This window comes from Sciurus vulgaris (genome assembly GCF_902686455.1).
Source record: "Sciurus vulgaris genome assembly, chromosome: 1".
Taxonomy (NCBI): Eukaryota; Metazoa; Chordata; class Mammalia; order Rodentia; family Sciuridae; genus Sciurus; species Sciurus vulgaris.
In genome coordinates this window covers 114134409-114205781 of record NC_136461.1, presented here as the reverse complement: position 1 = coordinate 114205781, position 71373 = coordinate 114134409, and the positions used below count along the sequence as shown (strand labels likewise).

Below are 71373 nucleotides of genomic sequence, written 5' to 3'. Positions count from 1 at the left end.
TTGCACCAAAAAGAGATTAGTAATAGATGATTTAAAAGTAATACAGACACAATAAAAAAAGTTCACATAATGGTCACATCCTACTTTTTTGAAAAAATTTTAAAAACCCCCAAACAAAAAAGGCATAAAATCTGCAACAATTATGCTGTGAAATACAGGAAATCAAGAACCTACCATGACTGAGTTGAGGTCTTCTTTTCCATTCTGGGGACCTCATCAGACCTCAACTAATCTAGTGATACAACTACTATGGAAAACAGTACACAGGTTTCTGCAAAGATGAGGAATGGAACTACCATGAGACTCAGGTATACCACTCTTTGGTATATACTCCAAAGAGTTAAAGCCATTATTCCATGATAGGCGATATATGCATGCCCATGTTTATAGCAGCACAATTCACAATAACCAAATTATGAAGCTGCCCTAGATGTCTGTCAATGCATGAATGGATAAAGAAAATGTGGTACACATATATATGATTAAATTTTATTTGCCCAAAAAGAAAAATAGAATTATGTCATTTGTAGGAAAAGGGATGGAATTTGAAAACTTTATATTAAGCAAAAGAAGCCAAATTCAAGTCAAGGATCAGATGTTTTCTCTCATATGTGGAAGCTGGAGAGGAAAAAGGAATAAAAGGGGGGTCAGGGAGAAGCTCTTGGAAATAGAAGGGAGATCAGTAGAGAAGAGGAGGAGATGGGGAGGAGGGAGGGAGTGAAAAGGAAAGTACTGGGGAATAAAATTGATCGAATTCTGTTGTGTGCATGCATGAGTATGTAACAAAAATCCCACCAATATGTATAGTTATAGATGCACTAATAAAGAACTAAAAGAAATGAATAAAAGGTTTTGATTATCCACTTCATGGTAAGATTGCTTACAAATAATAAATACAAAGTAAAATTAACAATGATAAATCTCGTTTGGAATATGTAAATGAAAAACATTTTGATGAAAAATCATCACATCTTTACAAAAATATAAAGATGAAATATTTAACCTGAATATTGTTCTTGGAACTTGGGAGAGAAAAGAAAGAAGTGTCTTATTTTTAAGTTCTTGATTTCTTTTTTAATGAATTTTTATTTTTATCATGTTTATCATGTGTTATGTTCACATTTCTAGTTAAAATTAGCTAAGATTCATGGTTTATTTGCAGAAAGTTCATGACTAATTTTCCAAAAAGTTTTTTTTTTTTTTAATTAACAGGGCATTTGGGATGGAGTACCATAAATGGGAGGAGGAACAGACCAATAAGTGAAGGAATACAAGCCTGTCTTCCTGCTGTGTCCCAGGATTTGAGTTGGACTCTGAAGAGAGATCATAGTTTGAGGTACTGGGTTCATGAGAGACACCAGGAGTCTGAGCAAGCAAAGCTATTAGAAATTCGTCTGACAGATGGTGGCAGATGAGGCAGAGATCCATTTTCCTCTCTTTTCTCACCCTTAACCATGTGACTGATATAACTTTGATTACCATGGCCTCCAGGTAGCAGGACAATTAATAGCAGTGAAAGGAATACTGGAGACACAAACAGGCAGGGGACAGTCTAGCACAAAATGGTGAGTAGACGTCTTGCTTTATTGTTTCACTCGAGGGTGTACATTGCTAGGAATGAGAGGGGAAGTGGAGCCTCATAGATTTGGGGATCCCAGAAGACAGAACACAGTTGGTGTCAGAGATCATCAAGTAAATTTCTGGGGGAAGACTCAGACTTCTGAATCCAGGACAGAAGCATCCACTAAGCCAGAGCTCAGAGCCATCACCTGGACATGTCAGAATCTAATGCAGGCCCAGGAAAAGGAAGATGAGGAGTCAACATTTGGCCTCTTGCTTGACCTAAATCTTCTCTGCTAGATTCAGGGTCCACTTCAGCAGCAGCCTCCAGATTGCTGGCTGCTGCCCCCTCCACAGCAGCTGGAGCCCCCCGAGGGCTGGCTGCAGCAGCCAGAGCTCTGTCTGTGGCGGTGGGACCTGCGGGGCCTGTGGTGGCTCAGGCAGCAGCCACCACCCCCAGAGCTACAGCAGCCCCCAGAGCTGGAGCCACAGCCACCTCCAGAGCTGGAGCCACAGCAGCCCCCAGAGCTGGAGCCACAGCAGCCCCCAGAGCTAGAGCCACAGCAGCCCCCAGAGCTGGAGCCACAGCAACCCCCAGAGCTGACACTGCAGCAGGAAGGGGCTGGAGGACATTTAGGGGGACACTTTGGGGGGCACTTTGGGGCAGGGCACTTTTGAGGGCACTTAGGGGTGCACTTGGGAGGGGGCTGGCACTGCTGCTGGCTCTGCTGGCAGGACATCTTGGCAGATGTGTGTTCAGGAGCTGAAGGAGAGACAAACACAAGTCAGACCCAGGACACAGAGTTCTCCTTTGTTGTCTTTTTACCGTCATTTATCGCCTTACATTTTTCCAACTTGTTCACAGAGAAATGAGCTCTAGTGTAGTTTGTCAAATGTTTCTGTGCTCTCTCAATGGAACCTTAGGATGTTTTCACAAAATACAACTGGATTATCTTCTTTTAACAAAGCAAGAAAACAAGAACAATTGTATTAATACACTTGCCTAGAGTGGAGAAGGCAAACTGACATTCACAAAACCTGGGTCAAGCCTGCTTTTCTACACCACTCAGAAATCTGAAGATATCCAATCTAGCATCCAGTTTAGAGATGCAGTTCTCTCTATTAAGGAAGAAGGAAGGAGTCCCTTTGGGAAGAACTTCCCAGATAGCACAGTGTCAACAGACACATGTTCTTTTGCTGTCATATGTCATATACATAAATATGAATGACAGTCATGATATCAATGATTATCATACATATGACAATATATACACTGTATTGTAGTCAGAATTGCAAAAAACCATCCATGTAAAGTATTGTCTCAAATCATTTTACAAATGGAGGAAGTGAGACTCTAAGCTAATTGTGGCAACAGATATGTGACCTTTGTTTTTGAGGTCTTGGGAACCCAGGCCTGGTGATGGAAGATATGCCTCCTCCATCGATCTCCTTGGTGTCATGAAATTCAACCCATTACTCAATGTTGGAGCATCTGATATAAATCCCAGGTCAATCCCTACCCAAGTAAATGATGCCTGGTGACGGTGAGGGCCACAGGATCTGAGCCAATCAAGTCCCAATTTTGCTTCCCCTGTGATCTCAGTACAGGCTTGGGGAAGGAATTTAGCTGATATCCTAAAAGCAACTCTTCTGAATGGAAGAGGTGATATGACCTATCTGTGATATGAGAGGTTCAAAAGGATACAGCACTAATTTAGAATATCGAGCACAGACACACAAATCATCAGAAAGTTTCCAGTCTCCCCTGCCCCCACACAGCTCATCATCATTCATCAGGAGTTCTAGACATTCTCTCCCTCTGCCCTTCTAGCTACTCCCTCTCCTGGAGGAGTTCCCAGCTGCCCCTCCTCTCTGGTCTGAGCATCCATCTGGGAAAGTCCCTGTTCTTGTTCCCAGTGGACACTTACCTGGTCACAGGCAATACAGGGTCTGTGGGTACCTCAGATGAGTGGATGGAGATGCTTCAGCCTGAAGCTCTTTTATCTTGGCTTTGGGCTCTTCCCTCAGCATGTGAGACAGAGCCTGGGCATGGGAGAGCCCGCCTCCTAATGCTCACATGGTCCTGTGACAGGTGATGACTGGATGTTCCTCACCTGCTTCTGTCCATGGGGTTGAGGGCAGCTGCTTCAGCTTGGAATCTGACTTAGAAAAGGGGATGTGGGTGAATTTCTATACCATCTGCCATTTTGTTCTCCCTAGGGAACCTGCTTCTCAGTCTCTTTCTTGGAGTGCGGCCCAGAAACTTCCCCATCTTCCTCCTGCAATGCTAATTCTTTAGTTCCAGGTCTTCAGGCTTGAAGAAAGAAACACAGATTCCTTCAAACTTTCTCACATGTGTCTCCCCACTCTGCCATTGAGAGTTAGTTTTACTGCACATTGTGTGTGTCTATTTGTAAGTCTGGTTTATGGATTAGGTGTATATGGTGTGGAACAACTTTCCAAAGTAGATCTTTTCTGAAGATCAACTTGAGCTTGGAAAAATTGCTTAGAAGTAGGTCTTGGGGATAGACATCCTTAGGAAAATTATTTAACCTCTCTTCCTCAGTTTCCTCATTTGAAAAAGGGGGATTTTGATAGCTTCCACCTCACTGGTTTTTTAAGGAGTATTAAAAGAGATAACTTACTTAAATCTCATCTAATTTTTAATTTGTAAAAAATTTAGTGCATTATGGACATACATAATAGTGGGGTTCCATCTGACATATTTCTAAGTGCATATAATGTGATTTTCTCCATCTTAGCATCATCCCCTTCTCTCACTCCTCCCTTCCACTGCTCCCTTCCTCTACGCTACTGGTTTTTCTTATAGCTATTTGTTTAGTTTTAATTGCTACATTAAAGTTTATATAAAGTTAGAATGCATTGTGATATATGCACAAAGCATAATTTGGTCAACTTTATTCCCACTTCTTCTCTTCTCCCTCTGCTGTTCCTCCTTTTCTCTTGGGCCCCTGCTTCTACTTTACTGATCTTCAGTTTTATGAAACTTGCTGTCATTTTTCTTCTCCTTCTCTGCCCCCTTCGTTTTTTTTTTTTTTTTTTATCATAATCTAGTAGTATGCTGTCACGCAGCCAATAGATTGTTTTTTGGTCAGCTGTGAAGCATGCATTTACATACTACTTGAGAGCTTACAAATAGTTTTCTAACCTATCAGCCCGAGACTGGAGCACACCAACATACGTGGTGAGGACACATCATCCTGCAGATATCTAGCCTTATGTTGCCAATGACTCTTCTTTTCCTCTTCAGGTTGTTACAAAAGTCTTTCTAAGAAGGGAGTGGTCAGAATACCAAATCCTTGGTCCACGCAAGTCAATCTTAGGAGTGGGGCTCACTGATTCTTTAGACAATTGGTCTGAGAGTTCAATGGCCCATGCCTCTAGAGGATGTGGGGCTCAGTACAGGCACAATTAGTTAGATTTAGGTTTGGAAACTCATGAAGATTGGTTTGCCTGCCTGATGTCAATAACTTAAATTCCATTCAGTAAGAAAATTTTTATTAAGCAAATGATTAGCTTTCTTGGTCTTCTGTTATCAAAAATTGAGTGAACGTACCTGAGATCTAGAATGGAAGGAAATATGAGGCAAATCAAAAGTAATGCATAAGTCCCACATTGTAATGTTGTAGAGATAAGTGTGATCATTTCCAGTTGACTTTGAATATGTACACCTAAAAACTTGTTACTGAATAACAAATTTTTGAAAATATTTAACTTCTTTAGAACCATACTGAATTGTATACTTGGTAATATTTTATTTTATTCTCTATAACCAGTGCCAAGGACATTAATGGATTGTTTGTTTTTATCTATCAAATCCATTTTTGGTAACATATTACTAAATAATAATCTCAAAGTGATAAATAAAACAGTTGACTGTTTCTTATGCCTGGGAGCTTCTAAAATCATAATAGAAAAGGAAAATGTGATTAAGTTTATCCACTTCCAAATAAAACTATTCATGTATAGTTTCACATATTCACATATATAGTATATAAATAAAATTGAAAGAGAAATGACTGATTAAAATTATATTACATATCTAGGAAGAAGATTTTAAAAGTTCATATACAAATATTTTCTACAAATTAATGAGAAGGAAATATGAAAATAATGGATAAAAGTGAGAAATACAATACAAATGTTAGATTTATATATGTCCAAAAGCTATGTGAAAAGTTGGAAAACTAAGGACTTATTTTTATTCAAATACATAAATTCATATTAAAACAGAAAAGATTTAAAACTTCTATAAACTAAGAATGAACATGGGAGAAAATATCACTGTGGTTAATATGCTTTTCTGAAAGGCAAAAGTCTATACATTCATGTAATTTTTATTGGTAAAATCATTAAAATGTGGAATATAGATGCATCTGTACCAAACAAGTCCAAAAATGTGACAATCTGAATATCAAGTTTGTTAATCATGATATTTATGAGAAGTTGGATGCACCTTAATGCTTATAATAAATTGTGACACATACATACAAAAAAATGTGTGGTGGTGATAATTAAAATTTTTTTTTTTTTTTTTTGGTTCCATACATATTTATTTATTTTTCTTTTCCTTGTCTCTTTTTTGGTAACAGGGATTGAACCCAGGGGCACTTAACCACTGAATTACATCCTTAGCCCCTTTTAAAATGTTTATTATTATTTTTTTGTGACAGGGTCTTGCTAAGTTGCTGAGGCTGGCTTGAAACTTGCAATCCTCCTGCTTCAGCCTCACAAGCTACTGGGATTAGAGGTGTGTACCACTGCCCCCAGTTCTGAAAATATGTTTCTTGACTGAAGCTGTTATGCTATAGAACACATATTATGCAAAACAATCAGAAAATGTTATTTAAACATAAAACCATATATAGTCCATGGCAATGAGAATATAAGGATCTTTAGGTCCTCTGGTGACCTTCTCATTGTGCCAACATCACAGAGTATACTTAAACAAATCTAGATGATATAGCTTACCACACATCTAGGCTATATGGTGTAGCCTGTTGTTCCGTGGCCACAAACCTATTGCTGTACTGTTGCGCTGGTCATGACAGGTTAACCTCATGGCTACCAAATTTTATATGGATCAAACAACTTTTCATTGGAGGATGTTTATTGATACTTGCCTTATTGTGTTGTGCTTATTTTTGCCAGTGTTTGCCTTGCTTTCTCCCTCCACTTTCCTTAAACAGAATATAAGTCATGTCTATTCAAAAGGCCATACAAAACAAAAAAGGGGAGTTGTAGGGATTTCAAGTCAAGTTAACATACAGAGGAGCAAAAAGTCCTTTGAGTGGAGCAAACTCCTCAAAACAAAAGACACTCTGTTTGAATGGTTTAGAGACGTCTGCACCTCCCCTGTCCTTGAGGCCTGGAGACATTACCTTATTATAATAACCCTTGGTAGTAGTGGACTCTACGAAGCAAGCAAGTTATGTGATCTGCACATGTGCAAAGTTAACTGTACTATGTAACCTAGGTAACATATGATATGACCCTGGAATAGATAATAAACTGGACTGGCTTTCCCATGGGAGCCACTTCTTGCTCTTTGTCATCCTGTGTGTTTGTCTCTTGATTGTTCTCCCCATACTGTATAAAAATTAACCTTTACACTGTACTGAATACTGTAATTAATTATAATCAAGGGTAAGTACAAAGATACACAAAAATATTGTATAAAAGATAAAAAATGGTGTACCTGTACAGGACATTTCCATGAGTGGTGCTTGCAGGACTGGAAGTCGCTCTGGGTGAGTGTGAGGATGAAGTAGAGGACATTACTATACACTACTGCAGACATTATAAATGCTGTACACTTGGGCTACAATAATTTTTTTAAAGTCTATTTCTTTCTTCGATGAGAAGTTAATTTGAGCTAACTGTGATCTTTTTGTTTTAAAACTCTTTTTTAAAAGCTTTGATTCTTTTTTAATTCTTGGCTTTAAACACAATGTTCTATATCTCTACAAAAGTATTTTCTTTCTTTATATTCTTATTCTTAAAAGTTTTTCTTTATTCAATTCTTTATTAATATTTAAAACTTTTTAAAAAATTTTTTGCAGAATTGGAGATTGAACCCAGGGACACTCTACCACTGAGCTACATTCATGCTCTTGTAAAATGGGGGTCTTGAAGCAGGGTCTTGTTAAACTGCTTAGGGCCTCACTAAATTGCTGAGGCATCTCAAATTTGTCATCTTCCTGCCTCAGTTTCCTGGGTGGCTGGGATTATAGGTATGTGGCACCAAGCCTGGCTAAAACTACTTCATTAAAAACTAAGATACACACAGTTTAGTCTAGGCCTACACAGGTCAGACTCACCAGCATCACTGTCTGCCACCTCCACATCTTCTTGTTCCACTGGAAGGTCTTCAGGAGCAGCAATACACATGCAGCTGTCATCTCTAGTAGTGATGCCTTCCTCTGGATCCCCTCCTGAAGGACCTCTCTGAAGCTCTTCTTGAGGAGGTATCATTCTTCAGATTTGCTTGCTTTGCTTAATATTTTAAATCATAGATTTGTTTGTAAGCAGATAATGCACCATGAACATTCATTCCTCTCTATCAATGAAAACTTTGGTACTGGGGTCCATGATTTCAACTGTTTTAAAGAGTTTGTTTAGGTCTATAAGAGCTTCTGCTAAGAACTTCACTGCGAATATATCTTTGGGGTCCCTCTTTTTCTTCTCCTGAGGTTGCTTTTTCTCTTTCTCTTCCTCAGCTGTTTTCCTATTTCATTTCCAACAATTCCTCATTACTCAATCCTAAGGAAATACCTCTGGGAGTTCCTCAATGTCATCCTCATTCACACACAGGCTAAAGTTATTTGCCATCACAACCACAACCTCGTTGATTTTTGTGACCTCCTCATTCTTGTCAAATCCTTTGCAGTCATGGACCAACTTCTTGAGTGTCTTCTTCTAGATGCCACTTGCACACTCCTTGATGGCATCACCTGTAGCCCAAGCAAGGTTTCGATGCAGTCCTGGATGTTGTAATCCTTCCAGAATTGCATCAGTGTCTTCCTCAGATGTAGCAAGAGCCTCCTCAGGGAGCAGGCCTTGAAATCTGCTATAACTCCTTGATCCATTGGTTGGATCAAAGATGTAGTGTTTAAAACTATTTTATATTGGAATGAAAATCACCAATAGAAGGAAATAAGAAACAAGAAAAATGGATTACCAACAACAAGAAAAATTCTTAAAGGTACTATTTCCTAAACAGTACTTTGTTGGCATAGCAATTCTGGAGGCATTGTGGAAGAGGAGCTGAGACATCCATGACTTCTGAGGGACGCTGGCAGTGTGTGCTTATTGACATGCCTGGAGTCCCTGGGATTCTCACTGTGCCACATCACAGGGGGTTTCTATTTGTATACTTCAATATTTCCCCCAATCAAGTCTTAAAACCTGGCACTCAATTGGTCTCCTTAAGGACAAAATTCCTTCCAGGCATCCATTTCAGAATACAGAGTTTTCATTCATAATGAAGATTTGCTTGGGCAAGCAATTCTCTGGCACAACAGTTTACCTTGAGTTTCCAAAATTCCTTCAGCTTCCTTCACATCAGTCATTGCAGACTGTCTTCTCCCTTTCACATTACATCACGAATAGCATTTCCAGAATCATTTAAACCATCCAGAGCTAGCAGTAACTTCAACATCATAGTCAAGTTCAGGTGTTTCTTTCAAAATCACAAACCTTTTGCTTTTGCTGTGAGCATGGTGCTGAGAGGGATATGCTCTTGTGTGAGGTCTTCTACTGAAGTCATTAGAAGTACCTCCATATCTGATATAGAACCTTCTCAAAATTTTGTCCATCTCATTCAATAAAACATGTTTTTAACAGTTTCTGTCCCTTTGTTTTTCTGAAATCAGCCCTGCCTGACCAGTGAGTGGAGATATCGCTGATATTCCACCTTTATAGGACTTAATCACTTTTAATTTTGTTTCCAACTCAATCAGTCACTCAGTGTGCTTCTTACTGGCTAAACCAGCAGTGGTGGTGGTATGCTTAGGAGCCATTCTGAGTAAAACAACTGAAGATTAATTTAAGCATATTATTTGATTCAATCAGGAGATATATTAAACATTTAAGAACAGCATATCATTGTACAATAGATTATTTAAAAAAGTAAGTACAAGGAATATGAAGTAGAATACTGATTACCAGAAGCTGGGGACAGGGGAGGAAGTGACAGGGAAAGGCTGATTAATGGGTAGTAAATTAGAGTTAGATAGGAAAAAAAAGTTCTGGTGTGCTATTGCACAGTAGGCTGACAACTGATAAGGTACTGTATATTTTTTTTAAAGGTAGGAGAAAGGACAGATTTTTTATCATGAAGAAATGATAAATATTTGAAGACATACCTATTTTTAATTTAATTTGAACATTACACAATGTATTCATTTATTGAAACATCACATTGGTATACCATAAATGTACATTTTTATATATCAGTTTTAAGTAACAATATTTAAAAATAAAACAAAATGATAATAAAAAGCATTGTACAGTAAATGTATAAACCTGTAGTAGAGTTATTTGTCATCATTATTATGTACTGAATATGATAGTATATACGATACATTTTTATTAAAAGAATACTTTTTTGTACTACTGGTCATTGAACTTAAGGGTGATCTCCCACTGAGCTACATCCTCAACCCACCCCTGACCTGTTTTCAATACAGGACATTGCTACATTGGTAAGACTGGCCTCAAACTTGCAATCCTTCTGTCACAGCCTCCTGAGTAGCTGGAATTATAGGCATGTTCCTCAACACCTGACTTATATTAGATTTTGTATCACCTGCACATTTGCTTGCATCAGCAGCACCAAAAGTGTATGAGTAATGCAAAGTACTATGAAGTTATCTATGACATCACTAGACCATAGTCAATTTTCAGTTCTATTATATTATGGGACCTCTGTCACATATTTGGTTCATCACTAACTGAAATGTTATTTGTTACGCAGCACATGATTGTACATTAACAACAAGAATACGAGGGATCCAAGAATAAACATCTCAAAAGATATTTATTTGTGCAAATGGAGAAAATTAGAACTCTTCACTGAAAGGTGTTAAAGTATATTGTAATAAATGGAAAACTATATTATATGCATGGATTGAAAGGACATTGTCTTAAAGATATCCATTATCTTTAAGTCATCCTATGGATCCCACTCAATTCTAATAAAACTGCAAGAGGAATTTTACAGGAACTTCACAAACTTACTCCATGACTTTTGTGAAATAGCAAAAGGCTAAAAGTAGACTCATGAAGAGGAAAAACAAAGCATGTAAACTTGCCTCACAAACCACCAAGCAAAATTATAGAGAACTTACCCTTAAGACCATGGTGAAGAAAAAAATGTAAAAGGTGCAATATGTAAAAATAAACTCACATACATATATGTGAACACTTGAAATGTGTTCAGAAGACGGTTACACAAAAGTGGTGTAAGAGCAAACACATTAAAAGGTGCTATGCCAACTGTTTATTACACCACATGATGAAAATAAATTCCATAATGTGGAAAACAAAACCTTAAACATGGGTTCACAATAGGGTGGATTAACAGTGACATTTCTTTTTTCTTTTCTTTTTGTTTGTTTGCAATGGTCCATATTCTTTATGAAATTTCACCTTTTAAAAATTTTTTATTCCATTTGTTCTAATTAGTTGTATATGACAGCAGAATGCAATTGTACATTTTGATAGGTTATAGGTAAATAGAGTATAATCTCATTTTTCTGATTATACATATTGCAGGATCACATCAGTCATGCAGTCATACATGTACATGAGATAATAATGTCTGTTTCACTTTACTAACATTCCTTCTCCCATACCCCTTCCCCTCCCTTCACTCCCCTCTACCTAATATAAAGTGACTCTATTCCTCGCTATCTGCCCACCCCCACCCCCCTTATTGTAAATTAGCATCTGCATATCAGAGAAAACATTCAGCCTTTAGTTTTGGGTTTGGCTTATTTCACTTAGCATGATATTCTCTAACTCCATCCATTTACCAGCAAATGCCAGAATTTCATTCTTCTTTAAAGCTTAATATTCCAACATATATATCACATTTTCTTTATCCATTCATCTGTTGAAGGGCATCTAGGTTTGTTCCCTAGTTTAGCTATTGTGAATTGAGCTGCTATAAACATTGATGTAGCTGTGACACTGTAGCATGCTGATTATAAGTCCTTTGGGTAACTGAGGAGCAGCCTCAGAAAACTTGAAATGGAAAGTGGCATTTCTTACAGCTCTGTGACACGGGACACAAGTGGCAGGAATATGGCTTCTCTGTGAGGTGGGTGAAAAGGAACTTCACTGATACTCAATATCGAACTGGGAACCTTGGAGCCTAGGAAATTCGGGCTGCATCAAATAAGCATAAAAGGAACAAAACTGGAGCAGGGATCCTGGTGGGAGTCTGGGATATTAGCACACAAGGTTGGAAAAGGCTGAAAAGTGCTTCAGACAGTCTTGGATGGAGAATCCTGAGATTGGAGGGGCATCCTGTCCTGTGCTGACCCAGAAGTTATTTGGCTCATTAAACTGGTGCAGGAAAGACATCCTGGTCTGCCACGTGTGCCCAGGGAGCCCAGGTGGGGGCTATTTGGGGATGTCTACACTGCAGTGCTCCAACCTAGACCAGGAATTTAGAGCCAGAAGTATGGGGCTGAGTCTAATAGATGAATCCAACAGATGCAGCCACAGTATCTACACTGAGCCCAACAAATCAGGAAAATTTCTGACACAGAGAGCATTTTGACCGGGCATCATATAGGTTGGAGAACTGGAAAGACCCCGCCTCCCTTTCCTCCCTTGAGTCAGGCGGCTCATAGGACCAGTGGCAGTGGCTCAAGAATTTGAATGGGCCAGAGTGACAGCATTCAGGGTCAAACCTTGGGAGTCCAGAAAGGGCAGCACTGCAAACAAGAGAAGCAGTGAAGAATTGGTTCCCTGGTCCCAAGAGCAAAGCCCTGGGGAGACTCCCAGGGTACAGTCCTAGAGGTGTGTTGATTTAATAATGCTAACAACACCCCACACAATAAAATGCCTGGGGCAATACTAGACCTAATTCCTGCCCCTGAGAACTTCACTTCTAGACACTCATCTCTTAGAACCCAGTGGTACCCATATCCTGGGAGTGGAGCTGACCCCGTTTCCCATGGCTCCCCATACCATCCTGCTGAGAAGGGAAGGTGAGAAGCAGAGGACACTGGCACAGAGAGCCATACTTGCATTGACTATTCTTTTTTTCTTTTTCTTTTGAATGTGTACTGACTGATAGGTGGACATTTATACATACATATATATATATATATACACATATATATGTTTATTTCTGCTTTCTCATTTCTAGCATTTCTTGAAGGTATTTTCCCTTACTCTGTTTTTTTCGGGGTTAGGTTTTCTTCATTAGTATTTTTGAATTGATTTTGTATTGTTTGTTTTACACCTCTGTCTCTCCTGGTTTCTCCTTATCTCTTTTCTCCTGCTAACAGTCAACTTCTATTGTTCTCTTCACTCTCCCTTTAATTCTTTTACTTCTATTTTTTATCCTTTCCCCTCATAAACACTTCCCCTGTCACCTCGGAATCTACCCTATTCACCTCTTGAAACTACAAACTGTTTTACCCTTTGATTTCTTCTTTCCTCTTAATTAACTTTAACCTTAACTTCTCTTAACACTATTTGGTTTATAAAAGTCAGACCCCACCACTACATACTAATTATGCAGCCATAATTAATACAATGGAAGTCATAGACAACACCCATTGATTGATTTTGTGCCATAATTCATGATTACTTATTGTCTTTACTGAAATAAATGGTTGATCCTGTCATTCTTGTTTATTGTGTCAATTAACATTTTAAATTTCACGATAGGAATTAAGTACATAATTTAGTTTTACATATTGTATGCATAGTTGGTTCCAATTATTTGGCTCCCCTAATCTGTGAGGCACTAAAAACCTACAGAATCACTAAACATTAGAATAGAAGCTCTCCTGCTTCAGATCCATTCAGATAAGTGGATAAACACACACAAAAAAACATGAAATAGCAAAGGAATAAACAATTCCAAACAAGTCACAATGGCCCAACAACAGACTTCACCAAAACGACAGTGGAGAAGATGTCAGAGAAGGAATTTAGAGAGTTTAAAGTTAAACTGATCTATGAGATAAAATGTGATGTCAGTAGCTAAACTATGGAACCAATCTAGGTGCCCTTCAAAAGATGAATGAATAAAGAAACTGTGGTATATATACATAATAGAATATTACTCAGCCTTAAAGAGAATGAAATTATGGAATTTGCCATTAAATGGATGGGGCTGGAGAATATGTTAAGTGAAATAAGTCAATCCCAAACAACCAAAGGCTGAATGTTTTCTCTGATATGTGGATGCTAATTCACAATAAGTGGGGACTAGGGAAGAATAGAGGTACTTTAGATCAGACAGAGGGGAGTGAAGAGAGGGGAGGGGATCTGAGGGTAGTAAGGATAGTAGAATAAATTGGACATTATCACCCTAAGTAAATATATGATTACACAACCATTGTCATTCTACATCATGTAGAACCAGAAGAATGTTATATTGCATTTATGCATGATGTGTCAAAATACATTCTAATGTCATGTATAACTAATTAGAACAAATAAAAATTAGTTTAAAAAGACTTAAAAAAGAGTATACAGATAAGAACAATATTTTAACTTACACATAGTTAAAACTCTGTAGCCTTAGTTTTTTATTTGATATGATTAGAATGCCCCCTTTTAAGTCACTTGAATAATTATAGCCTCTAAGTCTTCCAAGGATGATGCTAGAGTATGGGTCAGTTTCCCTCTACCTTTCGGAAACATGGTTCAGGTATACTCTGATTACTACATGTTGTATCAGTTGATAGAGATAATTAAAGGGACACCTCATTCTGAAAGAAAAGAGATAAAATGCGGTCTGTAAAAAATAAAAAATATTAAAAAATTAAAAAATAAATTCCATAGAACTTTCTACAAATATACATAATCATCTGTAAGCAATGAAAAATCTTTTTCATTGTTTTCATTGTTTTATCAGCTCTTTGTTTTCTTTTCTTGAATTTTTGAGTTGGCTAGGACTCCCAGTACAATGCTGAACAGACATAGTAAGTGTTCCTTGCATAATATCAGTATTGGGAAGAACAACTGAATGTTTCAACATTAAGCCTGATGTTATATGTTTTTACAAACACCCTTTTTCAAATAAAGGAAAATGCCTTCTATTACCATATACCAAGAGTTTTTATCTTGAAGATACTTGAGCCTTTTCAGATCTGTTGAGATGGCCATGTGGTTTGTCCCTTTTATTGTGTTACTGTGAATTTTTGAATGTTAAGTCAACTTTGCACTCCTGAATAATGAAATTTGTGTGGTTATAAAAAAAAAAGTGAAATCAGAGAAAAAATACAAGAAGTGAAAGATCACTTCAATAAGGAAATAGAAATACTGAAGAGGAATCAATCTGAAATTCTTGAAATGAAGGATTCAATAAACCAAATTTAAAAATCAATGGAAAGATCACCAATAGACTTGACCATTTGGAAGACAGATTTTTCAGGCAATGAAGACAAAGTACAAAATCTCCAAAATAAAGTTTATCATGGAGAAAAGATGTTAAGATACCATGAATAGAATTTTCAAGAAATATGGGATAACGCTAAAAGGTCAAATCTAAGATTCATAGGGGTGGATGACAGCTCTGAAGTATAAACCAAAGGAATACAAAATCTTTTCAATGAAATAATAACAGAACATACTAATAGCTGACCCCAGACCCTTCCATCTGGCCCAGCAAAGATAAAGTCCAGATACCAACCACTGACACCCCCATCTTGCCCAGTAAAACAGACCCCAAATTCCTGAGAGCCCAAACTGACATGCTCATTAATTAAGTCACCTTTTAGTGTTGCCTATATAAGCCCAGACTCCCCTTTTTGCCAATGCCTCATTTTCCACTAGGAAAGTGGGTTCATCAGAGGTGTGACTCCATTCCTGAATAAGGAATTTTCCTGATCTATGAAGTCTGCCTCCAGCCCTGTCCTTTTGTGCTAATATGACCTCAATACAATTCTCTGATGGAATCTTGGCCACCAGAGGGAAGCATAAATTTTAATACTATTTGACAGCTTAGTGTGTTGCTGACCCGTTAGGGTCGGGGGTCAGGTATGAGTTCCTTTTTTATTCCTTTCCTCTAGCTGAGGCCTTGGCTTTTAAATGAGAAAAGCTTCAATTTTACCCCAGACCAAGGTAGGTAAGGTAACAGCTTCAGATAGGGGAGATGTCCTTGGACTGATTCTCCATATTCTTTACCCAAGGCCTAAGGTGCTGTGCTTGGCTTTACTTGGAATCAGAAATACCCCCAAAGTGCTAGGTCTCAGCCCAGTTGAGCTCTCATATGGGAGGCCATTCCTAAGGAATGATAGTCTTAAAGATCAGGAAACTGCAGCTCTGGTGGCTCATAACATAGAGCTGGCTAAGTTCAAGCTGAAGTCTGTAGATATCCCACATCTGAGTCATTCACTTCTCCACCTCTGTATGAACCTGGGGATCTAATTATGGTCAAGACCATACCTTCAAATTCCCAAAATATAGACCCTATTTGGAAGGGAACTTTCCCTGTAATTTTATCTCCTCCCTCTGCAATGAAAGTGCTTGGACAGGAGAACCAGATCTACCAGTCAGTCTCAGGTAAAATCTTGCCATCCTGGATCGACTCTCAGAGAAGCTTCTCCTTCCCAAGAAACTGAGGAATGATATTCCTGCACTCGAAGGGAAGACCTAAAATATCTCTTTTGCAATGACAGTGATGATAAGTAAACTTTTAAAAATCTCTTTATTATTATGGACAGGTCCACTGAAATTAACTCTTTTCTAGATTGGGCTCAACAGTCTGCCACTAAGTTGCAGAAAGATAACTGGATATGTGGACTATTCCCCTTTCCAGCACTTCTGGGCTTCCTTGGTGGGAATCCTCCTTACAAGAGAGTGACTGGATAAAATTACAATCTTAAATGTTAGAACAAAGAGAGAGCCTCACCAGCCTTGTCATGGGAACAGCTCTTGGCTCTCTGGTACCTCCTGTCGGAAAACATTGTTAATCTCTGTTATCATCATCATACTCATTGGCATATTCACATGCTTCATCATTTACTGTTGCATTAATTTTATTCCAGTACTCATATCTTCTTGTTTCTCCTTCTCAAAGGACCTTATAACCTGTTGCTTCCAAACCAGGTTTTTACCATGGACCCCTCAAACTACCTGATTTCTAAAAGGGAAACTCAAACTGTCTGCCCCACATAGCCCCACTCAAAGCAGCCAGAACATCATCTCCATTTTCCCTTACAGCAGTAAGGGTTTCCTTAAATTAGCAGTGGGGATGAAGTAAGAAAAAAGGACAGGAAGCTAGTGTAGATGGATGATTCCGTGAGACTGGGAAGATGGAGTCTGGTTTGAAAGGAAAGGAAATAAAATGCTAATACCTTCAGGACACTTTCCCCTTCCCCTATACTTGTTGCCAAGGTTACCTGCCTACAAGGAGCTGTTCCTCCCAAGAAGTTGTTAATGGAGTACTTACTAGATGGTTCCTTTCCTACCCGTTTGAACAGACATGTGGAGGCATCCCTGGAAAGCTTCTTTCCCAACTTTTGGTCACATAAACAAGGTAAGGGAGGAGGGGGCATAAGAAGAAAAGGATAAAAGGGGCAGGGCACCCACCTCCCATGGAAACCAGCTCTGAATCCCCTTCCTCCTTCCAGGAGAAGTCTGTCCTATCCTTTAAATAAAACTTCTTTTCTGTGCTTGCCTCGCTGTGTTTCTCAGTTGTTCATTCTTCAGCACCGGGGAAAAGGGACCCGATAAGATTCCCAATACCGATAAAAGTAATAGTAGTAGTAGTGGCAGCACTTCCAAATTAACAACAAAAAAAAATCTTCCCTTTATTGAAGATTTACCATATTCTGGACTCTGAGTTAAGGGTAGTAATCCTACTAACTGTTTTCTAGGAGAAAAAGGATGTGAAGATATGCATGTTATATCTAGGCAATGGTGAGTTCTTCAGAAACATGGGAATTGATGGGAAAATGTGAATGACTAATCTTAGAAGTTGGAAACAATTTCTCTTGAATCTTAAATGTAGTTCTTGAGAAGCACAAGAATAATAACTTAATCTGTAAAGAGCCATTGTTATGCAGAAGTGAAGGAACAAGTCCAGAAATGTGATATAGAAAGTGTGTTCAGGAAATAAGTATAGAGGATATATTGGAACAGGAGGAGAAAGCCAGGATTTGCTGAAAGGTTCATAAAAGAGAAATGCTTATGTGTGAATGTGCCTGGAAATAAACTGATTGCAAAAATAGTGGGTGGGTAATATGTATTTTCAAAATATATTTAAGGGAAGGATGGGGTAACATGAGCTTACAGAGGGACAGGAACATGGAGACAGGTTAGAGCCCTAAAGGAGACCAGAGGCCAAGGTGCTTTGTTATTCAAAAGGCATTTTAAGCAAAACTGAAAGGAATCACAAGTAAAGCTATTTCGGGCTGATTGTCATAGGACAGACAGCATTGGGAGCATTTATCTTTCCCAACACTGTTTCCATTCACTTCAGCACTCATGTCCAGAAGGCTCCAAGGTCACCTCTAATAGAAGACAGAGGAGGAGAACAATGGTCACCCAGTAATAGAGTCTATCTAGAACAAGATGCTAAACAGACTCCTTATTTTATTGTTTTCATCAGTAGATACACACTGTTAAGAAGTAAGACATAAAGTACATTAGTATCTTCAGTATGGAAATGTGGGGGGTAGCCACACAGATGGAGTCTAAGACCAATGGATAGCATTCAGGAGAGTTTTGAGTTTCTGAATCCGAGGAAGGATGCACTCATCCTAAGTTCAGAGTCTTCTGGACCTCCCAGTCTCAGGCAGGCCTGAGAAGGAGGATGTCCTCTGTAGTTGGAAGTCCTCAATTCCGCTCATCTAGGACCAGGGTCCACTTCAGCAGCAGCCTCCAGATTGCTGACTGCTGCCCCCTCCACAGCAGCTGGAGCCCCCTGAGGGCTGGCTGCAGCAGCCAGAGCTCTGTCTGTGGTGGTGGGACCTGCGGGGCCTGTGGTGGCTCAGGCAGCAGCCACCACCCCCAGAGCTACAGCAGCCCCCAGAGCTGGAGCCACAGCCACCTCCAGAGCTGGAGCCACAGCAGCCCCCAGAGCTGGAACCACAGCAGCCCCCAGAGCTGACACTGCAGCAGGAAGGGGCTGGAGGGCACTTAGGGGGACACTTTGGGGGGCACTTTGGGGCAGGGCACTTCTGAGGGCACTTAGGGGTGCACTTGGGAGGGGGCTGGCACTGCTGCTGGCTCTGCTGGCAGGACATCTTGACAGGTGTGTGTTCAGGAGCTGAAGGACAGACAAACACAAGTCAGACCCAGGACACAGAGGCCACCTGCCCGCTTTTGTTCTTTCTGCTTCATTTCTAGTTTCTTCATTTTGATGAACTGTTGAAGTGTAGTTCTAGATAATTAATCATTTGGTATTGTATTATTTCTTCTAATTTGGCAAATGCTCTGGTGCTATATCTTTTGAGTATCACAATTTTGTTTTAAGATTGTCAAGGGTTCTTATAACATTTACAAAGCAACGTAGACGGTATACCTTATGAAATTGACCTTCTAGCACATGAAGACAGCACTTTTTCTCACCTTGTCAACCAGAACTTTGGGATTGTCTAGTCTAGGACTGGGATATAAAAATTTTCCTGAAAAAAGAAAATCAAGGATTCTATCTTGGAGTAATATCCTATGTGAATTCTGTTCTGTAAAACCTTGGGCATGCATAACCTCAAATGTTCTTGAAGATCAGCTGTGTCACTGACTCCTGTTGCTAGTGAAGAAGCTGAAGACCAGCATTTCCTGTGTAGATCAGGGATCTGAACCCAGGCACCCTGCTGTAGTCTGGTGCTCTGTTGTTTTCAGCGCACCAAGGCCTCATGCTAATAATATCTTGGTACAGTGATTCAATTGCTATGTTCAACTTCTTAAAGAGATATCTTGATTCCAATTTAGATCCATAGAGAGGTTTCAAAAAGTCCCAGATGTTCCCTGATTCTTTCTCTACTGAATGAGGTCCTACTACCTCTAGCTCATCTATGCAAGAAGGGTCACAGTTTTACTTTCAAAAGTGACAGCTCTTCTTGAAGCTGTTCTAATAGTTTGGTGGTAGGACTTCAATTCCTGGAGCCCAGCCTGCTGCTGATCAATTTGGAACAGCACAAAGGCACAGTTGTATAATTCTTTGTGTTCCCGGTTGGCCTGCTCCCCATCACCTATACACAGCCTCCCTTCATCTTTCTGTGACCTCTCTATCAATGTAGACCCCAGTTCCTGGGACCCTGCCCATCCCCCTTTTTCTCTGGTCTGTGCATCTCTCTGGAGAGGCTCCTATTTCTGCTCTCAGTGGACACTTACCAGGTTTCAAGCAGCACAGGATCTGTAGGCACCTCAGGAGGTGAGTGGATGGAGGTATTCTGGTCCTGAACCTTTTATCCTGGCCTTATCCTATTCCTCAATGTGTGAGACAGAACCTGGGCATGAGAGGACCCACTTCCTGAAACCCACATGGTTCTGTGGCATGTGATGACTGGTTGTTCCTCACCCAACTTCCTCTACAGGGAAGTTTCTCTGTATTACAGCAATTAAGGGGATGTATTACAGCAATTAAGAAGCTGGCTAAAGAGCGAAAAAGACTGGGAGTGAGGCTGTAGCTCAGTGGTAGGGTGCTTGCTTAGCATGTGTGAGGCACTGGGCTCGATCCTCAGCATCACACATAAATAAATAAAAAATGAAGGTCCATCAATGACTAAAAAATTTTTTAAAAAAATACCTAGAGAGAATCCTGGTTCTATCACCTATTTCCTATGTGACCTTAAGAAAAATACCTCATAACTCTTGTTCTCAGTTTGGTAACTCTACAATAGAGGTAATATAAAAATAACTCCCCAGGGACACCTGAGAGTCAGTGAGCTAATGCAAATACAAATTTCTGACAGTTTATAATATGCTATAGTCTTTAAACATGACAACACATTAATTTTTTAAGGTATATCTGTTTTTTAAGGAGACTGGATCTGGTTAGAAAATTCAAGAAACTTTTGTTGAAATTTTCATGAGAATTTAGGAAAGAATAAAGTTTTGTGAAGGAGAGAGAGATGACTTGATCATCTAACCAGAGTGAAAATTCAGATTTTTCAGGGGTTACATGGGTGGACTTTGGAAAAATCCACAGATAAGGACAATAAAAAGAAGAGAAGATGGATTGTATACAGCTGGGTTACTGCCTGGGTAATGAACCAGGAGAGAGCCCCTCCCCAGTGACATGGAGCTGGGCAGATGTTTAAAGCAGAAGTATCAAATATTTCATATGATATATTTTTCTTCCTGTTTCATAAGCTTATCTCAACTTCTGGTCACTTAGGATTTCAATTCAATTATCTACGTTAACACAGGCTTTTCCTTGCAAGAAATAGTGGGATGTTCATACTTTCAGGATATTAAGGGAAAAGGTTACAGTTTACCTCAGGGTTAAGACAGTAAATCAGATAACAAGAATCCCCACATGATATCAAAATGGTGTTAAACGAGTGGACTAACTTTTCCAATAGAGGAGAATTAGAACTGGAAGTGATCATGCTAAGAAAGTCTACTTTCTCCAGGCTTGGAGAAGAACTCTGGAATTCCCTAGACCCCAGATGGATATTGATTTGATAATATCTAGGTCACCTTGTTCAGTATGAATCCTACCAGCATGTAGCTAAAATGTGTTGTGTGTATGTGTGTGTGTCTTCCATATTTCTGTTAGTACCTAGTATTTCATAGTGTCCAGCCCTTTAAATTGCTGTTTCTTATTTGCCTTATCCACCCTATGTTCTAATTCCAGTTAGTTTTAAAATAGTTCTGTTTCCATCTGTAACCGCCCCACACACACAAATTGCCCTAGACCATTAAGGAAATCTCATCTTGGGATCCCAGTGGGTTCACAAGGAGCTCCGATCTCTGCTAACTTGCATTTGAAAACTGGGCATTGTGATGCTTTACTCCATCTCCGCTTTAGGCTTTGCTATCTCTCTTCAGAAATGTTGCTAGGCTGATATGACCTAGTTACTTTTAATTCATCCCTCCTTCTTCAATTTCTGCGCTTTATTCCATAATCTGTGCACTTCTAAAATGATGTTTTCCTAATATAATTTGCTCTATGAGTCATCTTTCAAATATGTTTACAATAAACTCTCCTTAATCTATAGTTTGTGGTTTTATATTTATGTATTCCTCATTAGGTTGCAAAGTAGGACTATGCATTCAATGGATGATAAATTTAAAAATCAATTTATTGATAATATCATTAACTTTATATGTGACTTAAGCCATCATCATTAGGACTCTCTGGGACATTCACATTATATCATATTAGTCTTATCACCCTGTAGAAATCTGGCACTGAATTACCTGGGTATTGCTCATGTTGTTCCAAAGGGTGCATTTCAAGAGCAGTCAGGATATTAGTTACTCAGCTTACACAGGTAGTTCTGATCCAGAAGCCTAGCCCATCCATTCCAAGGATGGAATGTCTCAGTCATCACAAAGGGTAGCACCCATCGATTATCTGGCATGGGATTAGGTAATAATATGCTAGTACCAGGTGACATCATGAGAACTATTTCTTTACATTGGGGATTAGATCTTGATGGCCTGGGTGCTGCTTAAATATTAACAATGTGCACTAAGACAGAAATGATTGACTCTGTTTTTTCCATCATCAGGGTCTCCTAGTCTCAGGATATAGGAAAGAAGAATGCTGACATCTAGTGAGAATTAATTAGGATTTTGTAAATTTTACTGTGTACCAGAGCATGTGTACTGTACACACGAGTGATTTTTAATTTATCTTTTTCTATGGCAAACCCCTGTTTATAGTACTACTAATAAATCAATACTCCAAAATCACTAGGAGAATGTATAACTATTTCTTTATAAATAGTTGAGCAAAATATTTTAAGCAAGGAAAAAATATTTACAAATCTTAGCACATAGTAAAAGATAATACTTCATTTCAGAAAACAAAAGAAAAAATAACCAGCTAAGGAAAAATAAAATACACAAGTCAGAAACAGTATTAAAATCCAAAAAGAACAACTACTTCTTATAATTATATAGGAAACAAATTTGTCTACAAATGAATGGATAAAGCACAAGAAGAAACAAATATCTTATAAAAATACAATTTACCAATATACTTCCAAAATTATTGTTTTATGTTTGTTGATACAAATAATCTAAGAACTGTGTATAAAACAAGGATGGTTCAGGGATGGGGCTTCTTAGGTTTCTTTCTTTTTACTAAAGTGGAAAAGACTTAAAATGGTTAACAAAAGCTCAGTGTTGCTAAAGGTATTGAAAGTGAGACTTATGTTTTTTGGAAATATAAACTAGTGTAACCAATTGGGACAGAAATTTGGTGATTCATTAGTCAACAGAAAATGATAGTTGTATGTACAAATTAAAATGACCATATTCTTTTATGCAACAGTCATGTTTCCAACTAAGCAACTTAAGGAGATAAACTTTAATAAAGAAAATATATGCATAAGAATGATTACTAGAGGAAATAGATTAATAGTAAGAGAAAAATATTTAAGGTCAGACTACAGAATAAGTTAAATTTATATTAACCAGCAACAAATAACTCAAATATAATTTTTAAAAATTAATACTTAAAATAACAAAAATGTATAATGTCTAAAATAGAATTTTGAAGTAAATATTTTGATAAAACAAGAAAACTTTATTCAAAGATAATTTGGAATACCAAATGAAACAGAGGGATATGCTATATTTATTGATGAACAGAAAGAAAATTATGATGATAGAATAATCCTTCATAAATTAATGCATATGATTAATAAAACTTTCACCAAAATTTGAATAGTTTGCTTTATTTTCATTTTGTAGGGTATGAAAAACTGACTCTAAAATGTATATGATAATCACCAAGACAATCTTAATGAATGATGGAACTGCATAATTAGATATCACATTTGATTTTACATCTGTGGTAATAAAGACAGGAGAATTTTCTCACAGGGAAAGACAAGGTGATCAAAGTCTCATCAGTCTAATTACAAATCTATAAATATGTGGTAATGTGGTTATGATAGGAATATTTTAGATTATCAGGGAAAGCGGAACGTTTGATTATGATAGACAGTTGATTATCCATTTGGAAAAATGTTTGAGTAAAGATGAAATGCACAAAAATTCCTTTCTGGGTTGAATAGAGACCTTAAAGAAATGATCAAAACAAATTTTACAATTTTTCAAAGAATAAAGAAAAGAACAGATTCTGATCTCATGAAAAGTTGAGATTTCTTAAAATTTGGAAAGTGTGAACAGTAAGGTTTAACTATATTGAAAACAAAATGCTCAAAAAATGACACTATTAAATGAAAACAACAAACTTTACTGGGAAAATATATGCACATTGCATTTAATAGCACACACTGCACTTAGAAATACACATAGAGATGTGCAAACACAGATATAATAACAGTCAATGGCAAATTGGGGGAATGCATGTGAAAAGGCTTGGAGGAATCTATGTTTCTTTCTTCAAGCTTGAAGACCTGGAGCTAAAGAATTAGCATTGCAAGAGGAAGATGGGGAAGTTTCTGGGCTACACTCCAAAAAAGAGACTGAGAAGCAGGTTCCACTAGGGAGAACAAAATGGCAGATGGTGTAGGAATTCACCCACATCCCCTTTTCTAAGTCAGATTCCAAGTTGAAGCAGCTGCCCTCAACCCCATGGACAGAAGCAGGTGAGGAACATCCAGTCATCACCTGTCACAGGACCATGTGAGCATCAGGAGGCGGGCTCTCCCATGCCCAGGCTCTGTCTCACATGCTGAGGGAAGAGCCCAAAGCCAAGATAAAAGAGCTTCAGGCTGAAGCATCTCCATCCACTCACCTGAGGTACCCACAGACCCTGTACTGCCTGTGACCAGGTAAGTGTCCACTGGGAACAAGAACAGGGACTTTCCCAGATGGATGCTCAGACCAGAGCAGGAGGGGAAGCTGAGAACTCCTCCAGAAGAGGGAGTAGCTAGAAAGGCAGAGGGAGAGAATGTCTAGAACTCCTGATGAATGACGATGAGTTGTGTGGGGGCAGGAGAGACTGGAAGCACTCTGATGATTTGTGTGTCTGTGCTTGATGCTCTAAGTTAGTGCTGTATCCTTTTGAATCTCTCATATCACAGATGGGTCATATCAATTCTTCCATTCAGAAGAGTTGCTTTTGGGATATCAGCTAAATTCCTTTCCCAAGCCTGTACTAGGATCACTGTTGTCTTCAAATAATGGGGACCAGGGCAAGCGTAATTGGGGCTTGATAAGCTCAGATACCTGTGTCACAAACCCTCCCCAGGTAGCATTTAGTTGCTCAGGAATGGTACCTGGGATCTATATAAGATGTTCCAAAGTTGAGTAGTGAGTAACAGGTTGAAATTCATGATGTCAAGGAGATAGATGGAGAAGGCTAGGGCGGCAGAGGGTGCATCCCCAGGCCTGATTTCAGTTGCCACCATTTGCTTGGAGTCTCACTTCCTCCATTTATAACCTGACTTGGGACAATGCTTTGCAAGTATGGTCCTTTGCAATTCTGACTGTAATATAGTTCGTATATTGTGATTACTATGATAACGTAAGATATACATCATATATATATATATATATATACATATACATATATATGATAATGTCATGTGTCTGTTAGTAAGGCTATTTAGAAAATTCTTTCCTTTTTTGATTCTAAATTGAAAATTTAGAATTTCAATTCTAAATTGGCTCCTAGATTGCATATTTTCAGATTCTGAGTGGTGTAGAAAAGCAGGCTTGACGCAGGTTTTGTGAATATCAATTTGCCTTCTCCACTTAAAGGACATTGGCTCTAAGCAAGTGTATTAATACAATTGTTCTCATTTCCTTGCTTTGTTAAAAGAAGATAATCCATTTGTATTTTGAGAAAACATCCTGAGGTTCCATTGAGAGAGCACAGAAACATTTGACAAACTACACTAGAGGTCATTTCTCTGTGATATAACTTGAACAAGTTGGAAAAATATAAGGAGATAAATTGACGGTAAAAAGACAACGAAGGAGAACTCTGTGTCCTGGGTCTGACTTGTGTTTGTCTCTCCTTCAGCTCCTGAACACACACCTGCCGAGATGTCCTGCCAGCAGAGCCAGCAGCAGTGCCAGCCCCCTCCCAAGTGCACCCCCAAGTGCCCTCAGAAGTGCCCTGCCCCAAAGTGCCCCCCAAAGTGTCCCCCTAAGTGTCCTCCAGTCTCTTCCTGCTGCAGTGTCAGCTCTGGGGGCTGCTGTGGCTCCAGCTCTGGAGGTGGCTGTGGCTCCAGCTCTGGGGGCTGCTGTAGCTCTGGGGGTGGTGGCTGCTGCCTGAGCCACCACAGGCCCCGCAGGTCCCACCGCCACAGACAGAGCTCTGGCTGCTGCAGCCAGCCCTCAGGGGGCTCCAGCTGCTGTGGAGGGGGCAGCAGTCAGCAATCTGGAGGCTGTTGCTGAAGTGGACCCTGGTCCTAGATGAGCAGAATTGAGGACTTCCAACTGCAGAGGACATCCTCCTTCTCAGGCCTAGACTCTGGACCTAGAAGAGCAGACTTGGAAGAAGAAAATATCCAAATGTTTTCTCCTCTTGCTCTTTGTCCTGAATCTGCCCACAGTGCTGAGAAGTCTTCTTGAATGGTCATGGTGCTGAGAAGTCTCTGCTCAAACTTTTCTAGATCATTCTGTGTTGTCCAGGATATCAAAGCTGTGCCCCAAACATCTTCACTGACTTCTTTTACCACATATCCTGGTGTCCTAAGGCACAGACTCTATGTCCCTCTGCACTTTATCTCTTTGCACACCCAAGCATAATGTGAATTAATAAAACCTGAATTCTGCATTTGATTTTGCCATTGCTGGTTTTATTTGTCATAATTCTCCTAGTCTCCTGATTCCCTTTGGGCTTCAGCATCTACAGACCTTCAAATTTTGCCACTTGTACCACTGATATCCTTTGTAGCAAAGTAATATTTCTTTGATTGAGAATCCAATACAGAGTCCCCTCGTGCTTAGTTGTCCTGATTCTTCAGCATTCTCCAATCTTTATCTTTCATGACATTGAACTTTTTTAAGAGCCAGAGGCTTTGTGTGATGGTTCTTCTAGACTTGATTCACATAATGCATGTCTGCAGAGATTCCCCCAGTGGTACTCTGTCCTTCTCAGGTCCTGATATTAAGTCACACATGACATCTAATTGTCCCATTTGACATAATCTTGGCAACTTGGTTTAGTTGATGTCTACCAGGTTTCTTCATTACCTAGTTATTATGAATGATGTATGGGGAGAAACTCTGAGACTATTTAAATACTTACATTTTATCAAACACTGATACGCTGACTTTAAGTCATTTAACCCCAAATGCTCTTTCATTTCCATTGATTGTTCTTTTATAAAGCAATTGCTATTATGCTGTTCTTGATATCATTGAGTATAATTTGTATTTTATATATTAACCTTAATTTTCCTTCCTTGCTGAGCTCTTATTACATCAAATTTATTGCAAATAGATTCTTTTTCTTGTAACTTTTTAAAAAGTTTGTTCTAATTAGTTATATGTGGTGGCAGAATACATTTAAATTCATTGTTCATGAATGGAGGACAACTTTTCATTTCTCTTGTTGTATAAGATGTACTATTCATGAGGTCATACATGTACCTAGGGTAATGATGTCAATCTCATTCTATCTTTCCCTTTCCCCTGCCCCTTCCTTCCTCTCACTCCCCTTTGGACAATCCAAAGTTCTTCCATTCTTCCCTTGCCCCTCCCCCTTTTATGGATCAGCAACCACATATCAGGGAAAACATTCGGCCTTTGGTTTAGGGGGATTGCTTTCTCTTCTATTAGGCGCAGGGTCTCTGATCTAATTCCTAGGTCCTTGATCCACTTTGACATGAATTTTGTGCAGGGTGAGAGGTAGGGAATTAATTTTCTTGTACTGCATGTGTTTTCTAATTTTGCCAGCACCATTTGTTGAAGAGGCTATTTTTTTTCTCCATTGTATGTTTTTGGCACCTTTGTCTAGTATGAGGTAACTATTTATATGGATTTGTCTCTGTGTCTTCTATTCTGTACCATTTGTCTACCTGTCTATTTTGGTGCCAACACCATGCCACTTTTTGCTGGGTAGTATAGTTTAAGGTCTGGTATTGTTATACCTCCTGCTTTACTCTTTTTGCTAAGGATTGCTTTGGTTATGCTCAGTCTATTATTTTTCCAAGTGGGTTTCATGATTGCTTTTACTATTTCCATAAGAAAGACACTGGATTTTAATTTGTAATTGCATTGAACCTGTAGAACACTTTTAGTAGTATGGCCATTTTGACAATATTAAATCTGCCTATCCAAGAACATGGGAGATCTTTCCATCTTCTAAGGTCTTCTTTAATTTCTTTTTTTAGCATTCTGTAGATTTAATTGTAGAAATCTTTCACCTCTTTTGTTAGATTGATTCTCAAGTATTTGATTTTTTTAGGTTAATTTCTTTTTTAGAGGATTTATCACTGATGTATATAAATGCATTTATTAAGATTTATGGGTGTTGCTTTTGTATCCTGCTACTTTGCTGAATTCATTTATTAGGTCTAGAAGTTTTCTGGTGGAATTTTTTTGGATCCTCTAAATATAGAATCACATTGTCAGCAAATAGGGATACTTTGAGTTCTTATTGTCCTATTCATATCCCTTTAATTTCTTTAATCTGTCTAATTGCTCTGGCTAGAGTTTCAAGGACTAGATTGAATAGAAGTTGTGAAAAAAGGCATCCCTATCTTGTTCTAGTTTTTAGAGAAAATGCTTTCAATTTTTCTCCATTTAGAATGACATTGGCCTTGGGCTTAGGTAGCTTTTACATTGTTGAGGTATGTTCCTACTATCCCCATTTTTTCTAGTGTTTTGAACATGAAGGGGTGATGTATTTTGTAAAATACCTTTTCTGCATCTATTGAGATTATTATGATTCTTACCTTTAAGTCTACTGATGTGATGAATTACATTTATTTATTTCTGTATGTTGAACCAACCTTGCATCCCTGGGATGAACCCCACTCAATCGTGGTGCATTATCTTTTTAATATTTTTGTATGCAATTTGCCAGAATTTTATTAAGAATTTTTACATCAATATTCATCAGGGATATTGACCCGAAGTTTTCTTTCCTTGATGTGTCTTTGTCTGGTCTTGGTATCAGGGTGATACTAGCTTCATAGCATGAGTTTTGAAAGATTCCCTCCTTTTCTATGTCATGGAATATTTTGAGAAGTATTGGTATTAATTCGTCTTTGAAGGTCTTGTAGAATTCAGCTGAGAATACATCTGGACCTGGGCTTTACTTGGTTGGAAGGCTTTTGATGGTGTTTTCTATTTTTTTGCTTGAAATTGATCTGTTTAAATTGTGTATGTCCTCTCGATTCAGGTTAGGTAGTTTGTATGTCTCTAGAAATTTGTTGATGTCTTTGAGATTTCTGTTTTGTTGGAGTACAAATTTTTAAAATAGTTTCTAATTATCTTCTGTAAATCAATAATGTCCATTGCGATATTTCCTTTTTTATCATGAATTTTAGTAATTTGAGTTCTCTCTCTTCTTCTCTTCATTAGTGTGCCTAGAGATTTATCAATTTATTTTTTCAAAGAAACAACTTTTTGTTTTGTCAATTTTTTCAATTGTTTCTTCTGCTTCAATTTCATTGATTTCATCTCTGATTTTAATTATTTCCTGTCTTCTCCTACTTTTGGTGTTGATTTGTTCTTCTTTTTTAAGGCTTTGAGATGTCTTGTTAGGTCATTTATTTGTTTACTTTTAATTCTTTTAGTGAAGGAATTCAATGCAATGAACATTAATCTTAACATTGCCTTCATCGGGTTGCAGTGATTTTGATGTTGTATTGGTATAATATTCTCATTTACCTCTAAGAATTTTTTAATCTCCTCCCTGAAGTCTTCTATTATCTATGTGTAATTCAATAGCATACTATTTAGTCTCCAGGTGTTGGAGTAGCTTCTATTTTTTATTTCATCATTGATTTCTAATTTCATTCCATTATGATCCAATAGAATGCACAATAGTATCTCTTTTTCTGTATTTGCTAAGAGTTTATTTCTGGCATAACATATGATCTATTTAAAGAAGGATCCATGTGCTGCTGAGAAAAAAGTGTATTTGCTGGAATAGTCTATATATGTTGAGTCTAAGTTATTGCTCGTATTATTGAGTCCTATAGCTTCTTTGTTTAGTTTATGTTTGAAAGATCTATTCAATGGTGAGAGAGGTATGTTAAAATTACCCAATATTGTGTTGTAGTCCATTTGATTCCTGAAATTGAGAAGGTTTGTTTGATGTACATAGATGCTCCATTTGGGGGGGGCATAAATATGTACAATTGTTATGTTTTGTCAATGTATGATTCCCTTCTGATTAACTTTGGCTTGAAGTCCACTTTATTTGATGTGAGGATGGAAACCCCTGCTTTTATGCAGACCATGAGAATGATATGTTTTTTTCTCATCATTTCACTTTCAATCTGTGAATGTCTTTTCCTATGTGGTAAGTCTCTTGAAGGAAGCATATTGTTGGGACTTTTTTGTAAATCCAATCTTTCGGTCTATGTCTTTTGATTAATGAGTTCAGACTGTTAACATTCAGAGTTATTATTGAGATTTGATTTGTATTCCCAGTCATTTTGGTTTATTTTTGTTTTTTAACTTGACTTGGTTTTTCCTTTGATTGACTTTTCCTTTAGTGTAGTTCCTCCCCTTTCTGTCTTTCATTGTTGTTTTTCACTTCATCCTCCTGGAATATTTTACTGAGAATGTTCTGTAATGTAGGTTTCCTAGTTGTAAATTCTTTTAACTTTTGTTTGTCATAGAAGGTTTTTATTTCATCATCAAACCTGAAGCTTAATTATGCCAGATATAAGATTCTTGGTTGGCATCGATAATCTTTCAGAGCTTGGTATATGTTGTTCCAGGACCTCCTGGCTTTGAAGGTCTGGGTTGAGAAATCTGCTGATATCGGTATTGGTTTCCCCCTCTATGTAATCTGATAGTTTTCTCTTGCAGCCTTTAAAATTCTATCTTTATTTTGTATGCTGAGCATTTTCAGTATAATGTGCCTTGGTGTGGATCTGTTGTAATTTTGTACATTTGGTATCCTATAAGCCTTCTGTATTTGATTTTCCATTTCATTTTTCAGGTTTGGGAAATTTTCTGGTATTATTTCAATGAATAGATTGTTCATTCCTTTGTTTTCCTGTTCCTTCCTCTATCCTGATAATTCTTAAATTTGGTCTTTTCATGTTATCCCATATTTCTTGACGCTTCCATTCATGGTTCTTACCATTTTCACTGTGTGGTCAGCTTTATTTTCAAGATGATATATTTTGTCTTCATTGTCTGAGGTTTTGTCTTCCAAGTGATCTAGTCTGTTGGTGATACTTTCTATTGAGTTTTTAATTTGGTTTATTGTCTCTTTCATTTTAAGGATATACATTTGCTGTTTTTAGAATCTCTATCTCTTTATTGAAGTGATCTTTTGTTGCCTGCACTTGCTATCTTATATCATCATTTACTTCTCAGATCATTTTAACTATGTACCTTCTGAACTTCTCTGACATTTCTTTTATTGTGCTGTCAATGAATTCTTTTATTGTAGCATCTTGGTTTGTTTGGGGAACATTCTTCCCTTGTTTTTTCATGTTGTTTGAGTGCCTTTCCCTCTAGCACTGTGAATCTGAGGTATTACAGTTTCTACCCTATAGATTTATAGTGTCTCTGCAGGTTTCCAATACCTTGTCTTTACGAGGGAGATCAATATTAACAGCACCAAATGCAAATAATATGCAGCTTTAAATCAACCCCTATTAAGACAGTTTTGTTGCAATAAAAAGAAATGATGTGTTTGATTATTTATAATATAAATAGTTTGTTTACAATAGTATCTACAGTTTCTAATGGTGGACCAAGAGAGAAGGGGGTGTGTTAGGTGTGGTGTTTTTGAGGTAGGAGGTGAGAATATAGAGATATTAGATCATAAGAAGAATGAAAGAAGAATCAATATAAGTGGACTGTTAACAGGAGAGAAGAGAAAAAGGGACTCTCAGGTGTAACCAAGACTGTAGGGACCTTGGAAATAATATTCTAGGTCCTGGATGGTGTCCCTAGATGGAAGTGACCATGTCTGTAGTTGGTGGTGGCAGTGTCAAACTTGTAGGTACCTTGGTGTTGGGCTTCCAGGGTCCAGCTGGTGTCCCACAATGGAAGCTGCCTCAACTATAGATGGTGGTGGCAGCAGCAGAAGTAACCCAACGTGGCAACAGAGGTGACCTAGGATGGGGATGACCACTTTCAGAGATGGGCTGAGAAGGCAGGCCATGGGGTGGCATTGGGTGGCCTTTTCGGATATGCAGCACTGTGGTGGGCACTGTTGCAACAGGCAGTTGCCTCTAGGTCCTGTCCATTGTCCTAAGGTGGAAGCTACCATATGGGGAGGGGCTATGGCGGCTGTTGTGGCATCCCAAGATGGAGGCCAGCCTGGGGAGCCACAGGGACCACAGTGCAGGCTTCAAGTTGGCTCACCTTTGCATAGGTGCAGTTGGCTCTCTGCAAATAGTGTTCTTATGTATTTATCTGTCCTTTATCATAATTTTTTTCTTTAGGCTAAGTACTTAGAACAATCATGGTGTAAAAGGACATGCTGTTTTAAGTATAAATTCATTACCCATTGATAATCACATGTTGCTATCTAGAACAATTGGGCTTATTTATATTTGGAATTGGTACCAAAATAGACATCTAGACCAATGGTACAAAATAGAAGACACAGAGGTAAGCCCACATAAATACAGTTATCTCATAAAACACAAAGGCATAAACACACACTGGAGAAAAGATAACCTCTCAAATGGTACTGGGAAAAATGTAAACCCATATGTAGTAAAATGAAATTTAACCCCTATCTCTTACCCTGCACAAAACTTATCTCAAAGTGGGGAAAGAGACCTAATTGAGATAAAAAGAAGGTCCTTGATTCTGTTTCCATGTCAGAATCAGGAAAACACTTTCCCATCCCCATAAATGATGAATACTGAGTCATTAGTAAAGTCTTAGTTAGGACTGCATGCTGTTTAAGGGAAAAAGTTCAAACCCTTCTGTGAAATAAGGCATTTGACACCCACACTTAGAAATTATCTAAGTTGAATTGCATTATTTTCTGTGCTTGAATTATGCCTGTCCCTCCAATAATGCCCTGGCCCTTGCAATCCAGGACAGTGCAGTTCGATTCCACCGTTTTTTACTGTTTGTTCAGTTCTTCATGTGACCTGACACTCCAATGAGATTATAATAAATTCCTGGACATTCTGGCTTGGGGTTTATGCTTTACTTCCACTAGTTCAACACAGGACTATGGACACAATAGATAATTTTAACTTTTGAAGCCTCTTGCTTGCATGAGCATTGACTTTATACTTTATAAATAGTTATACTTTATAACTCACGTCACAATCATGGGAAACTCATTCTGAGAGAGGCACAGTAAGGTATGTGTGGCCACATCACCTTAAGAGATCTGCAATTGCTCACCTCACATGACATTCGTTCTCCTGCTCGTGTTGTTCCCAAGGGCTTACTGATGGGAAAGTGGTCAGGAGATTGATCCCTAGATTTTTATAACGGCAGGTCTACTAAGAAGCTCATCTCCTGGTTTCTAGGATGATGGGATGAGATGCCACCTGGCCCATTCCTCTGTCTGTATGGTGAAAGATAACATGTGGGGACAAGGACATGACAAAAAGGGATCCTTGCATACTGTTGCTGGGAATGTAAATTGGCACATTCTGGAAAACAATATGAAGGCTTCTTAACAAATTAAAAATAGAACTACCTCATGATCCAGTAATGGTGCTTCTGGGTACAAAACCAAAACAAAGGAAATGAGTAGTTTGAAGAGAGAGCCATATTCCTATGTTCATTTCAGCATCATTCACAACAACCAACATATTGAAACAACCTGAATGTCTGACAATAGTTGAATGGATAAAGAAAAGGTGATACATGCGCGCGCGCGTGTGTGTGTGTGTGTGTGTGTGTGTGTTGAAATATCAGCCTTAAAAAAAGAAAAAAGAAAACCCTGCCATATATGAGATGGATAAGCTTAAATAATATTATGTTAATTAAAGCATGCCAGAGACAGAAGGCAAACTTTGTGATCTCAATTATATGTGGAAATCTAAAAATGTGGGACTCAGAAACATAGAACAGACTGGTGATTACCAGGGACTAGGGAGAGGAAGACATGGAGAAATGTTGGTTAAAAGATTCAAGGTTTTAATTATTCAGTGTAAGGAATCCAGCCTCCCTACCACATGTCAATCTGCGCTCCGCCCTCCCACATTACGTTCGAACATGTCATTGGTCCATCAGTCAGTAAGAATCTCCTCCGTGATTGGTTCCTCCCAGCCTGCGAAATTCCAATATCTGAGAGAAACCATGCGCCATGCTCTCTCTTTTCTTCTTTCCTTTTCCCCCGGCGGATGTGAATCGTCAGCATAAAATAAAATCCCTTGTGTGAGACCTCGTGTCTGCTGAGCGTTTTTCTGGGAGCTATCCACGAGCCACAACTGCCCCTAACATCTGGTGCCGAAGATCCGGGATGGGTTTTTCCGCTGACTAAGCAAGCGGAATCCCATCCGATAGCCCCAGTGCCCGCGGATACAGGCTCACCTTCCATTTACCTGAATGCCCAGTTTCCTACATACAACACTGGACTCCAAAATTGGTGAGTTCCTCTTAGGTAGGCCCCTGACCACTTAAACACATCTCGGCTGATCTGAGAAGCGACCATTCCCGAGGTTGCCTCCACCGCCCCTCCGCTCCTGCCACCTGCCCCACGGCTCCCACCACGGACTCCCCTCTGTAAATCTGGTGCTCTCAAGACTGCCGAGGTGTGGGGGTACCTCCTTGGTCCCCATAGCTGGTCCTAGTTGCTGGGTGGATTCCTGATTTTATGGTGCTGAGATTCTTTCTCAGGATTTGAGGCTCTTTTATCTCCTGCTGCGTCTCGCTCAAAATCCTGGCCAGGTCTTCAAACTCTCTCAGCTAATGCCTGGTTAAACACTGGTATTGGTGATGACCAAACCTCTGTTTTAACCTCTCGTTGCCTAGCATGGTGGTTCTTGGGATGCCAATAATCACTAGCCAGGTGGGTCTCAGTTTACCATGGGATCCAGGACATCCAGCCCAGCAAACTCACCCCTGAGATGTTTATTAAATCATCTCAAACCCCTTCACCTGTTCCCTGAATCACAGCTAAATTGTCCTTTAATAGTAAGTCAGAATGGTCTATTTATGACACCCTAAATTCTAGCTTTGTACTAGGTATAATTATATGCCTAATTGTACTATTATAATTAAGTACACAGGTAGGCAACCTCGTGAATGGAAAGGGACTTTTCCCTTTTGTGTTTTTCCTTTCTTTCAGGATAAACCTAATCTCTGCTGTCCTCAAAAACCTGAACCCATTCTCTTGGCTTCTCCCCCACCTTTTAACCCTTCTTTCTCTTCCGAGTTCGATCCAGCTGATGAGTCCTCTCCTCACAGGCCTCCTACTGCAGAAGCCCCTGTCCATTCCTCTCCTTTACCTCATTCTGTTTCTCCTCCCGCTCCGCCACTCAGCCCACCAAGGCCCCCCACCACGTGGTCTCTACACACGTTCTAGCTCCTTTACAGGAGGTGGCTGGCGCGGAGGGAGTAAAACCTGAACACGTTCTCTTGGCTGATTCCTTATTTCAAATCTTTTCTTTCTGGCTTCTTAGCTCTCCCTGCAGGCTCAAGAAATTAAAAGGACCTAAGCATCAAGTTTCTGCTAGAACATATTAGTCCCTTTCAGATTCAGATCTCAGTCAAGGGTTACACTGAAATGTAAATGAAGAAAGGAGCAGTAGGAGACCAGTTTCAAACCCAAGGAAAAAAAAAGTGTCCATTTTAAATTTCTCCTGGGCTACAACTCAGAATACTTTTCTCCCTTTCAACTTTTCTCTTCTTCTCATTTTCTCATGCCTTAATTAATAACCATTATCATTTTTCTTCTAGGACTTTGTTTTTCTTGAATGCTGTATTTTTGAGCTCACAATTTTGATCCTACAGACCTAGGTTAATGATTTTTGATCAGTTCTTTTTATCCAACTCTAGAGTTATTTTTGAACATCCATTACATTGCAATGGAAATAAATATTACAAGGCCTTTGCTTTTGTGTTAGATATGTGTGCATAAAAATTAAAATTTTAAAAATGGATCCAAATATTTTTAATTCATGTGATTTAATGAGGTTCAATTTAAATTGGGTAAACTAATAGAAGTAAAATGTCATTAAAATTAACTCACAAGTCTCTAGGTGGTCACACTAATAAAATATTAATGTTTATAAAATGTCTAACATCAATTTTTCTAGGAATTTTCTTCAACAGGAAAGAGACGGCAAATACTGTTGGTACACTTGTCTGGTATCTTGGTTTTTCTACAATAAGATGAGTGAATTGGAGTCGACATGTATGGGATTACTCAAATGTGTTTGTTAGAGACATCTGATTACTTTATAAAGCTAAAAACATTATTCTTTGTATATTAAATGTGTTCATATTTTCCAGGTATACAAGCCTTTAAAGCAGAAAATTTATCAAGCTGCTGTTCTCAAAATTAAACTTGTCTGTAATGGTAAACCTATCATTTAATGTTCTATTATAGGACCTGTCATCAATAGGGTATATGTAAAATCTTATTTAAGAAAGAGTGTAATATGCAATAGCAAAAATGGAACAACAGTGACTGAAATTGGGGTCTCTGATGACCTCATGTCTGTGGCATGCCTGGTGCCTGGGGGTGCTCCTGTGCAAGGGCACAAGATGCCTAACTGCTGTGGCAGTACATTAATCTCAGGCACACAGCCCTTGGGCAGGAAGGAATTCTTTTGCTAGATAACCAGTGTTTCATCAGCTCCCTTCTCTGGTTCCTGCCCACCTTACAGTAACTGTGGAACCTAACATTGCACACATATAAAGATTGCTGACATAACACTTTAGATCTGCATTTCCATCAGAGAACAGAGCTCCATCTGATCTCAGCTTAATCTTCAAAATCTGTGTTTATATACTCCTTTGCCCCTCACTGAAAAGCCCCACATTAAGGCTCTGCCTCACCACCCTGCTACACATTACAATGGCTCCAAAGTAAGCCTGACTTCAACTCATTTAAAGTTGTGTTCAAAAGTCTGATGTTTGCTGTACTGTAATCTCAAATGGGAACTCAGCCAAAATTCAAGATAGGTATTGCACAAACTGAATGTTTTACTGTTGATGACTCCATTTTGTATTTTCCTTGTAAACTCTAATTGTTGCCTGATCAATATTTTGCAGAAGTACTGCTTCAAGAGCGAACACCATAAATTAACTTGGAATAGTAAGCCACCACCTACAGAATAGAAAATGTAAACCCCAATTAGATAAAAGGGGGGTAAATAACGGTAAAGTCATAGACATTGAAGTTAAAGCCCAGTACTCTTGCTTTATGACTGGTGAGACTGACTTGCTTGATGGTTAAGATCAAACTTAGAGATTGAGATTAAATACAGAGGTCAAGAAAAGTCCAAATTTGGTCTTGCCCTCAAAGTCAGCCTGAACCTAGGGAACAAGAGGACTTCTCCAAGGAGCTTTGCAACTCTGAGTCACACAACCTCCTGACCAAAGAGATTGATGAGGCCGCTAGAGGAAAAGCCACTCAGTGCATCTGCTGCAGAGGAGGGTCATAGAAAAAGGGAGACATCCCTGATGCTTTCAAAGAAAGCCACATCATCGAGAAGACCCTGCCTAACCAAATGGCACTAATGGAGCTAAGAAGCTGCTCTTAAGTTCTCTATGAGTGACCCCTGTGGAAACTCAGCTGACTCTTTAACAGACAGGAACAGGTCACTTTGACCACCTTGATCTTAAACACCTAGCAAGTAAGTTAAAACCGAAGTATAGCCATTCTTGGGCATTTAAAAATAATAGTAACTATCAAGAGAAACTGCCAGAGTCAGAAGTTTTTAGTCAGTTTAAGGCCTACAGACACAGGTAGGCTTAATCTACGTTTGCTAGTAACAGAAGGATAGAGATCTCTACTAAATGTTGTGTTCACATTCCTGATAACCTAGACAAGGTTAAAGCTCCCAAATAAAGGCCTGTTCTCTCCAGCCTTTGCTAGGCCTTGTTATGGGAACAACTTCTCCGTTCTTCCACCCCCTGGTGAGGAATTATTGACTTCTGTCATCTTTATAATATGCATTAGCATGTTCCAGATCCTGCAACATTTATATTGTATCAATCTCACTTCAGTACTCATGTCTTTTTGTTCTTCTCTCATAGAAGCACCCATCCTCAGATGCCTTTACAGCCTGCTCTCCCCCAACTGGACTTCTACCATGAACCCCTCAATTGATTTCTAAAAAGAAACCTCCAAACTGCTTGCCCCACGCTGCCCACTTCCAGCTTGAAGAAGTCAGATCGGTCATCACCCCTTTTTCCTACAGCAGTGAAGGAGTTCCTAGTATTAGAGGGGTAAATGAAGTCAGAATTGGGGACAGGCAGTTAATGCAGAAATAGGAGATCAATTAAATTGAGAAAACGAAGTCCATGAAAATTATCTGCCTTTGGAAGCCTGAAAGGAGAATGAACTTTTTACATCTCACCTGCAAAACCAACCCCAGTCACCTAGGCAGGAAGGAAAGAGAAGGTTTCAAAAAGAACTGGAGAGCAAGATTTTTTTATTTTTTATAAAAAAGGAAATGGGGGAATGTAAGGAATCAGGCCTCCCCACCACCTGTCAATCTGCGCTCCACCCACCTCTCCCGTTATAGGAATTTCCGGCTTACGCTGCCGTAATCTTCCTGCCTCCCGCGTTACATTCTAACATGTCATTGGTCCATCACTCAGTCTGTAAGAATTCTCCTCCGTGATTGGTTCCTCCCAGCCTGCAAAATTCCAATATCTGAGAGAAACCATGCAGCCATGCTCTCTCTTTTCTTCTTTCCTTTCCCCCACCCCGCCCCCGAGCGGATGTGAATCATCCGCATAAAATAAAGTTCCTTGTGTGAGACCTCGTGTCTGCTGAGTGTTTTTCTGGGAGCTATAGACAAGCCACAACTGCCCCTAACATTCAGAATAAGTGACTCTGGAGATCCAATGTACAACAGTGTGACTCTAGTTAAAAATATTGTATTTGCAATACTTGAAATTTGTTGTCAGGAAATCTTAAGTGCTCAAACTGCACACACACACACACACACACAAATGACTAGGTGATGTGATAGACACATTAATTAGCTTGGTTATGATGTATATAATTCACAATGTACACTTAAATATACACAATATTTTGCAACTATACCATAATCAAGTTGGAAAAAAAGAAAACAAATCTCACAGAAAATTTAACAATTAAGTCTAAAAGAAAATTCGGTTATTATTTTAAATAGTATCTTTTAAAATTATATTTTCAATGTTGTAATTTTTAGCATCCTGAATTCATATACAATTGCACTGAACTCTCCTATGATTTCTAAATTACTATACGGAATATTCTTGTCCATTTATTCTTTATATGTTTATGTTATCTAAAAAATCATACAACTTTTGCAAGAAAGGTATGTTAATTTATGTTTTAGTCAGCTTTTATGCTGCTGTGACTAAATGATCTGAGCAGAACAATTTTAAAGGAGGAAAAGTTTATTTGAGGGCTCATAGTTGGTTTCAGAGATCTTAGTCCACAGAAGGCCAACTCCATTACTTGGGGCTAGAGGTGAGGCAGAATATGATGAAAGAGTGTAATGAGGGAGGTGGTTCACATGGCTTCAGAGAGCAGAGAGAGAGGCTCCACTGGCCAGATACAAATATATACCTGCTAGCCACACCACAGTTCCCATCTCCTCCAGCCACACTCTATCGCTTCAGTTACTACTCAATTAATCCCTATCAGGGTATTAATTCACTGATTGAGTTAAGACTCTTACAACCCAATCATTTCTACTCTGAACCTTCTTGCACTGTCTTACATATGAGCTTTTGGGGGACACCACATCTAAATGATAACAATTTACAACTTTAATTATTTCCCTGATAAAGATTTGTTAAATGAATAAAAATCACCCAAATCCCAATAACACAGAGCATGTGATGATTTGTGCTCCTGCCAACAATGAATTTTGTGAGCCTTTGCCAATGTTTCATAAATTTAACAGCTCCCTTCCCAAAAGATGAGTTATATCCCTTCATTAAAAGTTGAATAGTTTTTACAATCTAATTTGTTATTGATATTTCTTATTTTTTCTTCTGTTTTAAAATCAATCATCCCTGACTTCCATCAAATCTTTTATCATAATATTTGCTTTTTAATTCTTAGTTTATATGAACACAATGTTATAAGGGATATTGATAGTCAGCTTTCCATGACTGTAAAAAAATGTATAAGCTAATCAACTTACAGAAAGGAAAGATTTATTTTGGCTTGCATTTTTGGAGGTTCCAATCCATGATTGATTGGCCCTATTGCTTTGGGCCTGTGACAAGGCAGCACATCATGGAAGGAGCACATGGAAGGACAAAAACTGCTCACCTCATGTCCAGAAAGCAGAGAGAGAGGCAGAAGTCAATTCCCTTCCAGTGCATGTCCTGGTGACCACCCTTGAGGCAAAGCCTTTAATACATGGGTCTTTTGGGGACATTCATCATCCAAATTAGAGCAGGATTTGGGCCCCATTCCTATCATATGTATTCTATTTTCACAGGTCAATTTTTATCCTTCCATCTTTTAATGGTGTTTTCTGTCATTCAAAATTTAATTGTAATGTGGTCAATATATCCATATTTTCATGAATATATTGCAATTTTTTTCTATTTTTAGAACTTTCTACAAATAATGATTAATTATCAACTATATTTGTATGATGTTGCTTGTGATGGTTGTTACATGACTGCATATGTTTGGCAAAGCTCATTAGGTCATATGTTTAAAATAAGTGAATTTCACTGTGTGAAATGTGTACATCAATAAAGTGATTAAAAATTTAAATATATGGATTTATTCCATAAAATGTATGCATACATCTATATACGTGTAAGCATGTATAAAATATGCATGTATACATACATATATATACATACATACATATATTTATATGTATATTATATATAAAGATTGAATGAAGGAGGAGTCCAGGGAAATAAATTAATAAAAAGAGTGGGGAATAGGGAGCACAGACGTGAAGAGGTGATGGTTTTCTGGTAGTTCCCCCCCACCTGTCAGTCTGTACAAATCTCTCCAGCCTCCAAGGACCTGCCCAACTTCCCTCCTACTATTCTGTGAGCACCCCTCTGGTGCTTACAGACTTAGCAACCAGAAGTTGAAGTAGCACTGTTAACAGTTACTGCTGCTTCAGGGCTTTGGTTAAAAGGGAATGCACATAATTAGAGAAAAAAATCAAGCATACAAAAATTCAAACTTCACCTACTAATGACAAAAATCCACCCTCTGTCCACTGAGGCCAAAGGAGCTACCAGCAGAAGAGAGAGGAGAATGGTAGGAAACACACAGAAGTAAGTTAGTCTTATAGTCAGAGAGCAGATTTCAGATTTTATTATTTCAATTTGGGCAACAGAGTATAATGACAGATGCTGTGTAAGACTAGGCCAGTGCTTTGGGGTGTACAGCACAGACTGGACAATGGGGAATGTGGTCCCCAGCATGTTTTAGGAGAAAGATTTGGCTTCTGGACATCAGGCTAGAAAGATGCTCCAAACAAGAGCTCAAACTTTCCCCTGAGCCTCTCTGCCAGCCATTCCTGCAGCCTCAGAAGGGAGAGGAAGTCAAGGGCACTTCAGCAGCAGCCTCCAGATTGCTGGCTGCTGCCCCCTCCACAGCAGCTGGAGCCCCCCGAGGGCTGGCTGCAGCAGCCAGAGCTCTGTCTGTGGTGGTGGGACCTGCGGGGCCTGTGGTGGCTCAGGCAGCAGCCACCACCCCCAGAGCTGGAGCCACAGCAGCCCCCAGAGCTGGAGCCACAGCAGCCCCCAGAGCTGGAACCACAGCAGCCCCCAGAGCTGACACTGCAGCAAGAAGGGGCTGGAGGGCACTTAGGGGGACACTTTGGGGGGCACTTTGGGGCAGGGCACTTCTGAGGGCACTTGGGGGTGCACTTGGGAGGGGGCTGGCACTGCTGCTGGCTCTGCTGGCAGGACATCTTGACAGGTGTGTGTTCAGGAGCTGAAGGACAGACAAACACAAGTCAGACCCAGGACACAGAGGCCACCTGCCCACTCTGACCCTCTTAGCATTGTTTAGAATCATAAAAACAGCATCTCCAGTTTTACTTCTCATACTCCATTCTCTCATATCACTACCATCACCATCATCCTCATCCTCATCCTCTCTATGGAAGTTCAGGATACTCTTTTAAGTCAGAAAAATGTGCCAGTGTAGTCAACTGAGACCAAATGATATTATAAAACATGTCCATAAGTCAAAGATTTATATATAAAGGAGAAAATTATTGCAAATGTCTCCAAACCCTGAAATTTCCCCATTTAAGGGTCCTTACAGAGAAAAGAATTTTTAAAAGGGAAACACAATCGTTCCCTCTCGTCATGACTTGCAAGATGATTTTCCTCTGTAGGTCAGTATTGCAAAGGTTCTTAAAAATTATCAACTCACTCAGCCACTCCATTAATGAAGAGATGATAAGCCCATCATTTCCTACATGCATGAGACCTGAGCTCTACTCCCCCACATCAGGTTGGAGCTCAGATGTCCTCTGCTCACCAACTGCTCATGATGACAGATTGGCCTGGCAAGTCTCAGGTGTGTGGTCCCCTAATCAAGTTGGAAGTGAGTGAGAAAATACCAGACCCATGGCTATGTGTGTTTCCTAAGCCAAAGCAGCCACTGATATCCTGTCCTGGTTTCAGTTCTTTCTTTGGGGAGACAGGGCTGCATTTCCAGAAGTTGGATCCCCTTCTAACACTAGCACAAGTGGAGCAGGTCTCTGTGCTCAGTGTCCCCTGTTCTGAGGGGTCCAACTCACTGCAGAGCAGCTTCTTGTCTCCAGAGCCCAAGGCACAGCCACTCAGTTGTCCCTCATGCCCCTTATTTGTGCCAGAATTCCTGTTGCCCCTCACCTGTAAGTCTAGGCCAATCTCTCTTCCTCTGGCAATATGGCCTCCAGCCCTCAAGGCCCTGCTCAGCTTCCCTCCTCCTCCTACCTGAGCATCCTTCTTGGGAAGCCTCTATCCCCTTTCCCAGTAGACACTTACCTAGGTCACAGGCAGTGCAAGGTCAGTGCCAGCTCAGGAGGTGAGCAGATGGAGGTGCTCTGCTCCTGAGCCTTTTTATCCTGGCCTTGTTCTCTGTCTCAGCATGTGAGACAGGGCCTCGGCATGGGAGGACCCACCTTATGACACCCACATAAGTCATGTGATGGGTGATGAATGGATGCTCCTCACCTGCTTTTTCCATGGGGTTCAGAGAAGCTGCTCCCAGCCTGGAATGTGACTTAGAAATGAGATGAGGATGTAAATTCCTGTCATCATTCTCTACCTCATTTATTTTAACAGGTACCTGCCTTGACAGCACCTCCCTTCTCTGTCCATTCCATTTTCTGCTTCTTTCAAAAGTACTCTATGCTCCAGGTAACCTAAGTTGAATTATTAAAAGTCTGATGTTTTCACACATGCTACTTCTAAACCTGTACTTTGCCAAACTGTGCCAGTGATGTAGCCACATGCACAGGTAAAGCTCTGGAAGAGGGACCTGGCTCAGCAGCACTGGGACCTGGTAATTAATCAATATCATTTTACATTTATGGCTATAAAATTAGAAGGTTGATGATAATTGGTTATAAAAATATTGTGAAAATCAGTGAAGTAATACACACAAGGGAGAGAGAGAGAGAGAGAGAGAGAGAGAGAGAGAGAGAGAGAGAGAAAACGAATAATGTGTGACGAACAGAATGACATACATGCCTTACTGAGTATAGGATGAAGGTAAGGTTCTTAATAAAAAAAAAAAAATCACAATTTCCTTCTGGAGAGAGTGAATCTCATTCATTGTTTGGTCATTTTTTTTTTTTTAATCAGTCAATGAATCAGTTTATTTACATTGACAGTTCTCTAATCAAAGTAATAATAGGCCAATAAACCAAAAATGTAACATCAAAAGGATGTGACTTTTAAATATTATACTTAATTCTTTGTCTTTTACAGGTACAGAAATAAAATACCATTTCTGTTCTCAGAACACCTTTAATGAAACTGACATCTAACAAATCATGTGTATTTCAAAATGAGGTGAAACAAAGATCTCTATTTTTTAATGGATATTATTCTTTCATAAAGATCACATTACCCTTGAATTTTATGTATGTATTGTTAAGCAAAACTTTAATACAAATAGAGTCTTCTGACCTACCACATACATCTGCAGTAATCATCTTTAGGATTTTAATGTTGTCAATATCAGTATTTCCTAAACCGTACTCCTAACTCATAAACCTCTATAATAGCAACATAAACTTTCTTAAAGATCTATCCATTTTTATTTTAGTTATTTTAAAAATCACATAATAAATCATTAAATAATAGTAACATAAACTTTCCTAGAAATTTTGAATTTTTATATAATTATAAAAACAATCACAATGAATCACTACATATTATTTAATTAATTTGTAAAAACAAAATTAAAAAAAAACAGTTGAATAAGTGAATGATGTGTTTTTTTTGCAGGGAGATTAAAAAACTCCTGTAAGATTTAATGAATTTGAGAGGAATATTCTGTGTGTTCCTTAGAGTTCCTTAGGTTGATCAAATGAATGATCACTTAGTATTTGTGCCTCTGTAATGCCCAGTGTCTAGCACTGGGTTGCAAATCAGTGCAGCCATTCTGGAAAGCAGTGTGCAGATTCCTCAGAAAGCTTGAAATGGAACCACCATTTGATCCAGCTATCCCACTCCTTGGCCTATACCCAAAGGACTTAAAATCAGCATACTACAGAGATACAGCCACATCAATGTTCATTGCTGCTCAATTCACCATAGCCAGATTGTGGAACCAACCTAGATGCCCTTCAGTTGATGAATGGATAAAGAAACTGTGGCATATATATACAATGGAATATTACTCAGCCATAAAGAATGATAAAATTATGGCATTTGCAGGCAAATGGATGAAATTGGAGAATATCATGCTAAGTGAGATAAGCCAATCTCAAAAAACCAAAAGATGAATGATCTCGCTGATAAGCAGATGTTGACATATAATGGGGGATGGGAGGGGTTAGGGTTAGGTTTAGGGAGGGGAGCAAGAATGGAGAAAGGAAGGACTGTATAGAGGGAAAAGAGGGGTGGGTGTGGTGGGGGGGAAGGGGGAAAAATGGCAGAATGAATCAAACAACATTGCCCTGTGTAAATTTATGATTACACAAATGGTATGCCTTGACTCCTTGTACAGAGAATCAAAATGGTCATTTGCTTTTATTTAGTCCTTTTCTTCTGGTGCAGACATGGTACCAGTAGTAAGATAGGCAGCAGGAAGAAAGCTCCTTAGGGAAAGCAGAAGTAGCAGCTTTGCTCTTTGTATTAATGTGAAGGTTTGAATTTCTGGGGGTCTCGTTGGGAGAAAGGGGTGACAGCCACAGAAGAGAAAGAGAAGGACAAGAGAGAAGGCTGTGAAATTCTTTAATTCTAGGCACACATTCCAGACCATAGGGAATCAGGTGACTTTTGAGAACAATATTTTGTGCTGTTACTTTGTAAGACTCTGCCTTCTCTTCATCCCACAGGTTTTCACTAGTTTTCTCCACATCCACAGGTCTTACATAAAAGCAGTGGTTTAAATTTGTGTATTCATTCTAAGACAAGATGGTGGCAGAGGCAGTCATGTCTGTGGGTTTTTCCAAAAACTAAACATATCCCGCCAGATGTAGTCAAACAAAAGTTAGATTCAATCAGGTGGCAGGGGGTGGGGTGGGCAAGTACTCTTCTCCACAGACACTGGTGGACTCTGGAATTGCCCAGAACTTGGAATTAATATCTGGGCCTCAAAAGGCATGGTGAAACCAATCAAAATGTAGTGGAGATACATATGCACTTATAAATGTATACACAGAGACTACATATGTAGAGAGATACAGGTCTGTAGTTTAGAAAGATGACATATTTATGTGTATATATCCCTTTACCACAGAGCATCAACTATTTACATGTGCCCAGACTCCCTTTGACAAAACACTGCCTGTAAACCCTGTGGTCTTTTCTTGACTCTCTTCTTGCATGATATCCAAGAAAAGGTTCTGAAATCTCCATAAATAATTAACACCAACTCATCAGCAGTCTTGTTCAGGATTGCATGCTGCTTAAAGGGAAAAGTCCACAATTCTATAAGACATGTCTTCATGCTCTATCTCTGCTGCAACCATTTTCCTCCCACTCTCAAAAATGTTCTAAGTTGCACTTTATTTTCTGCACTTTGATTACACTGGTCCTGGCAATATTTGCCTTGGTCTTTGCCCTGTCAGGACAAATCCCACTTCTTTTCTTTTCATCCTTCATGTGCCATATCACTTACAATAAATTTCTTAACACCTGACCTGGATTTGCTATTTCTTAACCCTCATTAGTTCAACTTGAGGCTCTGCACACATTGGTATTTTATGATTTTTTAAAGCCTTTCACTAGCATTGCATTGACTTTATAAATAACTAATCCTTATGACTTAAGTCACCCTGACAGGCATCTATACTCTGAGGAAGGTAGGGAGGTATGTGTGTCCACATCACCTTGAAAGAGCTTCCATTGTCTCACCTCACATGACATTTGTTCTCCTGCTCATGTTGTTCCCAAGAGTTTAGGAATGGGGAAGTGACCAGGATATTGATTCTTTGCTTTTCACAATCGCTGGTCTCCTCAGAATCCCATCTCCTAGTTTCTAGGATGATGGGGTGAGATGCCACCTGGCCATGCCTCTGTCTCTACATAGGGAAACACCTAGGTCCTCATCTGACCATATTTGGATGTAGGTGAGGAGCCAGCAGCATACCTGCATAAGGAAGACTGGAATTAAGTCATGGCTATGGGATATACTGGCTCAGGTGTCAGGTTAGTATAAACATCTTGACTAGTAAATCATTGCTGGTCTGAGGATTTCCATTTGTCAAAGTGCCTTTTTTATGTAGTGAAGTTCTTGCTATCTCCTGGAATGTGGGAGAACACTGTTGAGATCTCACCAGAAGATAGTCAAATGGATTAAGTGGATTTTTTCCCCTCTGTTTTATAGCCAGCACCAAGAAAATTGATGATCTTCAGGATTTTCCCTTCATCTAATCAAATGGTGAAGACATGCTCTTTAAAAGAAAATTCAGTTAGTATGTAAATAACATCCTTTTAAATTATAGTTTTTGGGGGAGGGGGAGGGATATGAAAGATGGTAGAATGAGACAGACATCATTACCCTATGTACATGTATGATTATACAAATGGTGTGAATCTACATTGTGTACAATCATAGAAATGAAGTTGTACCCCATTTGTGTACAATGATTCAAAATGCAGTCTGTAAAAATAAAAAAATTTAAACTTAAAAAATAACATAAAATTATAGTTTTTGATTGCTGCCAGTAGTATAATTTCTAATATATTTTTGGCATATCATAGAGTAAAACTGTAATGAGTTCTCCATCATATCTAAATTATTGCAGTGAAAATCTTCTAAAAAAGCTTTAATAAATACTGACAAAGTCAAGAGTCATGTGTTTTATATGTGGAAACTGGAAGGAAAGAAAAAGGAGTTCTCATGAAAATAGGAAGAGAGACAAGGAGATAGAGGAAGGGAATGAGAAGGAGGGAGGAGAGGGAGAGTGGAAGTAGTTGGGATGAAACTTGCCAAATTACATTGTTCCATTGTATGCATGTACAAATATGTGACAACTAATCTACTGTATGTATAATGTTATATATAACTATATGTTACATATAATTATAATGTACAAGTAAAAATACAAAAAAGTTTGGTAAAACACATCTCAGCCATTTTTAATTGTATATCCAGAGTGTTAAATACAATCACACTGTTGTGTAACCAATTTCCAGATATCATTTTGTGAAACTGAAACTCTACCCTCATTAATCAACAGTTCCCCACTATTCCTCCCCTGCAACCACCCCTCACCAGAAACCACCATTCTACTTTCTGACCACTCAGTAGTCCACATAAGTGAAATCATTAGTATTTGTCTTTTTGTCATTAGATTATTTTACTCAGCATAATGTTTTTAAGGTTCATTCATGTTGTAGTGTATATATATATATATATATAATATGTGTGTATATATATATATACACATTCACATATATGTGGATATATATATTTCTTCCCTTTTTAAGACTATATAATATTTCATTGCATATATACACTGCAGTTTGTTAATGGAATTATCCATCCGCAGACATTGGGCTGCCTCCACCTTTAGGCAACTGTGAATAATGCTGCTAGAAACATGGATATATAAATGTGTCTTTCAATTCTGCTTTCTATTCTTTTGTACTGAGAATTAGTCAGAAGTGAAATTATTGGATCAGGTGTTAATTAGTATGGATCCACCATACTGATTTTCAACATGTCACTTTACATTTCCACCATCAGCTCACAAAGATTCCAAATATTTTATATCCTCATCAACAATATTGTTTTCTTCTTTTGCTTTTATTCTGGGCTTGAAGTGATATCTCCTTGTCGCTTGTGCTTGCATTTACCTAATTTTCAGGGATACTGAGCTTCTTTTCATGTGCTTGTGATCATTTTTCTATGTTTTTTTTTTTTTTTGAGGAATGTCTATTCAAGTCCTTTCTCCATTTTTATCATATTGTTCATTTATTTGATAATGAATTATTGCAGTTTGCTACATACTGTGGACATTAACCCAATATCAGATATAAAATTTCAGATATCTATCCCCATAAAGGATATTCTTTTAGTATTAAAGGTTATTCTTTTAGTATTGATTGTGTTCATTGATTCACATGTTTTTAATATTGATATAGTCTAATTTATCCATTTTTATTTATTTCCTGGGCTTTTGGTTTATATCAAAGAAGTCACTGTCAGATCCAATGTTATGAAGTTTTCCCTTATGTTTTCTTCTGGGAGCTTTATAGTTTTAATTCTTATGTTTAGGTCCTTGGTACTATTGGAGTTATCATTTGTGTATAATATAAACTAATTATTCAGTTTCATTCTTTTACATGTGGCTGTCTAGTTCTCCCAGTACCATCTGTTCAAAAGATTGTCCTCTACTGAATGGTCTTGTCAATTTTGTTGAGAATCATTTGACCATATATGTGAGATTTACTTCTGGGCTTTCTTCTATTCCTTAACTCTATGCCATTAGTCTATACATTCATCTTCTGATAGGACCATGCTCATTGTTGTAGATGTGTAGTAAGTTTTAGAAGATCAGAAAGTGTAAGATCTTCAACTTTCTTCTTCCTTTTCAAGATTGTATCAGCTATTCAGGAAATAATTTGCAATTGGTCTTGGTGTGCATACTTTTAGCATGTTATTGAACAATGCTTGTTAATACTTCTTTAGGATTTTTATCAGTTCTTAATATCACTGGGGATATTGATCTGTAGTTTTTTATATTGTTGTCTGGCTTCGGTATGAGTACAATGCTAGTATAATAGAATGAGGTTAAAGTGTTTCATTCTTTCAGCTTTTGGAAGAATGGAAGAGAATTGATATTAATTTTTCTTAACATGTTTGATAGAATTCATAAATGCATCTGTCCAGTCCTACACTTTACTTTGTAGGAAGTTAATTAATCCTGATTTAATCTTCTTGGTAATTTTTGTTTTTTTCATGAATCCATCTTTTTAGGTTATATGTTTCTAGGAATATCCAATTTGTTGCCTAACAATTCTTTTATAATCTTTTTTATTTCTATAAATCAATTGCAATGTTCCCCTCTCATTTATTTTATTTTCTAACTTGACTCTTTCTTTTTCCATGTCAGTCTAGTTATTTGTCAAATTTGATGTTCTCAGAGAAACTGCTCTTGATTTCATTGATTTTCTCTATTCTCTATTTCAGGTAAGCCTGGTCTAACATTTCTGATTTCCTTCTTTCTGCTAGATTTAGGTTCAATTTGTCCTTTTCATAGTTATTTAAAATGTAAAACTGAGTCATTAATGTGAGGTAATTTATTCTTTTATCATGCAAGTTTTTATAGCTATAACTTTCCCTCTTAGCACAGCTTTCTCAGCATCTTGATAAGTTTTAAGTTTTGATATGATCTATTTTCACTTTTACTTGTACCAAGTTATTTAATAACACCTCTGTGATTTTTTACTTGGACCTAGTAGCTGTTTAAGAGTATATTGCTTAATATCTACATATTTGAGGATTTTCCTGTTTTCCTTTGCTGTAAGTTTTTAGTTTGATTCCATTTTGATTTGAAAAAAATACTTTATATGAATTCAATACTTTTTAAAATTAGTAAGACTTGTTTTGTGTCCTTTCATATGATTTATTCTGGAGAATATTGCATGGGCACTTGAGAAAAATGTGTACTCTGCTGAATTTGGTTGGAGTGTTGCTTATGGTTATCAGGCAGTTGGAGTGTATTGTTGTCCTGGTCTCTGTGTACTTGTTGATTTTCTGTAGGTTGTTCTGTTATTGAAAGAGGGAGTTTTAGAGCCTCTTACTCTGCACAGATCTCTATTTCTCCCTTCGATTCTGTCAATATCTGCTTCATACATGTAGAAGCTCCAATGTTGGTTCATATGCTATCTCCAGTTATAGGTGACGAGTTCTTCTTCTTCAAATGTTGAAGTATGAACACTAGAGAAGCACCAAGGCAAACATAGAAAGCAGGTTTTATTTAAAAAGTAGTAATCCCGAGAGGGTAAGCAATGCCCTTTTCCCTCCCAGAGGAGTTTACAGGAGAGGTTGGTTAAAATAGAATGCCTCCTTCATGCAGCTTTAAAAAAATCACATTGAGGACATTTGAGCACAGCTGAGCACAGGAACAATCATGGGGAGATTCCAAATAGGCTTTTAAAGGTTTACTAGGCAAACAAAGGGAAGCTGGGTGTTTTCTTACTAACAGTCCTCAGCCCTAGAGTCTGAATTGCTTGTGTCTGATCTGTGAGGGAAGGGATGCACCCTGAGGACGGGTGTGGCAGAGAAGTGTGGACAGTGCTGCATGGCCCATAGGGAGGTGAGTGTCATTGGCGTTTTCCCTCAGTGCCACTTATTGAGCAATCACCCTAGGTACCCCTTAGGGCAGTCGGGAGTGGGGTCTGGAGAAGGAACCTTTGGGGCTCAGCCAAGAGTAGCCCAGGGCAGAATTCCATAATTGTTTCAGCTCCTTCACCTGCCTCCATGAATCCAAGGTAGACCAGGGCTAGAGACACTGTGTTATTAGATATGGAAAATGAAAAATCCCCCAAATAATGTGGTCTGGGAAAAGAGCGTGAAAAAGAAGGCCATGCACCAACCGCCTTCATCTCCCAAGACAAATGTCCAGGTGCTGGCTGCAGATGGTGATACTGCCATTTACCCATTTACCGGAAGTTCTGCTTCCTCAGATATTGAAGTATAACAACAAGAGAAGAACGCCAAGGCAAGCATATACTAAGCAGATTTTTTTTAAAGTAGTAACACAGACTTCTTCTAGGAGGGAGAAGGGGGACATGACTGATGTTCTAGAATCCCAAGAAGTGAGTGCACCCTGCATCTTTTGTAGATTAGGATCTTCTTTGTTCTGTTCTTTACCCCACTTATCTCACTTCTACCTGACTAGGCCCAGTAGTTGCTGGTGACATGGCAAAAAAGGTGAGAAACAGATGGTATGGTAGGGGGAAGGGCCAAATGCAGATTCAGGGAGGGCCACCCTCCCCACACACATTAATTAGCAATTCTTTGCCTGCAGCATTTTGGGAGGGGTGGTTAGGCAGGTAACTTTGGTGATCAAAAGTACACTGGAGACTCTGACATTCCAATCTCTCAAGAGCAGTCTCTAACTTCCCAGACTCAGCTGGCCTTCATTCCTTGATTCAACCAGATTTTCTATTCTGCACTAACTGCTTGTCCTCAATTCTGGCTTCTCCTGCATCCCCTGTTCTGGTGTGAAACTTCATCCCTGAATAAATAGCTTCATGAGGTTTGCATCCAGCCAGGTCTTTGTGTGCTAATGAATACTTATGCCAATCGCTCTCCGAGTCTGGACAGAAAAGTAGGAAGTGGCTTGGCAGGACCCAACATGCTTGGTGTAATGTACAAAGCTGCACTCCCCACCCTTTCCGTTTCAGCCATTTCCCCACCTCCCAATTACTGTCAGTCTGTGAACATCCTAGCTAGCTATTGGTTCATCAGTCAGCTTGCAAGTATCCTTCTCCGTTATTGGTCCCCTGTTAGCCCGGCAGAATTCAACTGCTTAAGGGTAGCTATCCCATCATCTTTTCTCATGCTTTTCTCTCCCCCTGACTCACTTTCTTTCTCCTCCTCGCTTTTCCACTCTCTTTAGCGGGAGCCCTGTCTCTTTTCTTCTCATTTTCTCTCCTACCCTGCAGGGAGACACTCTGTTTGCTTAATAAACCCTCTTATGTGATTTCCCGTGTCGGGCGTGGTTTTCGTGGGATTCCTTACACTTGGTCTGCACAGAATAGGTGATCGAGAACTGCCTAGGCCAGGAACTCTCACCCATGTCTTGAAGAATGATGGCTGCACTAACTGCATTTAAGTAGCTGACAGATGCCCTTATTTACCCTCCTGAAAGAAACAGAGAGATGCACCTCAAACAGATGTGGGGTGAACGGAGAGGAGCTTACCTCGGTGTAGCTCTTGGTGGGACCTCCAAATATGATACTGCCAGTTATCGGTGACAAGTTCTGCTTCCTCAAATGATGAAGTTTGAACATTAGAGAAGTATGAGAGTAGAAAGCAGGTTTTATTTAAAACGTAGTAATGAAGCCAGAATTGGGAACAGGTAGTTAGTGTAGAAATAGGGGATCGGGTCAAATCGAGGAAATGGAGGCCATAAAATCATCTGCCTCTGGAAGTTGGAAACTGCCCCTGGAAGAATGGAATGTCAAGGATCTCCAGAGCCCATTGATTACCAAATTTACCTGCCTTTATCAAGAACTGCAAGCAAGAAGCTGCTAATTAATGCCCCCTGGGCCCTTGCCTGCCTGAATCACCCTGGCCCTCCCCCTGCCCATGGCTTCTCACTTAATGCAAAACCAAGCCTAGTCACATAGGCAGGAAGGAGAGATAAGAGGGGGAGAGAACTGGAGAACAAAAGAGAATTTAACCTATAAAAGATGTAGGGTGCGCTCACTTCTTGGGACTTTAGAATATCAGCCATGGCCCCCTTCTCCCTGCCAGGAGAAGTCTGTATTATTAGCTTTAAATAAAACCTGCTTAATATGCTTGCCTTGGCGTGCTTCTCTAGTGTTCAATTTTCAACATTAGAAGGAGCAGAACTCGTCACCGGTAAACGGCGGTATCACATTTGGAGGTCCCACCGAGACTTAGGCCGAGGTAAGTAAGCTTCTCTCTCCACGCACCCCACATCTGTTTGAGGTGCATCTTTCTGTCTCTTTATTTTTGGAGGGCAAAATGGGCACCCGTCGGCTACTTAAATGCAGTTAGTGCAGCCGCCATTCTTAAGACTCGGGTGAAAGGTTTCCCGGCCCAGGCAAGTTTCCAATCACCTGCTCTGTAGGCATGTTGGACTGTGCTGAAGCCGCTTCCTACTTTTCTGTCCAGGCCCGGAGCGCAATTGCCGCCAGTACACAGTGTCCCTAGTCCTGATCTGCCCAGGATGCGTGGAGGTGGAGGAAGGGTTGGAACAACTGCGGGGTTCTCGGCCCGGGCTACTCTCGGGTGGACCCCAAAGGTTCCTTCTCCGTACTCCACCTCCCGACAGCCCTGAGGGGTATCCAGAGTGATCGGTAGACGAATGGCACTGAGGGAAAGCGCCAATTACCTTTGCCTCCATATGGGCCACACAGTGCACAACACTCCCGCACATCCACTCCCTCCTGGATGCTCCCCTTCCCTTGCCGGTCAGACATTAGGAATTCAAGCTATAGGATTAAGGCCTGGGATGATTAGTGTGAAAATGCCCAGGTTCCCTTTGTTCGCATAGTTAGCCTTCACTAGTCTAGACACTAGAGTCTCCCCATTACTGTTCCTGTGCTTAAATGTGCTCACTCACAGTGTTCTCTTTAAGCTGCAAGAGGGAGGCATTTAAAAACCCCTCCCGTGAGACCCTTCAAGCAGAGGGCGTTATACACCTAACAACCAATAGATGTCCCCTCACCCTCCGGAGATTCCTTTAGTCTACAGGGCAAAAAGATAAGCAAAAGGCACACTTTTTACTTTTGTCATCGTTTTTCACAATTAGGAGTTTATAGTGGCAGGAGGAAAGCAGTAATGCCCTTAAGTCTGAATCCTCCCAGGGTCTCTAGCACAGGGCAAACTAGGACCCTAGCACTTTGCCGAAGAAGGCCAGAAATAACTTTGGCAAAGCCAGCTAGTGAGAGACGGGTTTTCTGGACCGTAAGGAAGCTCAAAGTTAGGGAGACGTCTCTAATATTTCTAACTCAGAAGGGAGCTTCTCTCTCAACAGTATTGCCAGGTTCACCACTAGCCTGCATACTGTTAAATTGCAAATGATCAAGAAAAGTGCCTTTCATATGTTACCTGCTTGACATCAATAATCTCTGCCATGAGCGGAGAAAGCCTTGAGGAATCGCCCACTAAGGAAGGAAAATGGAGGGGACCCTCCCAACTTAAGACAGACAAAAATAAATTTAAGGAGGCTTTTGGAGGATCCTAATAAATATTGAGATGTTTCAAAACTTATGCCAGGCATGACTTCACCTGGAAAATTATGCTATTAACCATCCAGAGCACAGGCAGTTCCCAGAAACCATCCTAACCGGGATTTGAATAATGAGTAGGATGCCTAAAAAAACTATTATGCAGCCTTCAGGAAAGTCCTGCTATTTTCATAGAGAGACTTAGGAAAGCAATAAGAAAACACACCACTCTGAATCCTGAATCCATAAAGAGCCACCTACTTTTAAAGTATAAATTTATCATTTAGTCAGCCCCAAATACTTAGAGGAATTTACAAAATTGGCACGTGGCCCTGATCAATCCTCAGATGATCTTCTCCAGCTTGCATCTTCCGTTTTTTTAATAGACATCAAAAGGAAAAAAAGGGAACATATAGGCAAAAAAAGGACTTATTAAAGATCATTCAAACTGATAGAAACCTTTAATGCCTTGCAATAGTCCATGCAATTTGCCCATTTTAGGAGTTAAAAAGCAAACTGCCTAGTCCAAAACCTTAGAATAATGAAGCAGTAATTTCCCCACCCTGTAGTTCTTAATCCATACACTTTTATCTTGGATTCCAACTGCTGCTTGGTTTACTAAGTTAGATTTAAAAGATGACTTTTCCTGTTTATGCTAGACTCTGAATGGCAATTTCTGTTTGCCTTTGAGGAACCAGATACTGTATCTCAACTAACCTAGACAGTATTGCCTCAGGATTTAGATGGCCCTCAACTGTTCCGGACAAACTTTAGCTAAGGACTTAACAAAATTCAGAGATAAAACATCTGTTATTGTTCTCCAGTAAGTAAATGACATCCTTTATGTGCCTCCACCCAGGAGGAATATCAAAAGGCCATTTTAGAGCTCCTAAACTTCTTAACTAATAGGAATTAAAAGATCTCAAAAATAAAGCTTAATTATGTCATCATTAGGTTCAATACTGCAATATTCTGCCCCAGGAATATCAAGAAGGGGCCTTACTTCAAGCTCCTGTCCTCCGCTTACCTATGAAGCAAGATTTAACTTGTTAGTCACAAAAGGGAAAATAAATCCTGGATAAGCAGCCATAGGCAGCTCAATAACCAATGGCATATCTCAGTGAAGAACTTAGCAAAGTAGCTTCATTCTCAAAAGCAATGGAAAATAAGGTCTTGTAATTTTCTTTAACATCCAACCTGTCCTGATGAGATGGCTAAAATGCCCTAGGCACAAAGTTTCTGTTAAAATCTGTTAGATCCTTCCAGATTTCAGTCAAGGCTCACATTAAAAAAGCCTAAAGGCTCAGTAGGAGACCGGTCTCGAACCCAAGGGAAAAAAAAGGTAAAGAGAGCCTTATCTAAACTCCAGAAAAAGTAAATTTTATGGTACTTCACTAAAGTAATTAACGGCCGTATCATTTTTCCAGGACTCTTGTTTTTTTTTAATTATATGTTTTTTTGAGCTCATGATTTTTTTGATCAGTTCTATTTTTTTATTCAACTAGAGTTTTTGAACATCTGTTACATTGCAATGGAGATTCACCTATAAAGTTACAAGGCCTTTAATTTTGTGTTATTTGTATGTTGTGCTGTCTGATGTCATGTTTTGTCTGTATCAAAACTGAGCGCTCCTAAAATTAAAATTAAAAAAATGGATCCAGATACTCTCAATTCACGTGATTTAAAAAGGTTCAAATTGGGTAAAATAATAAAAGTAAAATGTCTTTGAAAATAACTCACAAGTCTCTAGGTGGTCAAGCTAATAAAATATTGATGTTAATAAAGTGTCTAATATCAATTGTTTCTAGGACTTTTCTTCAACAGGGAAGAGACAGCAAATACTGTTCAGGACACTTGTCTGATATCTTGGTTTTTACAGAATAAGTGAATTAGAGTTAACATGTATGGGATTACACAAATGTGTTTGTAGAGACATCGGATTAATTTAAAAAGTTAAAATGCTAATTGTTAAATAACATCGAGTACTTTTAACTCCTTAAATTCCATGGGGTATCATACTTAAACATTATTGGTGTTTTCATAGGTTGGTAAATAAAAGGGTTTAAACTTGCTTTGTGTCATCACTAAACTAAAAACAAGGTTACTAAGAGTTATGTCCTAACAAGTGCAATTCTATATACAAAGGGTCCCAAAAGTTTCAACTGTGTTTCAATTAGAGTACTACAAACAACAGAATATTTAATTTTATTAAAATAGAGTAATTTATCTAAATTCAGAAATTTCATAAGAGTTATTTCAGAATGTGAACAAAAAGGGGTCAACAAATAGGAAAGAAAAATAAAAGGTTCTGGGTATGGAAATATATTTAGTAAAAGGGGAAAAGGAAATGTTTCTGGGTAAGAAAGTGCTTGTGTGATGAAATACATGAGGGTCTAAGTAAGTGCTAAGAAAGTCTGTGTGTAAGTAAAGGGTAAGTCTAAACAAGTTTGCGTGTAACTAAGTTGGTTTTATGTGTGTGAGACACCTAAAGCTATTAAGGTTTTCCTAAGGTGAAATATTAATGTTCTGATATAAACCAAAGTTTAATCTATATGGTAAAATGACAAGGATTTCTTAGAAACACTAATTTACTCTTAACTTTATGTCTATTAAGTTTTATTCTTTGGAACAATTAGTCTTAAAAATTAGGGGTTTATACAATTATGGTTAAACAACTGTTAGATTATTGTATTATGTTACAGAGTCTACATTTTTCTTTAAAAACTAAATTTGGTAAGATAAAAGTGTCAAGGTAATTGTGAAATGGTCACTAGTTGTATATTAAATGTGTTCATATTTTTCAGGTACACAAGTTTTTAAAGCAGGGAATTTATCAAGCTCTGCTATTCTCCAGATTAAACTTGTCTGTAATGGTAATCTTAAACTTATAAAGAGTAAATTTTATTGGGGATTTATTTCTATCATTTAATGTTTTATTATAGAACCTGTTATCAATAGGGTATATGTAAAATTTGTTACTTTTTACACTGAGATAAAAAATTTCAAATATAAATGTATTTATAAATGTTAGAGCCTGACTTGTAAAGGTTAATATTGTGAAACATGAAAACATTTTGCCACTTTATCTCACAAAAGGAAAGTTAAAAGCTCTCTCAGGCCTTCTTTAATTCATGTTTTAGATATAATGTTAAATTGTTTTAACTAGTGTTCATATAGACTCAGGAAACAATATATGTAAACTTCTTAAAATGACATTTAAGAAAGAAGGAAAGATCAACATCAGAATTAGAACACTTAAGATCTGTAAAGAGCCACGCCTTACCTGAGATAAGGCTCTGCCTCCCACCTCACTGTGTGTAGGATACTCCAAAATAAGCCAGACTTCAGCTTATTTAAAGTTATAGTCAAAAGATTGGTTTTTGTTGTAAAAGTACTGTGATCTCAAATAGGGGATATAATGTGGTCCTCAGTCAAAACTCAAGATAGCTATTATACAAACAAGATATATTTTTACTCTTGCTAATTTCATTTAGTAAAACTGTTACCTGTTGATGTTTTGCAGAAGTAGCTGCTTCAGGAACACACAACCTAGGTAACTTGTGTTCAATTTTCAACATTAGAAGGAGCAGAACTTGTCACCGGTAAACGGCGGTATCAGTAACACAGACTTCTCCCAGGAGGAAGAAGGGGGCCATAGCTGGTATTCTGGTATTCTAAGAAGTGAGAACATCTTGTCCCTTTCATACATTTTGGATTTTTTTTCTTCTGCCCTCTTCCCCCTTGTCTCTCTCCTTCCTGCCTATGCGACTAGGCCCAGGAGGTGCCAGTGGGATGGCCAAACGTTGAGAAGCAAATGGGCAGGGGGAAGGGCCAAATGGAGTGATCCTGGCAAGAAGCAGCCCAGGGGGCATTAATTAACAACTTTCTGTCTGCAGCCTTTTGGGAGGGGTAGTATAGGCAGGTGATCTTGGTAATCAAAGGGCTCTGGAGACATTGGCATTCCAATCTCCCAGGGGCTGTCTCCAACTTCCTGGGCCCAATCGAGTCTCCATTTTTCTCAATCCAGCCTGATTGCCTGTCTACACTGACTGCCTGTCTTTAATTCTTGCCTCACATATATGTCTATAATCGTTATATAATATTCTTCTTTTTACCTGTTTTGTCTACATTCCATTAGTTGTATTCATCTTTTTCCATTCTTTTTTTCCCCCTCTCAGACTTAATCATTTCAAATGACTTGTGCCTGTGTGAATCTGTTATTGTATGTGCAAGCACGAAAAACCAAGACGGAGCAGAACTCAAATGGGCCAGCAAACTCTATCATCAGTGGGATGGCACATGACACATGGCACATTTTCAGGGGAGAAAATGGACACTGGTTACCAGAGGTTCTGCTTTTTATAGGTCTTAATGAGAGCTGATCACAGTGTAGTGGGTAACTGACCCAGGCCTGGATACAAAATTAAGGACACTAAAAATTAGTGCCTGGGAAAGGGAGAGAGTTCCCTTCCCCTTTCCTGCCAGCTGGTTTTCAGGGAACTTAACTAGCACTATTCACTCCTTCCTTTTGGATTGTAAAGGACTTTCCCTTGGATCTAACTACTTTCCTTTGAAGTGTAAATACCCCTGTGAAGGCTCCCAGGCCCAATCCTGGAGATTTACCTTTGGCTTGTAAGAGCAGCCAGTCCACTCTGCTTCTGTAAACAAGCTTCCCGCTTGAAAACTCTTACATACCATCATATATCAGTTTTTGAAACCTTGTGCACAACTATGTATCGTTTTAGGCTGAAAATTTATGACATCAGATAGCCTATAAATGTTGTGAAAAACTGGTAAGGGGCACTCAGAATCTGGAGTGGTGATCTCCTGTGGACCACTCTTGGAGTGCCTTTGGCTGCTTCTTGCCTGATTCCCACAACAGCAGCAGACTGTTTAGTGTACTTAATCATTGGAGACTTGGGAAGTGCCAACTGGGCAGTCAGGGAACTAGTTGTGCAGGTTAAAATCCAATTCAGGAAAACAGTTGTAAAAGTTTGAAACTCATTCTAACTCAGGGAAACAATTGTAAAAGCTTGAAACTCATTGTCCCTGGGATAAAAATCTAGAGCCCAGAGCCCACTTCCCCACCAGGACTCAGCGTTCCTGGGGAAGGATGAAAGCCCAGAGCCCTGTGCTCATTGCTCACCTTCTTCCTCTGGGATCCATTGTTACCCACAGCTTCACTATTTGCTTTTTTCCTTCCAGGACTCATCACTCAGGGGCAATGGGAAAGGGTCAAAGTCCAGGGCCCAGCACTCATCGCCCTTCTCCCTTCAGGACCTATTGTCACTGGGAAGGGATGAATGTTTGCCTTCTTCCCACCCGCACTCCTCCCAAGTCACACTGTCCTCCTTTCTTCCTGGGGGATGTCTTGGGGGATATTATTTTTCATATCCTTCAGTACCCTTTAGAGAACTTTTCAATTAAGTTTTTGTAGTTCTTATAATTTTTATCTGTATATTAATTTATTCATACCTCATTTTCTAATTTCATTGAGTCATTTGTCCATACTCTCCTTTAGCTCTTTGAGAATATTTAAGAAAGTTGTTTCTAAATTGTTTTAAAATTCTTCTTTAAGGAATTCTTGACTTGTGTTTTCGTAAAATCAGATTCTAGAGATTTGTTTTATTCCTGAGAATGAGCCAAGTTGTCCTCTCTCTTTATATGTCTTTTGATTTGTTTTTTTTTTTTGTTGTTGTTGAAGAATGTGTGATGGGCTGACAGATCTGGCTTCATGAGAATGGTATAGGCCAGACTCTAAGGGAAATGACTAAACAGACTCCATTTTGCTCTGAGACTCCATATTATGTAGGAAATAATCTTCTCCCATGGGAACACCCCGCCTCTGTGCCCATCCTCAATTACTTAGTGTGACATGTTTAACAATACAGAATGACAATTCCTATGTAAAGAAACATTGCTCTCTTTTGCTCCCTATTGCTCCTAAACAATGTACCATGTGAACAGTGTGTGGATGTTAGTGAAGCCAGAATTAAGAACAGGTAATTAGTGTAGAAATAGGGGATCGGGTCAATTCGAGGAAATGAAGCCATGAAGCCATCTGCCTCTGGAAGTTGGAGACTGCCCCTGAAAGAATGGAATGTCGAGGAGCTCCAGAGCCCATTGATTACCAAATTTACCTGCCTTTATCAAGGACTGCAAGCAAGGAGCTGCTAATTAATGCCCCCTGGGCCCTTGCCTGCCTGAATCACCTTGGCCCTCCCCCTGCCCATTGCTTCTCACTTAATGCAAAACTGGGCCTAGTCATGTAGGCAGGAAGGAGAGATAAGGGGGAGAGAACTGGAGAACAAAAGAGAATTTAACCTATAAAAGATGGAGGGTGTGCTCACTTCTTGGGACTTTAGAACATCAGCCATGGCCCCCTTCTTCCTACCTGGAGAGGTCTGTATTATTACCTTTAAATAAAACCTGCTTAATATGCTTGCCTTGGCGTGCTTCTCTAGTGTTCAATCTTCAACATTAGAAGGAACAGAACCTCGTCACCAGTAAACGGTGGTATCAGTCACGGCTGTTCTCCCAATAGCCATTTTTTGGGGCATTGTGTGAGATAGTCAGCCGGCTGGCTTAATAAAGACTCTCAAATTTGAACTTCTCAGTGGTGATTGGTCTGTTCTTAAGTTGAGCCTCATAACAGAATGCACATTTGAATGCTTTCCAATCTTTGGGAACTGGTTCTGTGGAGCGGGGATACCTTCTCTCTTCAGCATGTCTGAAGGCTCTGGGTTCTTTCCAACCTTTTCTGGGGATGCATCTTCCTTGGGTGTGTTTGTTCCAGTTCTCTCCACTGTTTTAAAATATCTTAATTTCCCTGAGAGTTTTGTTCCTGTCTCTTCTTGGAGTCTTGGCCTGTTGTGTTAGGAACAGTTATGGTTCGTTGCTAGCTCCCAGAAAATGCTCCGCAGACACAGGTCTCACACAAGGAATTTTTATTTTATGCAAATGATTCACGTCTGCTCGGGGAAAGGGAAGAAAGAAAGAGAGAGCATGATGCAAGGTTTCTCTCAGACATAGGAATTTCGTGGGCTGAGAGGAACCAATCGCGGAGGAGAATTCTTACAGATTGACTGATGGACCAATGACATATTAGAACGAAACGTGGGAGGCAGGAAGATTACGGCAGGCAGCATAAGCCGGAAATTCCTGTAATGTAAGAGGCGGGAAGAAAGCAGACTGACAGGTGATGGGGAGGCCGGAAATTCCTGTAATGGGAGAGGCGGGCGGAAGGCAGATTGACAGGTGGTGGGGGAAGCCAGATTCCTTACATGTTGTATTCCTTAGCTCCTAACCTCTTGCCCTAAGGCATCCACAGTCTGCCCTCTCCTGAGGCTTTCATGCTGTAGTGGGGCTGTGGCTTTCCACAGCCTTGAATGTCATATTGCAACTATGCCACTGTCCCATTAGTGATCTAAAGTCACGTCAGGTTAAAAAAAAAAAAAGAAGAAGAAGAAGAAGGCAGCCTAGGCAGTTCCCTAATAACCAGAGTGCCGAATATAAGTGCCAGACTTTTCCTCTTATTCCAAGGGAGGACCAGGGAATTAACAGCCGTCCCCTGCCTGCACCATATCATGCCACTGATGGGGCAGTGCAGTGGATGAGTACCATGATGTATCTTCTGTTCCCGTGTTGTTTCTTTCCTGGTTAGAGGTTCGCTTGTTTGCTGCAGCTTCGTTACTCACTCCTTAAGTTTCATTAAGCCTTTTTGGTGTGCACCTTCTTGTTTATTCAGTGTTGTGGTGGAGTTGGAGCATGGAGCGCCCCATTCCACCCTCTTGCTGATGTCATTACTGCAGTGACCATTCTTACTTACCTATTCTTTCATTGTTATATTTTTATGTCATGTGACTAATACTAGAACAAATTTATATAAAATAATAAGTTCATTTTAAACTGTAATTCATCTATCCCAAATAATTTTTGCTGGATAATAAATGAATTATTCAACTTTCTTACATGAATGATTATAACAATTTACATTTCTAATTGTGAAGAAAAGTAATCAATTCCTCATACAACAGTGTTTTCTGAGCTTTTTAATCTTTGCCAATGTGTTACAAACCAATAGGTCCCTCTGAAAGATCAGTTACATTTATCTTTTATTAATGAGGTTAGGTTTTATAGTGTAATGTGGCTACTAATTTTTTCTTCTATTTTGTATTTTAAAATTGAATATTCATGAGTTTTGCCCATTGTTTTACAGAAATGTTTCCTTGTTTACTAATTACATGAGTCTTAGTATAAATGAGAGGGTTAATATAACTTATATTGTTAATATAAGTCAATATCCTCTTATTTATATTTACCCTTTTCCAAATTAAATTTTTATCTTTCTGTAATTTTAATGATACTTTCTGCCACTTAGAATTTAATTATAATGAGGTTAAACATATCCACATTTTCATTAATGTATTTTGGACTTGTGATGTTTTTTTAAAACTTTCTCAAATAATAACTATTAAATTGTCAGCTACATATACAGTGTGTCAATAGCACTTGTGGTTACATGACTGTACATGTTTGGCAAAACTCATTAAATTTTATGTTTAGATATTGAGATTTTTACTGTGCATAAATTACACAGCAATGTGATTTAATTTTGTAATAGAGGTTTCACGTTGAGTATGTGTGTACATAGGATTTCAGTGAAGGAGTTAGGTTAAGTTTGATCAGGGGAAGGAGTGGAGTATGGGACGCACAGGTGATGGAAAATGGGCAGACATGTCCATTTTCTGCTTATACCCAAATGACAGAGTGAGATCTGATGGAAACTACAAGTTAAAAGAGCAATATATCTTACTAGTACTGTGGTGCTTTGCTTTAAAAGCCAAACACAGAATTAGGAGGAAAAGGCAAAAGGCAAAAAACTCTTTGCTTCTGACTCCCGATGTCATCCTTTCCCTACTGGGTTGAACTATTAGCTCCCTGGGGTTGAGGTTAGGATATACTGTTCTGTACTCCACAAGTCAGAAGTCCAATTGGTAAAAAAATAAGTTTTATTAAAAGTCAGCTTTGAGAAAAGATAGAAGAAAGTTTTTGTTTTAAAATTTGCATCTTCAGGGGATTTTGGGTTGAGAAAAGCTTTTAAAAGAGAAGTTGCAGCCAGGTGTGGTGGTGCACACCTGTAATTCCAGCAGCTCAGGAGACTGAGACAGGAGGACAGCAAGTTCAAAGACAGCCTCAGCAACAGCAAGGTGCTAAGCAACTCAGTGAGACCATTTCTCTAAATAAAATACAAAATAGGGCTGGGAATGTGGCTTAGTGGATGAGTGGCTCTGAGTTCAATCCCCGGTACCCACCCCCTGAAAAAGAAGTGGCAAAATGGGATGAAATATGAGGTAATATATTATAATATATTTAGATATTGAGAATTTTACTGTGCATACATTATACAGCATTGTGATTTAATTTTGTAATAGCAATTTCATAATATATTATTCTGCTTTTTGTACCACTTTGCAACTTCTCCTCTTTTTATATATACATACACAGGGGTAGATTTATATATAAGTATAAATATATTCTCTATATTATATATATAATTATAAGTACATAATTTTATATATAACAACTATATAACTATAATTATATAATTATATAAAAATATATAACTATATATAATATATGAAAATAGTCTACATATGGGCATTTGTATATATAATATATATTATATATGACTTAATCTGCCTATATATTTTTTCTTTCTTTCTTTTTTCTTTCTTTCTCTCTCTCTCTCCCTTCCTCCCTCCCTTCCTTCCTTCCTTCCTTCCTTTCTTTCTTTTTTTCATATATATGGGCAGAGGTAGTCAACCTGTGATAGGCAGGTGTGGGCAGGGGGTGATCTCCACTCCAGCCATTCTTGGCTTCCCAGGCCAGGGCAGCATCCCCACTGCATTTACTCTCACCATGAGGAACTAGTCTTCAATTTTGGAGGGGCTCTTAATTTCAGTCTGTTTCATCCTGTTCAGAGAGGCCTAAGTAGCCACCAGGAAAAGACAAAGGGGAATGAACACTGGCAACATAAGCAGGAAAAAAAAACCAGTCTCATAGTCAGATGGAGAGCAGATTCCAGAGTTTATTATTTAAGTTTGTGCAAGAGAATACAATGACAGAATCTGTGCCAGAATTAGATTAGTGGATTAGGTTGCCAGAGCAGCCATGGAAATAGGGAAGGAGGTCTCTGATGCATTTAAGGAGAAACATTTTGACTTCTGCACACCAGGGTAGAAAGATGCTCCAGGTCAGAGCTCAAACTTTCAAATAAACCTCTCAGTCACTCCTGCAGCCTCAGAAGGGAGAGGAAGTCAAGGGCACTTCAGCAGCAGCCTCCAGATTGCTGGCTGCTGCCCCCTCCACAGCAGCTGGAGCCCCCTGAGGGCTGGCTGCAGCAGCCAGAGCTCTGTCTGTGGCGGTGGGACCTGCGGGGCCTGTGGTGGCTCAGGCAGCAGCCACCACTCCCAGAGCTGGAGCCACAGCAGCCCCCAGAGCTAGAGCCACAGCCACCTCCAGAGCTGGAGCCACAGCAGCCCCCAGAGCTGACACTGCAGCAAGAAGGGGCTGGAGGGCACTTAGGGGGACACTTTGGGGGGCACTTTGGGGCAGGGCACTTCTGAGGGCACTTGGGGGTGCACTTGGGAGGGGGCTGGCACTGCTGCTGGCTCTGCTGGCAGGACATCTTGGCAGGTGTGTGTTCAGGAGCTGAAGGACAGACAAACACAAGTCAGACCCAGGACACAGAGGCCACCTGCCCACTCTGACCCTCTTAGCATTGTTTAGAATCATAGAAATAGCATCTCCAGTTTTACTTCTCATACTCCATTCTCTCATATCACTACCATCACCATCATCCTCATCCTCATCCTCTCTATGGAAGTTCAGGATACTCTTTTAAGTCAGAAAAATGTACCAGTGTAGTCAACTAAGACCAAATGATATTATAAAACATGTCCATGAGTCAAAGATTTATATATAAAGGAGAAAATTATTGCAAATGTCTCCAAACCCTGAAATTTCCCCATTTAAGGGTCCTTACAGAGAAAAGAATTTTTAAAAGGGAAACACAATCGTTCCCTCTCGTCATGACTTGCAAGATGATTTTCCTCTGTAGGTCAGTATTGCAAAGGTTCTTAAAAATTATCAACTCACTCAGCCACTCCATTAATGAAGAGATGATAAGCCCATCATTTCCTACATGCATGAGATCTGAGCTCTACTCCCTCACATCAGGTTGGAGCTCAGGTGTCCTCTGCTCACCACCTGCTCATGATGACAGATTGGCCTGGCAAGTCTCAGGTGTGTGGTCCCCTAATCAAGTTGGAAGTGAGTGAGAAAATACCAGACCCACGGCTATGTGTGTTTCCTAAGCCAAAGCAGCCACTGATATCCTGTCCTGGTTTCAGTTCTTTCTTTGGGGAGACAGGGCTGCATTTCCAGAAGTTGGATCTCCTTCTAACACTGGCACAAGTGGAGCAGCTTGTCCTCTCCAGAGCCCAAGGCACAGCCATTCAATTGTCCCTCATGACTTGTATTGGTCCCTGTTGCCCCCCATCTGTCAGTCTATGCTAATCTTTCCTTCCCTGGCAGTATGGCCTCCAGCCCTCAAGGCCCTTCCCAGGTATCTTCCTGCTCTTTTCTGAGCATCCTTCTTGGGAAGCCTCTATCCCTTTTCCCAGTGGACACTCACCAAGGTCACAGGCGGTACAGGGTCTGTGAGCACCTCAGGAGATGAGTAGATGGAGGTGCTCTGCTCCTGAGGCCCTTTTATCCTGGTCTTGGGCTCTGCCCCAGTGTGTGAGACAGAGCCTGGGCATGGAAGACCTGCCTACTGACACATGCATGGGTTCTGTGACTGATGATGACAGATGCTTCTCATCTGCCTCCCTCCACTGGGTTCAGGGCAGATACTTCTTGGTAGGAACTGGCCTTTTTAGAAACAAACAGTCTTGGTCATAGACAATTTATATATAATCTTCTGCCTCATATTCTTGGGCAGATGCCAGACTCAAGTTCGCTTAGTTTTAATTTTTGAACGGTTGTCACAGGAAAGTGGGGAACTGAAACTCCAAACCTTAGCTCTTGTGTTCTGACTAAAGAAAATTTAAAGTTATGCACCAAAAGTCATGCAAGAGAACTTCATTAGAAGTGAAAGAGAGGTGAAAATAAAGTAAAATAAAAATGAAGCTTAAGCAAAAAACACTCTCAAGGGAGATCGTGGGCTGTCTCCAAGTAGAGAACAACAATGGAGACAATGCTGCCTGCAATTTTATTACTGTTTTATGTTTACCAGAACTGGGACCCCCTTCTGTACTCTTTGCCAATCAGGTGTTGAACTACTTCATGGGATTGTTTTACTTTAGTTGATCCTCTCCAGAACTGTCATGGTGGCCATCCTATTTAGGGGGACTTCATCCACAAGTCAATCCCATATTAATTTGGGCACTGGGGTCAGAATTTATCTTAATGTGCCCATGCTACTAAGGGATCTTCCTTCCCAGACAACTGGAGACACTTACACCCGCAATTTCTAGGTTTACATCAACATCAATGGACCCTGTCAGGCAAGGAAAAACTCTTTCCTCCTGTCAGTGGCAGAAATACTCAGGGAGAATCTAAAGTTCTCTGAAGACTGAAACAATATAATGCATTAATAATACGTAGCTCGTAATGGGAAGAGTGAAACCAGTTCACACGTAGTTGCAAAATATACATGTTTTTATACATATTTGAAATTTCAGTGTAGAAATTTCAGTGTTGAGGCATGCAAATAATACAGTGAGAGATAAATTGTGATTATATAAACACATGCACTTAAATATATTATAGTGGGCATGTGGGTGTATGTGTGTGTACATACTTGATTGACTTTCTCTGCCTCCCACCTTCTGGTTTTTCCCTCCAGCTCTACTTCATTAGCATTCTTCTAGAAATAATTACCTATGACAATTTAATAGGATGACAGTTTTGGATCATGGCTTTGTCCTAGCAAATGTTATTATAAATATTATTTTCTATCTCAAATGTTTCTCTCTTTGGATGATCATTTTTGTATAGTCATGCTACCATTAACTGAAGTCTTCTCAAAGGCTTTCACTGGCTCAGGATAAACATAAACACCTATCCATTGCATTCAAGGACCTGGGCATTCTGATCTTATTCTCTTTCTGTAGCTTTTTCTGTACTTTCTTAAGAGATGAAACCCTTTTTTTAAGTTGATGTGGCCTGTTAACTGTACTTTGAATAAACTACTCCCTGTCTCACCTGTGTTTTATGTGGCATATCTCTGAAACTATATTGAATATTTCTTTAGAGTGGAGTCTAAATGTTTGTAACCCCCATCAATTTTTAGAACAGGATTATACATACAGTCATTTCACTAGAATTCTTAGCACCTGAGAATTTGCAAACCATTTTCCATGTGACTTAAGGCAATAATGTATGAGACTGACCCGAAGGCATCCATGGGGAGAGGTGGTGCCATATCCTATAGCGATCCACCTCTGTATTACTCAAGGATGATGTTTCTTCTCAGATGGTTCCAAAGAGCTTAGTTATGGAAGGAGAGGCCAGGATATTGATCCCTTGGCCTACACAGGTAATACTACTCAGAAGCCCAGCTCACTGATCCCTGGGATAATGGATCTGAGATGCCATTGAGTCATGTCTCTGCCTCCAGTCAGGACAACACCCAACTGCCAATTAATTTGACTTGAACACAGGTGATAAATCAGCTGCGTGGTTGTGATATCATGAGAACTCATTTCTAAGCCTTGTTTAGTAGGTTTAAGTTAAAAGTCTATTAACATTAAAACAGAAAAAAAATATATTGACAGGTGATTTGTTTTCCAAGGTCACCTGTTCATCAAGGGCATGTGCCTCATGTCTTTTATAATATTTGGATTATAAATGGTTGAGAGCCATTGGAAGTAGTTCAAATTACCTGGATTCCCCTCTGCTCCCTGAGTCCTACAGCATGACTTCTATTTCATGGAGAAAGAAATTATTGTGAGTGAATAAAGGAAAAGGAAATAAAATAGAAAAAATTGGTAAGTGTATTTTTAAAACCTTAAAAATCTATAGAGCAAATAGCAGCATAAATAAGACAAAAAGTCAAATAATCAGCTAGTGGAAATCACAACATGTTCGGGTAGGCAGGTAAAAATTCAGCTCTTACATATCAGTAGGAAATATTCAAGTCCACCAGTGGAAAGAATAGTCAGTGACAGTAAGCAACAGTGGCCGCACTAAAAAGAAATATGAATGGTTGAAAGAATGACTGGAAGTGCCATCAACATTGCTAATTATCAAAGATGAGAAAGCATAAGAAAATGTTTTTCTGGCATATGGTGTCTATCCAATTTATTTACTTATATCAGAATGGCAAGGATCAAATGCCTAGAGACAATTCAGTGGACAAGAGATATAAGTTCTGGTGTTCTATGGCACAGCAGGGTGAAATTAACAATAATCCATTATATATCTCAAAATAATTAGAAGAGAGAAATTTGAATTTTCTCATCATAAAGAAATGATACATTTAAGGTGAAGAACATGCTAATTACTCTGAGTATTCATCACTTAATGTATACATGAATCAAAACATCCCATTGTGTCTCCGAAATGTGTACAAATAACTGTCACATTCTTTTTGAATTTTAAAAGACCAGAAAAAACCTTCAATGTTGAAGAAGATTATGCAACTGGGTACTCTCGTACTTCCCTAGTGTGAAAATAAATTGGCATAATTATTCTGAATAACAATGTGATGATTCATTCATTCAACTCATAGCTTGTGGTGTAGAAATGTAAAATGAACATGCTTTTTTAAATTATTTGAAAATCTTGGAATTTAACCTAAGGAGCTAAGGGAATATTAAGGAAAGAATGTATGCACAAGAATGTTCCCAACATTTATTGTTACTTGTATTATTTATAATTGCCATTCTGACTCAAGCGAGACAGAGTCTCAGTGTGGTTTTAATCTGTATTTCTCTAATTGTGAGAGCTGTTGTACATTTTTTCATTTATTTTTGACCATTCATATTTCTTTTTCTGTGAAGTGTTTGTTCAGTTCTTTTGCCCATTTATTGACTGGGCTGTTTATTTTTCTGGTGTTGTTTGAGTTCTTTGTATATCCTGGAAATTAATGCCTTGTCTGAGGTATTGGTGGTGAAAATTTTCTCCCAATCTACAGGATCTCTGTACACGTTCTTGATTGTTTATTTTGCTGTGAAGAAGCTTTTCAGTTTGATACCATCCCATTTATTGATCTTAATTTTACTTCTTGCACTTTAGGAGTCTTGTTAAGGAGTTTGGTTCCCAAGTCAACATGTTGGAGAGTTGGGTTTACTTTTTCTTCTAGTAAGTAGAGCGTCTCTGGTCTAATGCCAGTAAATAGATGGAACTGGAAAATATACTAAGTGAAATAAGCCAACCCCAAAAATCCAAAGGCCAAATGTTCTCTCTGATTTGTAGAGTCTAACTCCAAACAAGGGAAGTTGGGGAGGAGAATAATAGGAATCCACTGGACTAAACAAAGGAAAATGAAGGGAAGGGAGGAGAGAGGAGAATGGGAAAGACACTAGAATCAATTGGACATAACTTTTCTAGCCTTGTATTTGTATACACGACCAGGGTAACTCCACATCGTGTAAGCTCACAAGAGTGGGAACCTAAATAGAATAAGTTATACTTTATGCAAGTATATTCTGCCTTAATGTATTCTACTGTCATATATAAATAAAAATTAAAAATTAAAATATTTAAAAAAGAATGTCCCCAGTAGCAAATTAGAAGAAACCTTATGAGATCAATATTTTTTCATCACTCAGAAAATAACAGAAGATGAAAATTTTAAGATACTATTTTAAATAAATAGAAATATACACAAAAACTATATTTTAAGATGAACCACTATATTCAGGAAAATGGTAAAGCAACAGTGAGATAGTATTTCACATTCATTTTTTGACTATTATGTAGACATCTGATATCACAATATTTTGCCAGAATGGGAAGCAACAGGAACTATTTTACACTAATGGAGGGAATGCAAGTTGAAGATCAATGTGACACTACATTGAAAAGTTAAACCACAGCATGTCCAATATACCATGGTATAATTCCTCAGCATATCCTAGACATGCTGTCCTACAATGGACAATATGTAAAGAACTTTTAATAATGGCGTCTACAATTATAAGACAGTTGGAAAGAACATAAATATTCATTAAAAAGAAACTGCTTAAATACATACCAGAATGACTGTAAGGGGCAATATTATACAGCATTAATAATTGAACTAAGCCATACAGATTTACATGAATAACTCATTAATGTTTCTGTAATAGGGAAGCAAATTTGCATAAGGGCGCACTAAGTATGTAATGTTTAAGTTGAGAATGTAAACTGTAGTATATATTTTAAAGAATCAGTAGGAACATTTGGATCCAAACTCAGAAGAAGGTAGGTATTAAATGTATGAAATTCTTTACCTCTTAGCTGGGTGATCAGAAAGAAATTATACATTAGATAAATATTTATACTCTTTAAATATAAATTTCTCAATAAATTATAAATATTTTAATGTAAAAATTGTTAAAACAAAATATTTTAATTTAAAAATTTCTTTGAATTAAATAATTAAATTTA

General features: G+C 38.9%; 5 protein-coding genes and 1 long non-coding RNA gene across 9 annotated transcripts; 2 read left to right on the top strand and 4 right to left on the bottom strand.

The window, feature by feature from the left end:
* Nucleotides 1-1536: 1536 nt before the first annotated feature.
* LOC306670762 (uncharacterized protein) lies at nt 1537-3594 on the bottom strand. Of its 2 annotated transcripts, XM_079155705.1 has the most exons (3): nt 3489-3594; nt 2153-2323; nt 1537-2056 (listed from the first exon to the last, which is right to left on the bottom strand). In XM_079155705.1, the coding sequence occupies exons 2-3, from the start codon at nt 2298-2300 to the stop codon at nt 1875-1877; spliced, it is 330 nt and encodes a 109-aa protein (XP_079011831.1). In that variant the 5' UTR covers nt 2301-2323; nt 3489-3594; the 3' UTR covers nt 1537-1874. The 2 variants fall into 2 exon arrangements, with proteins under 2 accessions (XP_079011831.1, XP_079011830.1); XM_079155704.1 differs by having other exon boundaries at nt 1537-2323.
* Nucleotides 3595-18352: 14758 nt separating this feature from the next.
* On the bottom strand, nt 18353-20198 carry LOC306656971 (uncharacterized protein). Its single transcript, XM_079132610.1, has 2 exons — nt 20116-20198; nt 18353-19048 (listed from the first exon to the last, which is right to left on the bottom strand). The coding sequence occupies exon 2, from the start codon at nt 19023-19025 to the stop codon at nt 18648-18650; it is 378 nt and encodes a 125-aa protein (XP_078988736.1). The 5' UTR covers nt 19026-19048; nt 20116-20198; the 3' UTR covers nt 18353-18647.
* Nucleotides 20199-24604: 4406 nt separating this feature from the next.
* LCE1C (late cornified envelope 1C) lies at nt 24605-26661 on the top strand. The gene is made up of 2 exons (XM_079129559.1): nt 24605-24701; nt 25898-26661. The coding sequence occupies exon 2, from the start codon at nt 25921-25923 to the stop codon at nt 26272-26274; it is 354 nt and encodes a 117-aa protein (XP_078985685.1). The 5' UTR covers nt 24605-24701; nt 25898-25920; the 3' UTR covers nt 26275-26661.
* Nucleotides 26662-34453: 7792 nt separating this feature from the next.
* LOC306670977 lies at nt 34454-61114 on the top strand. 2 transcript variants are annotated; one of them, XR_013766548.1, is made up of 4 exons: nt 34454-34588; nt 36457-36630; nt 37116-38409; nt 60698-61114. It is a non-coding gene; the product is annotated as an uncharacterized lncRNA (long non-coding RNA). The 2 variants fall into 2 exon arrangements; XR_013766549.1 differs by lacking the exon at nt 34454-34588 and having other exon boundaries at nt 36418-36630; nt 60698-61112.
* LOC306670815 (uncharacterized protein) lies at nt 41455-43220 on the bottom strand. Of its 2 annotated transcripts, none has more exons than XM_079155807.1 (2): nt 43144-43220; nt 41455-42097 (listed from the first exon to the last, which is right to left on the bottom strand). In XM_079155807.1, the coding sequence occupies exon 2, from the start codon at nt 42072-42074 to the stop codon at nt 41715-41717; it is 360 nt and encodes a 119-aa protein (XP_079011933.1). In that variant the 5' UTR covers nt 42075-42097; nt 43144-43220; the 3' UTR covers nt 41455-41714. The 2 variants fall into 2 exon arrangements, with proteins under 2 accessions (XP_079011933.1, XP_079011934.1); XM_079155808.1 differs by lacking the exon at nt 43144-43220 and adding an exon at nt 43009-43031.
* A 3667-nt stretch (nt 61115-64781) lies between the features above and the next one.
* On the bottom strand, nt 64782-66611 carry LOC306670799 (late cornified envelope protein 1C-like). The gene is made up of 2 exons (XM_079155771.1): nt 66410-66611; nt 64782-65424 (listed from the first exon to the last, which is right to left on the bottom strand). The coding sequence occupies exon 2, from the start codon at nt 65399-65401 to the stop codon at nt 65042-65044; it is 360 nt and encodes a 119-aa protein (XP_079011897.1). The 5' UTR covers nt 65402-65424; nt 66410-66611; the 3' UTR covers nt 64782-65041.
* Between the last annotated feature and the right edge of the window lie 4762 nt (nt 66612-71373).

Excerpts from the sequence above, each read along its gene's own strand:
- LOC306670762 (XM_079155704.1), bottom strand. The coding sequence starts at position 2,300 with ATGTCCTGCCAGCAGAGCCAGCAGCAGTGCCAGCCCCCTCCCAAGTGC.
- LCE1C (XM_079129559.1), top strand. The coding sequence starts at position 25,921 with ATGTCCTGCCAGCAGAGCCAGCAGCAGTGCCAGCCCCCTCCCAAGTGC.
- LOC306670815 (XM_079155807.1), bottom strand. The coding sequence starts at position 42,074 with ATGTCCTGCCAGCAGAGCCAGCAGCAGTGCCAGCCCCCTCCCAAGTGC.
- LOC306670799 (XM_079155771.1), bottom strand. The coding sequence starts at position 65,401 with ATGTCCTGCCAGCAGAGCCAGCAGCAGTGCCAGCCCCCTCCCAAGTGC.
- LOC306656971 (XM_079132610.1), bottom strand. The coding sequence starts at position 19,025 with ATGTCCTGCCAGCAGAGCCAGCAGCAGTGCCAGCCCCCTCCCAAGTGC.